General features: G+C 44.4%; 3 protein-coding genes, 1 long non-coding RNA gene and 3 pseudogenes across 7 annotated transcripts; 4 read left to right on the top strand and 3 right to left on the bottom strand.

Annotated features, from left to right (window-relative positions):
* Window positions 1-3,854: 3,854 nt before the first annotated feature.
* Window positions 3,855-3,973, bottom strand: LOC118604997 (annotated as a pseudogene).
* Window positions 3,974-14,987: 11,014 nt separating this feature from the next.
* On the top strand, window positions 14,988-26,013 carry LIN28A (lin-28 homolog A). Its single transcript, XM_016131942.2, has 4 exons — window positions 14,988-15,083; window positions 15,547-15,731; window positions 24,779-24,963; window positions 25,672-26,013. Exons 1-4 carry the CDS (start codon window positions 15,053-15,055, stop codon window positions 25,883-25,885), a joined length of 615 nt encoding a protein of 204 aa, XP_015987428.1. The 5' UTR covers window positions 14,988-15,052; the 3' UTR covers window positions 25,886-26,013.
* A 4,154-nt stretch (window positions 26,014-30,167) lies between these two features.
* Window positions 30,168-51,997, top strand: DHDDS (dehydrodolichyl diphosphate synthase subunit). 4 transcript variants are annotated; one of them, XM_016132082.2, is made up of 9 exons: window positions 30,168-30,280; window positions 30,788-30,905; window positions 32,516-32,632; window positions 34,734-34,876; window positions 37,522-37,638; window positions 38,398-38,499; window positions 44,643-44,757; window positions 46,687-46,794; window positions 49,836-51,997. In XM_016132082.2, exons 2-9 carry the CDS (start codon window positions 30,843-30,845, stop codon window positions 50,073-50,075), a joined length of 1,005 nt encoding a protein of 334 aa, XP_015987568.1. In that variant the 5' UTR covers window positions 30,168-30,280; window positions 30,788-30,842; the 3' UTR covers window positions 50,076-51,997. The 4 variants fall into 4 exon arrangements, with proteins under 4 accessions (XP_015987568.1, XP_036086259.1, XP_015987567.1 ...); XM_036230366.1 differs by having other exon boundaries at window positions 30,188-30,335; XM_016132081.2 differs by having other exon boundaries at window positions 30,207-30,362.
* Window positions 35,515-35,633, top strand: LOC118605794 (annotated as a pseudogene).
* Window positions 40,128-40,246, bottom strand: LOC118606854 (annotated as a pseudogene).
* LOC118610701 lies at window positions 50,961-53,096 on the bottom strand. The gene is made up of 2 exons (XR_004953897.1): window positions 52,733-53,096; window positions 50,961-52,497 (listed from the first exon to the last, which is right to left on the bottom strand). It is a non-coding gene; the product is annotated as an uncharacterized LOC118610701 (long non-coding RNA).
* A 126-nt stretch (window positions 53,097-53,222) lies between these two features.
* On the top strand, window positions 53,223-57,333 carry HMGN2 (high mobility group nucleosomal binding domain 2). Its single transcript, XM_016132139.2, has 6 exons — window positions 53,223-53,423; window positions 54,399-54,443; window positions 54,662-54,691; window positions 55,056-55,106; window positions 55,684-55,779; window positions 56,488-57,333. The coding sequence occupies exons 1-6, from the start codon at window positions 53,409-53,411 to the stop codon at window positions 56,521-56,523; spliced, it is 273 nt and encodes a 90-aa protein (XP_015987625.1). The 5' UTR covers window positions 53,223-53,408; the 3' UTR covers window positions 56,524-57,333.
* The last annotated feature ends 12,840 nt before the right edge of the window (window positions 57,334-70,173 follow it).

Raw genomic sequence — 70,173 nt, forward strand, 5'->3', positions numbered from 1 at the left:
GGCTCCTGTCCCTGGGAACTTGCTGTTCAGTTCCCCCTTAGAGACAGACCCCTGGGTAGAAGATTCTATAGCAAAGTGTCTCTTTCGTGGCATCAAAGCCTGCTGGTCCTGTACCTACCTTGTGTCCACTTGGGCACACCAAGCAGGAGCCTCGTCCCACCATCATTCACTGCTGGCTTCTCCTGAGCAGACTGGCTCAACTTCGGGTCTCGAGGTTTTTCTCCACCAGATGTCATAGCAGCTGTGGGTGCTGGGAGCGGGGGAGGCTGTGGGAGGGGGCTGTGGTACTTAGGGGGAAGGTGTCACCTTCCAAAATAACCCCTGAGGGAATAAGTCTGGTGGCCGCTTTGAACTACACTCTCCCCACCACTCTGTTTCCAGGGAAGTCCCAGAGGTTGAGTAAAGGAGGGGGCTTTTATAAATGTAGCCTGATGCAAGGTCATGAGGCCTCCTGGACAGATAGGGGAGAAGCCAAGGGTCTGAAGATCCAAATGGATTTAGAGGGGGGTCAGGGAGTAGAATGAGGAGGGGAGGGAAGTGTTGGTGGTGGAAAGGTCAGGGTATGAGATCTTCAAGAGCAGGGTCTGTGTCTCATCCATCTGACTGGGGCTCCTTGAGGGATGTGTCCTGGTCTCCCCTTGAGGTGGGGAGGCCTCACAGGGTAGGCTCTGTATCTTACATTAGATCGGGAGTTTCGTACAGGGTCTCATTCACTTGTCTCCCCAAGTCTAGCACAAAGCTTCTTCTTATCGTCTCCCAGAAGTCTGCCTCTAACTGTGTCCCCCAGCTATTATCTGGTGCCCACATGGTCCTCCACCTCAGGATCCTGCCCAGCCTGCTCCTTCCAGAGCCGATGACTGATTTCTAGCTGCATCTTCTTTCAGACTATACTGCCTGTCTTTGATCTCCTTCCCAGCGCACTTAGGCCAGTTTTTTTTTTTTTTTTAATATTTGTTCAATTGGAACCCATCCTTACTCTGAAAAGAGAGAGAGCCCTAGATAACCTATCACCAGTGCACTCCTGACATTTAGCTCTAACTCCGAGCATACAAAAACAGTCCACAAAACAGATCGTCCAATAACTAAGTCACCACCTCTGGCTGCAGGCTGGCTCTGTGCCAGGCACAATGCTAACACTTGATACCTGTCACCTCGGGTCATTTCTTCCTTTAAGACTGTTACGAAGCCTTGAGCACTTGTCCCCAATTCCCCCCTCCCCCAAGGGAGGACTGGTTGCAATTAGTGGCCTGTTGGAAATGGAGCTGCACAGCAGGAGGTGAGCAGAAGGCAAATAAGCAAAGCTTCATCTGTATTTGCAGCAGCTCCCCAGAGCTAGCATCACCGCCTCAGCTCTGCCTCAGATCATCAGCCATTGAAATCTCATAGGAGCACCGGTCCCTGGTGCCAAAAAGATTGGAGACCTCTGCTCTACAGTGCACTGGCATTCACTAGGTGCTGCAGTCAGAAGAGAAATATGGTTCTTACTTTTCTGGCATTTACATCCTCACAACAACTTAGGGGTGGGGGGAGGGTAGGTACTATTGCCCTCATTTTATATAACCTAAGGTCACAAAGCCAGTGAGCAGGCTTTCTGTTCAAGCTCAACTCTTTCTAAGACCAAAGGCTTTTCAACAAATGTGAGATATTGGAGTCTGCAAACTTGAAGCTTGAGACTATTAGAAACACGACTCCTGCAGGTCATTTTCAGTTTTTCAGTTTTTAAAACACTTAGTTCTTTGACGAGATGGCTGATCTCAGTGCTAGGCCAGGAAGGTGTAGATGAGCCTAGAACAACTTGAAGTGGAACAGCCAGAAAGCAAAGAAAGTTGAAGACACGAGGACCCAGGAACCATTTTGAAGGGGTTCCCACTGGTAAAACTGGAGACAATTTAAGCTTCAACATAATTAATAGTAATGGATTAAAGCCCACAGAAAAATGAGGCATCCATGAGTCCAGTCTGATATAAATGAACAAACAAACAAACAAACAATGGGGAAGGAAAAGCTCTCCTAATAAATGTAGCCAGATAATGCAATTGGCAAATCGTCGTTTATTAACCATCAAAACGATAATTGATCTAGGCAAGGATTGATCAATAGATACTAAAACTACTGGGAGAAACAGGATATTTATGTCATCTCAATGTATGTTCGTACAAGACACTTATTAATTACAAAGGGAAAAAATAACTCCCACCCTTGTCTGTAGCCCTACCTCGGAATGGGACTGTGGAGATGACTCTGACTCAGGACTAAAACACACTTGTGAAGTAGACATCAAAGTCTCCAAGGCCCCTTAGAGCTGCTGGATGGGTCAACATGACAAAGGAATAAACTAATGAATGAATGGACTTCAGCACACACACTCATTTCAGCCTTAACATCTTGGATAGTTCAAGGTGGTTCCTCTTCTGAGGAGCAGGTCAGAAGGAGCTGGGGAGGGACAGTTCCAACTCTCTGTAGCCCTTAACGTGCTTCTCCACAGGAACCACAAGACCCCTCTCTCCCCTTGGCATCTCCATTACGCAACGGCTACCCACCCAAGGAGTGTGGACCACAGGGGTAGAAGAGACTGATCAAAAAGAAAGGAAGGGGCCAGGGGCCCAGTAAGGTCTGGAGCCAGCAGACAGGGCTCTGGAATTCCACTCGGGCAGATCCAGCTCTTACCGGCCTGGAGCTTTTACAATTTAGGAGGCCCTCTTTAAGGAAAGGAATATGAAATTATAAATATAAAATGTATACCCTCAAGCGAACATTTATTTTAAATAAGAAAAGAAGTCATGATAAATGACAAATTTTAAAAGCTGAAAAATATCACAAACATTATAAAACATTTGTATTTATGGCCTGGCACACTTTCATACTACTTTTTAACGGACTAGCTACTGGTATTTCACATTTCAAATTTCAAACGTGATCAAATTATCTCATTTGTGCACAATTTTATAAAAATATGTGAGCCCAGGACTTGGGTCCCCTCGAAGCCTTGGGGATTGGATGGGGGTGGGTGGCCTGGAGCTCATCCTAAATCTACTTCTGTTCTACTCCTTCTGGACAAAAAGTTCTGAGTTTAGGAAGAGGATGAACAGAATTTCTCCCTCCCAAGCTTGGTTACTCTAGAAAGGCCCCAGAGCCCTGCTGGCTCTCCTCTTTTCTCCAAAAAAAAAAAAAATGCAATTATGAAGAAAATTGAGCATTGAAAAAAATTTTGAGGGCTCCAGCTGTGTGTGTTCTGCAATAGAAAGGGTTAAACCTCAGACCGAAGCTCAATCTGATACAGGCAGGCTTCTTTCCTGCCCTCTGAAGGGGCCCTGCTCTCTCCTGCCTCAGGGTCTTTGTACTTTGTTCCCTCTGCCTGAAAAACAACCCCGACACACCCATCCTCATCTCTTTACCTAATTGTTACCTGGTCAAGATTTAGGCATCTGTTAAGTCTCAGTTTAAAAGTCAGTTTCTCAGGAAGGCTTTGTCTGATCCCCTTTCCCTTAAGTCATTATGATTATTCAGTATAATCCTACCCTGCTAGCTCCATAAAGTCTGAGACCTTATCAGTCTGTCTGCCCCTTCTGTGTCTGAATTTTTGCATAGTGTCTGGTGCACTGTGCCTGGCACACAGTGGTGCTCAAACAATATTTTCCAGCGAATGAATAAACAAAGAAGCGTGGGTCTGGTGGGCGAGGAGAGGAGAAATGCGAGCATAGAGCGCCCCCTGATGGACACTGGGAGTACCAGGCATCCCGGACTCCTCTCAGATCTGGGAAGAATAATGGGATCGTAAATTTCTTAACTGTGAGGTAGTCTTGGGGATCCCAACCTCATGCCAAGGTCCTACTGATTTTCTTTTTTATTTTTTAAGCCTACAGCACCTGGTCTTCCTAGGTAATCTCCCATCCAAGTACTAATCAGGCCCGACCCTGCTTAGCTTCCAAGATCAGAAGAGATCTAGCATGTTCAAGGTGACACGGCCATAGACGGTGGACTGTGGTTCCACTGGGGTGCGAACCCAGGACCTTCTGCGTGTAAAGCAGACATGCTAACCGCTACACTATGGAACCACGTCCAAACTCTTAACGATTTATTTTCTTTCACTTCTATCGGCTCCACCACAGCTCTCCTCCCAACCTTCAAAGCATAGTCTGACCCTTGCATCCATTCTCCCCAACACTACGGACCACCTCATCCCCTGCTCCGTGGCGACTATAACCCGATCCTCCCCACAATTAATATCCCTCCCTCCTGGACCTCTAGCTTTGAATAAGAATAGGCCTGGATTCTTTCATTGATCCTCTTTCCTCTTCCTCCCTAATCGATCGATCAGAAGTGGGCTGGGGCATTGGTGTGGATGTGAGGAAGGATGGGTGGACAAGGAGCACTGGAAGTTGGTGGGTTGGGAGTGGGGTGGGCGGTGAGCGTGTTTCTGAAACAGGATCTTGTTAATATTATGTCCAGAACAGTGAGTGGATTTGTTCTTGGGGGGTGGGGGATGGGAATGGGAGATGAGAAGTTAATGGGATGAGATATACAGAAAATGGTGAATGAGCAACTCCCATCTATTGCCTTGACTGAAAAAGTGTGAACTATCTATCTCCAGATTACACAGCACAATGGTATGTGGGGAGTCACCGGAAGAGATTGGGCTAAGAGGAATACAGGGTTTCAGTGAGGGAAGGGGTGCAGCAAACAGGATGGAGGCTCAGAAAGGAGGCTGGGGTTCAGCGAGAGGAGTTAGGGCTGAGGGGACAGAGATGACAAGAGGAAATCTTGGGTGAGAAGAGGAGGAAAGGAAGGAGAAGGGGGTCAAGGAGACACAGAGGTCACTCCTCCTTTGGTGAGTAGAGGATCAACCATACCTGTATGTTTCCATAACAATTCCTATCCTTGGCCCCTCCCCCAGCAGTGCCCCAAGTGGGGTTGGGGAAGAGTGACAGTTACTTAATGACCCTGAGTCCTGCTAGCTCTTCTGAGCAGCCTGTGGTCACTGGAGGGCTAAAAAGGACTGAAGCTAAAGTCCAGTTTATTGATCTCTGGCCCCAAAAGGTCAGCTTCAGGGGCATAAGGAATGGTGTTTCCACTGTGGGAGCCTCAAGGGACCCCACCACAGCGGGTCTGTGCCGCACAGCCTGGTTTTCATGTCTGTATCCTTAACTCCCCATGGTCCTCCCTCAGTGCGTGTGCATGTGTACGTGCACACACACACACACACACACACACACACACACACAGCTTCATCCTGTTCTGCCTGAAACTTCTACCTGGGATACATCTCAGAACAGATTCTCGGTGTCTGGACTTTTGAGTACTAGAGAGCTTGAAAACAAGGACTTGGATGAAATTGTTCACTACTACTTGCACCCCCAAGACAAGCCCCAGTAGTTTATAAACTGAGTTCATGGGGGAACTCAGTGGGAAAGTAGCCATCTAGTAATCCGGAAGGATGGCCACAATTTGTTGAATGGCCTTGGGCAAATCACTTAACCTCTATGGATCTTAGGGTGTTGTTGTTGTTGTTGTTGTTGTTGTTGTTGTTGTTTGTAATCTATAAAAGGAAAGGATCCAATCAGATGAGCTCTAACATTCCTTCCAGATAAATGATCTAAGATTCTAAGGAATTGAGTGAGGACAGGAGCGGACAGCAGGGATAGGGGCAGGAATTAGCTTAGGTTCAGAAAATTGGAAAAAGAATTCTTGGACTTAGAAAGATTCTAATTTTGGCCATCATAAACCATGGAATCCTAAGCAAGTCATTCACTTATTCATTCAACAAAAATTTAATAAGCAGTTACTCTGTTCCAAGTTTTGTGCTATATACCAGGCACACAATGAATAGGAAAGACATAGTCCCTGGCCTCATGGAGTTTACATTCTAGTAGCCAGGGGGAGAGAAGAACAAATATACAGATATGATTAACTGGGGCAAACACTCTGTTATAGGAGTGCAGAGTTCTGTAAGAACACATGAGAGGGTGTTGGGTGAGTGGAAGCAAAGACATCCTTGGATGAAGTGACAGCCTAAAGAATGAATAGTAATCAGCAAAGTAAGAGAAACAGTGCTTTGGGCAGAAGGGTAAGCGGGGGTGGGAAAACACCAGGAAGAAAGAGAGCAAGGTATCTGGAGGCTTTGGAATGCTAATGGTAACGGGAGTGAGGAGTGTAGTTTGGAGGTGATTCTGGTATTGGGGCCAGAGAGCTGCCTCACCTGCAAAACAGGCCATCTTGGCTCCTTTCTTTTTCAGCAGCTCCATTTTCCAGGCTCTAGCGAGATAACATATGGGAAAACACTGTGTGGTTGGAAAGCATTGTACAAAGTAATGCACAGACAATGGAAAGAGGCTCTGGATCACTGAGCATCAAGCTGGGGAAATCTGACCTTAGGCTAACTTCCACAGGAACAGTGAGAAATTAGCCAAGATCGAGGCGTTGAGCCTCTAACAAATTTGTCCAAGGTTACACAACTAAGGAAGATGGGACTGGGGTTTGAACAGAAAGCTTGACCCTAGAGTCTTTGCAGAAGAGGAAGGGACTTGTTCTAAAGACTCTAGTGGGTAAAGGCTATAGAGATTAGCTTCAATTCAATGGGCGGGGCGGGGGGGGCATAAAAACTTTTCTAACAATCTCCACTATCAGGAGATGGGCAAGGTTTCAAAAGCAGTAAGCTCTCTCTGTCACTGGAGGTTTGATGATTGATATCAAGCTTGGGATCTGAAAGAATCAGCTGATTGGCAAGGTCCATTTTGGCTCTAAGAGTCTTGGAATCAAGGCTCCTGGATCTCCCTTCTCTTCTTCACTCTATACTCCCTCCTTTAATGGAATAGTAGTGGAGGCATCTCTTAGAATCTCAAAGTGCTGCTTGCATTTAGAAGAGGCTAGAGCAGAGAAGGGTCAGCTTCCATGCACCTGTCCTTCTGCTGCCCTTCCTCTTCCATGGCCAAACCACGGGGGCCCACTGGTAAGGAGAGGAAAGGGACAGTCTCCTGTCATCTGGAGGCTTCGACTCTGAAGTGGCTTATATGAAGTTTGATGCCGTCTTGAATGGCAGCACTGAGATGAAGTGTAGCCTAGTAATTAAGAGCACAGACGATGGCATCAGACACTTCCTCTGTCCTCATCGCAAAATTGGAGATGAGAATTCTCACATCGTGAAGTTTCTGGGGGATTACATGAGCTAATGCAGGATCTTGACACAGTGTCTGGTGCATGGTGAACACATATACATGTAAGCTCTTATTTTGTTGTTACTTGCTGGGAGAATTTGAGAAAGTTAATCAAATAGTCTGAGGTTCAATTTTCTCTTGTTAAATGGGGAGACAACACCGTCCTCATGGAATAGTTAAATGAGGCTATGCCCAGCACATAGCAGAACTTAATAGATGTTTTTTCCCTCCTTATTCTAACAGAGTCAAGTCAAGGATACTTCAATGCCTTTTGTCCCATTCTTGCTCTGTAATTATCACAATTGCAGAAAGCAAGAGGAGACTTAGAGGTCATAAATGTACACTCACATTTGATAAATGGTAAACTGAGGCCCAGATAAGAAGAGATTTGCTCAAGGTCACACAATGAGTTAATGACAGAGCTAGGACTAGAACCCAGAACTTTATTATCATCCTATTCTATCTCGATTATTGCTAAAATGTTGAATGAGTGTGTGGTTAGAGATTGAATGAAAGGAGTACAGTCTTTCCGTATGTCTCCACAGGGACATGGAGTACTTGCCGATGTGAGAACCAAACTTAGAGGCTGTTCTTCAAACAAGCTGTTCACTTTCAAGCCTCCTTGCTTTCATTTCTGTTGTTTCTTTCCTCTGGAACATCCTGCCCTTCCTGGCTTTCAAAATCCTATACAACGCTCAATGCAATGCCACCTCCCCTGTGAATGATATATATAATATTAGTTAGCTTCCGTTGTTTCACACTGCATTATATATGCTTCTGTTATATGTCCCAGCCATAATCTGATGGGGCATATATCTTTTATATCTATCCTTTCCAATAAACAAACAAAGAAACCAAATTTCGGAAGCCAATTCTGAATTGGAATCCCCATTCTCTGATTGAGAGGAAGACACTGGGAAACCTGGGTTTCTAGTTCTTATTATTACTAGCTATGGGACCTTGAACAAATCATTTGGATTTTAGGTCTTGTTTCCACATTTACAAAATGGGGTAGGAAGAAAACAGAATCTGAAGATACTAACTTCTAAGTCTTTTCTCAGTGTGGAAGTATAGATTATTGAATCCAAAAGCTGATTCCAGAGGCAACCTACCTGGGTTTGAATCCTGACTCTATCACTTACTCTGTGACCTTCGTCAAGTTACTTAACCCATCTGTGAGCTTCATCTGTAAGATAGGAACAATAAACATGCCTATCTCATAAGTTTGGTGTGAGGATTGAGATAATTTCTGTAAAGCACTCAGCTTAGTGCCTGGCACATGTCAAACCTTCGAAAAGCATTAACTATTGTAATTTTTATTCTTCAGAGAACTCTGGGTTCACAACTTTAGAACTGGGAAAAGGCATCTCCACTTTGATATCCTCAAAGGAAGTTAAGTGTCTTTCTTCATTTTGTTAGGGGTCAGCATAGCAGAATGTTAAAGAGTATGGCTTTGAAACCATCAAAGAAGTAAGGTTTAAAACACACACACACACACACACACACACACGCTCAAACTTCTAAGGTCTAGAAAATTTTACTCCCATGCACCCTTTCTTAGGATATGCTCCTCAAGGGTGAACAAAGAGGTTCACATGGGATCCAGGAAACAGTGGCTCCAGCCACTGTAGTGAGAGAAAGCCCCAGGGTAACAGCTGGAAAGCAAGCACAGAGAGCAGCCAGGAGGAAGGGCCTCAGGAAAGAGGCTCTGGGAAAAATGAAGCCTTAGTGGAAAAGGTAATATGATGAAGCCCTTGAAAATAATTGAGGATATTTCAATGACAAATGTTGAAGGAAAGAGAGAATGGCAGGAAAATAAAACATAGCATAAGAAATTTTCTTATAAAATACTACTTGGCAATGCAGTGAACATTTCTATAATCATGACAGTGTAAACACTAGTTACCAATTTAGTTGAATATGGTGATTTAATTGTACTAGGAGGAAGGGGAAAGGGGAGCTGTGCCCTGTAAGACAGGTAAGCCCTCATCTACCTTAACGGGAAATCAATAAATAATATCGAAAATCGATAAATCAAGGAACATAGGTACACGCATATTTTTAGAGATATGGAAATATCCTTCAAAAGAAATGACCCCCAGAGAGGTTGCCTCATGGGAGCGGAGGGGATGGGGTGGTTGGGAAACTGTTGTTTTTCATTATAATTCTTTCAATACTGATTGATTATTTAAACCACATACATTAATTACTTTAACTGTAAAAAAAAAAAAAAAAGGAACAGGAATATTGAAGTGAGCTAGCTGTGACTCACAAATCACCCTTGTGATTCGTGAGTCAAGACAAATCATTTAACTTCACTAAGTCTTAGTTTCCTCTCCAGTAAAGTGAGGGCCATATTAGGATGGTTGAGGACAGAAAGAGACAAAACACACAAAGCACTTAGCGCATGTCTGTTATATAATCAGCTCACAATAAACATGGGTGCCCAGTCAGGGAAGAGTAGGTTAAAGACCTAGCCTAAAGTAGCATTTGGGAAATGACAGCATTTGGTTAGATACCCTGCCTGTGGTCTCCATGGTACATGACAAACACTGGACACACACAAATGGATACTAGGTAAATGACAGCCGGATGAGTTGGAACCCACAGGCCAGAGCAGAGACACAGTGAGAAGCCGCTGTGAGGGAAATTACAGTTGGGCATGACGAGTTCCACTACAAGAGGGCACCTGGTGAGGTACAGTCGCTGGACAGTGGGCTATAGCAGGCTCATCATTTCTTCCTCTTGTCTGTACCTTGTGGGGGATGTGTCAGAAGGAAAAGATTTAGAGGCTGTCAGGGTGAGGGTCAGAGGTCAGCTGGGGTCAAGAAGTCTATTTCACTGAGGTCACTCTCGTCTCCTTTCAATGTAATGAAGCCATTATTGGTGAAAGCAAGTGCCTGGTGTCTTGCTCTGTGAAGCAAGGCCCGCATGGGGAGCAGGACTGAAAGCAGGAAGGGGACTCCCTTGGCTCATCCTCCTTCTGCCAATTCAACAGGCCTACGAGGTGAGAGGTGCACAGTCCTGCTTGATGTAGGAAGCCTTAGTCCTTGAAGAGGGATGAAGATGATAGCGTGGGGCAAAAACAGATTGCTTCACAGTGTAATTAGGAATTCTCTCTCTCTCTCTCTTCCCTACTCTCTCTCTCTCTACACACACACACTCATACACATCATATTGCTTTAGAATGTCAGAACTGGAAGAACATTTATCTAACGTCTAATCCAATTCTCCAATTCTCTGGAACTATAAATACCATACATTTTACTTATTTGTTTATTGTCTGTCCTGTCGTCTAGCATGTAAGTTCTCTGAGGACAGGAAGTTTATCTGCTTTGTTTACCGATTTATCCCCAATGCTTCAAACAGTGCCACCTGACATATAATAGATGATCAATAAAAATTTTTTAGCTGACTCGGATGAGTGAATGGAAAAGTTGTACATATTGCATTCCCTTCTTGATGAATCACAGAGCACAGAACCATACTAAAGGCTTTCAAAAGTTCTGCGGAGGAAACTTAGTACAATATTTTCCAAAAGATTACACTAGAATTTTTTTTTAATGGTAAGATGTATTAATCATCCAATGAAACTAGTATTCTGAGGGACACATTGTGGGAAATACTTTTTTCAAATGCACACCATCATTTATGTTAGCAGATAGTCAGGGCTTTAACTCCAAAGAACCTCCCTGGACCCCACCACAGAGTTCTCAAAAACACTTGATAAATGGGAGCTGAACATGGGTGATTGCCTAAAAGAGCACCAGCTTTAGCTCTGGCTAGCTCTTTGATTTAGAAAGCCAAGGACTTTTAGAGAGGATGATCCATAGAAATGACAGACGAGAGCTCTGGCCCAGGGAAGAAGAATCTTATTTAGTAACCATGTTGAGTATACAATCTCTGTCCATCGTCTTTTTGCTTGCACAAACCTTGTTCCTCATTGGCAAAATGGGGATAGCACCAGTTATGACAGCAACGCACTAGGACTGTAGAAGCAATGTGAGCCTTGGAGTCCAATGTATGGGTTCAAATCTGCCTCTGCCATGTATTAGCTGAGCTACACTAATCAAGCTATATTGATTCATTAAGCTTCAGAATCCTCCCCCTATGCTGGGAATATTAATACCTATTACTCAGAATTATTGACAGCCTTGAATGAAATAAGAAAAGTGCCTGTATTCTTAATAAATAATAACTTATTATTACCACCTATCAGAATACAAACTTCACAAAGGTGAGACTTATGTTTGTATTGTTTATTGATGTGTTCTCTCCATTTAGAACAATTCCTGATACAGAGGAGGTACTCAATAAATACTTTTAAAATGTCGAATAAGTAATAATTATTACTAAGACCTCTTTCAGCTTTTTCTTTTATGCAAATATAAACCTACATAAGAGGAAATTGGCCAAGTACTTGAAAGGAAAGATCTTATTTGTATTGATACTAGACAACTTTTTTTCCCTTTTGCCTAGGTAGTATTATGCCCAGAAACCAATACACAAGAAAGTTGCAATACTTATTTATGTCAGGTCTTCTCTCTCTATCTAGACTGTAACTTCTTAGAAGGCAGCGAATGTTTCTTGTTTAATTTTTGGGGGGTACATTTTTGGTCATTATACTACTTGATGCATTTTACTTATCTGATTCCTCCACCAAACTTGTGAGATAAAAAAATGACTGGATTATAGTAGGTACCTAAAAAGTTTTCACTGAGACAGGGAACAAAGAAAGGAAGATTTGGTCAGGAGTCGCCATTGCCCACATGGAAACAACCCATTAGGGATGAAGGATCAATTTATTTTGGGAGTCATGTCTTCTTTCCTACACTTGATCTTATCCAAAAGACTGAGAAGTGATATCTTACTTCCTAAAGAATCTTCTGCCTCCACACATGCAACTTTATGATGTCTTACACCCCTCCTGGGTTTGTATTGTTTAGACCCAAGAGATACAGCCTAGGAGGATAAGTTTTATGACTATTGTAATGATTTTTATTATTGCAATTAAAGTCTATTCAGGACATACTTCTTGGTGGCCACATAGCTGTCAACGGTAGAGCCAATAGCCATACATGGGCCAGGCACTGTACTAGGTATTGGTAAAGGTGTGGGAGAAGATGCAGAAAGAAATAACACATGTATGATCCCAGTCCTCAGGAGGCAAATGATCCAGTAAGTTCTAGATCATAGAGACAAGCATGTGCACTATAGCTATAATAATAATAATAATAATAATAATAATAATAATAATTTACATTATTAAGATGTAACTGTGTCAGCCACTATTTTAAAAGTTTTACCTACATGATCAAGCTCCATAATAATCCTAAGAGTAACATATTTTCATTATCTTCATTGGACAGAGGAGGAAACTGAGACATATAGAGGTTAAAGAAGTTGCCCCAGGCCACGTAGCTGTCAACAGTAGAGCCAATAGCCATACATGGGCAAGCTGATTTCAATGCCTGTACTCTTATGCATAGTGTTAATAAACGGGGAAAATGATTTCAAAACAAAAATCAATCTCTCTTCGACTCTGTTTTTTTCTAAAAAAAAAAAAAAAAAGTCTTTCCTTTCGTCACCCGCTGTGGCCACATGCATAGTTATACCCCTTTTTCTGAAAGGGAGCTTGAGATACTTGCACTGCTCTCACATGAATAGCTGGAAATGCTGTCTGTTTAGCATTGAAGCGAATCACTTCATTCATCTTAAGTGTGTCAGGGTCACTGGAGGGCTGAGAAAAATCGGGTTTTCTGGGAAGGACTTGGAGGCGAAAACTCAAGAAGGCATTCTCAAAGCTAGGAGCTGGGAGCCAGGAGAGCATGGCTTTTATTCAGCACCATGGACAGAGCTCCCCCCGCTCTCAGGACCCTGGACAGAGAAGCTGGTCGAGCCTGTCCGGGGGGAACAAAAATTTCGCGGAATAAGCGAAACCAGAGCGCTAAACTCCCCTTTCCCTCCCTTTTCTTCAGCGAGATCTTAGTCCTTCCTGAATCTTAGTAACAGAAGTACAGGGAGCGAATGTATTTTTAAGGGGGCTAATAACGGGGGGAGAAAAGAGTCTCCGGTGGGAAGGACTATATAAATTAAAATGGCTTTGGCTGATGTTCTCGGAGAACTCTGGCAAGATCTAAGGTAGTATCCTCAGTTAAAAGTGGGGAATTGCTAATTGTATTTGTTAATGATTTATGTTTTTTAGGCTGAGTAGCAAAGGACTACCGTTGCCCCCTCCCCCAATCTACCCCCCATCTCTTACATTCAAGTTTAGTTTCTTGGAGAGCACTCTATGTAGGACAGAGAAATAATCTCTTCACACTATCTTCCCCTCTCCTCCCCCTACTCATCCCCTTTTTCTTTCTCAAATACACACGAAGGGGTGAAGGGTGAAAAGCAAAAAAGTTCTGAACACTTAGTGGATAGGATTAAGTCGAGAGCAAGCAGATGCCCTCGAAAGCAGGCTCTGTCTCTTTAAATGGGTTGTAGCAGTGGGGGAGGGGAACTGGCCGGAGCTGGCATTGTCCAGTTTGAACTGAGCACCGGAAGTGAAGGGGCAGGGCCAGGGCCATGCACTGAGCCCCGGGCCATTGTCCATCTCCAACCAGGGCACTAGCCACCCCCCTGGCCAACCCTCTTTATCTCCTAGAAGGGGAGGCTGCCTCTCAAAATGAGGAGACTCCTCACTTCAGTTCTCCCACCAACCCCACTGTGGAGAAAGGAGCACACTTTAGGATGGAACTCTGAGAGGAGGGTTTGGGAACCTGAGAGTGTCCAGAGTACTGGAGAAAAATGCCTGGACCCACCTACTCACCTAGTCCCTCTCCCAGCAACGGACAGGGACAGGATGGGATATGGGCAGGATGAGGGCAGCTGGCGGAGAGAGGAACACAACTCAAGCCTCTGTGGGTTCCTCCTGCTCTCCCAAAAAGCTCCTTGTGGGGTCAATTTTAGACATATGTTCGGAAGGAAAGATTCTTTACACAGAATCAGGAGGGCTTTGAGAGAGCCAGAAAAACTCAGTAACTCAGAGAGGCAGACATCCAGTTAGTCAGAGACAGACTTTGAGAGGCAGCACTTTGGTCTAGACTAGAGATCAGCCCTGCCGGGACTCCAGCCTTCCCCCTGCTTCCCCATCGCAGGCTTCCTAGTGTCCTGAACTCCAGGTCTATCTAAGCACACGAGGGTGGGGGGTGAGAGCGGGTCAGCGCCGAGCAGCCGGGTCAGCTCGGAGGCCTGAAGGGGAAGGGAGGGGGAGGGGCGCTCAAGGACTGGGGGAGGGGGAGGGCTCATCCATTTCTCCCTTGACAGGTGGTTTGTGTCTCTGATTGGCCAGCGCCGCCGGGCTCACACCTCCCTCCCCCAACTCTCTGGAATGTATAATTATCTGTGTGGGGGGTGGGGGTGGTATGTGAGTGTGTGTGGGAGCAGTCACATGGTTTTAAAACTGCCCCCCACATGTCCCCTACCTGTATGCTGCTTTGGGGAACCCCCAATGAGTCCTTAAAGTGCAGGATCCAAAATTCAGGGGTACTCAAGACTTCTAGGGCTGACAGCCCCCATCTCCAGTTGAGTGTGTGGGGAGGGGGTGTCAAACCTCAAGGTTCTGAGAAGGGACACCCCAGAGGTGTCAGAGACCACAGCAGTGGGGGAGGGCAGGAGCTAAAGCCGAGGGAAAGGGAGGGGAAAGAAGGAGGAGAGGGGAGGGGGCTGCCCGCGGGGGGTTGGGTCATTGTCTTTTAGAATTTGGGAGCCTTTGAAAAGCCGTGGGCCCTCCCACCGCTATTGTGCTGGGGAAGATGTAGCTGCCTCTTCTCCAAGCCACCCCTTTGCCTCCGGACTTCTCTGGGGCCAGCAGCCGCCTGACCTGGGGCCCGGGGCCGCGGGCTTAGCTGACTACCATGGGCTCTGTGTCAAACCAGCAATTTGCAGGTTCGAGCTCGGGACTTGTTGGGGACAGCCTAGGCTGCAGGGGCGCCCAGAAGCCACATAAGAGGGAGGTGGGAAAGTGTCCCCCAGGCTGGCCGAAGGACCCCAAGTTTGTGTGGCCTCCTGCTTCAGGGGGCCACCTCTGGAGCAAAGAACCCTGGTGTTCCGGCGGCGTGCACACCGAGGCTACAGGGGCTGGGGGAGAGAAGAGGAGGGGCCTGTCCGGAGGTCTGTCCCCGGGCAACGTGTTGTGGAAAGAGGAGCAAAACTTTCGGGGCACCACTGGCCTCAGTGTAAGCTTGGGGAGCGCGGGAGGCAGCCGGGATGGGTCTTTAAAAGCCAGGTGCTTGGTAGCTGTAGCCTCCTGATGTCCGCCCGCGGGCTGGACATTCGGGTCTCCCTGCGGGGACTCTGAGAGGGCCCTCCAATTCCGTGGCCCCCAGCTGAGCGCCCTCCCAATCTCCAGGTGGCTGCGCTAAGGCGCCGGAGGAGGCGCCGGAGGACGCGGCCCGGGCGGCAGAGGAGCCACAGCTGCTGCACGGTGCCGGCATCTGCAAGTGGTTCAACGTGCGCATGGGGTTCGGCTTCCTGTCCATGACCGCCCGCGCCGGGGTCGCGCTCGACCCCCCGGTGGATGTCTTTGTGCACCAGGTGAGACCGAGTCTGGTAACTTTGGCGGGGAAAGGGATATTGGCGCGCATATCCAAGGGTGGGCGGATGGACTCGGCTGTTGGATTGAGGGAGATCTAGGGCCCTCATTGTGCGTCCCATCTTTGCAGTAGCACCCCAGTTCCGAGTCCCCCTTAACTCCAATGAGACTAGAGTCGGGGGAAGAGCCGACTATCAGCACCTCCCACTCCCTTCCTGGAACCCCTCCGGCTTACCACGTGTCACTTCTTTCCCCTGGGAAGGGGGCAGGGGCAGAGAGGTGACCCCATGTGGCAGAAACTAAGGTTGTATTGTGCTTGCCAGTGGGGGGAGGGCGAGCATGCCGGCCAAGGAAACACATGCCCGGGCCATAGCAGAGCCCTAAGCGCCCGTGGCTTTTCACTAATACGTGAAGGGAGCTCCACGCGGGATAGAGGGAGGGAAACTGCTCTGGGATCCAACCAGGGTAAAACTGAGGTCAGCGAGTCTCACGCAGGTGGTCACGCAAATCCCATGCTCTGGGGCCTGGGTGGGTTTGGCAGATCCTGGAAGGATCTATTTGGGATCTTGAAAGCTCCTCTAGGGAACCCTTCTCAGGCACACGATTGACCCACCGGGCTTTTGCTGTCCGGTTCCCAGCAGAAAGGAAAACCTGAGGAGCCCAGGCCTTAGATTCCTGGGCCAGACTGGGAGGGAGGTCGCAACCCCAAGTTCTCAGTTAAAGCAAGGCAGCACAGTGGGGGTGAAATTCAGTGTCGCAGGGCAGGGGGTGGAGGCAGGCTAGCCTCTGGACCTATTCTCATCTTGGCATTTATGGCCCCAGCCATTCATTGCTGTCCTAACATTCCTGGCCTCAAACAAGGAGCCAGAGACTTAGATTCCCCTCTTCCCTGGCCTCCCCTTCTTGGATATCTTAGGAGCATTCTGGGGGTCCTGGGACACCAGCCATGCATAATAGTCAAGTAAAGGAAGTTGCTGCTTGTGTTCTTCCCACCTTTGGAGAAGGTTTGGGGCTGGGCCCTGGAAGGAGAAATTGCTAATCCCAGGCCAAGAAGGTTGGCACCCAGGCCGGGCAGGGAGGGGTTACTTGGGGAGGTTGGCTTTAGGAACTATGGGGGAGGGGAAAGAAGGATGTGAGGATTAAGGGTTGGAGCCTGAGGGATGGTATTCTGGAGGGGGAGGGGAGGAGAAGAGATGCTGGGTGGACTCCTTGGAGGCCCTCAGTGAGGACGCGGACTGGGGAAAACTAGGGAGATACAGGATGCTAGGATGCCAGTTAGTGTTCTGGACTTTTGAACGAATGTTCTGAACATTTATCTGCCAGAAGGATCTGCAGCAGGATGCTTACCTACCCCCTTGACCACCACTCTTACCCCCATCAGACAAGTAGTTATGGCTGGTGACTTTGCCCCCTCTCGTCTAATTTACATATGTGAATGATAACCCACAGGAAGTAATTGTGGGAGAAAGAAGGGAATTGGCTTCTTTAGATCTATTAAATCACTTTATTACAGGAACCAGCTTTGAATGGCCCTCCTCAGCAGGGTGACCAGCTCCCCCAGTCACCCATTTATCTGATCACAAAGAGATTAAAATCTGGTCTGGAGAGGACTGGGCATCTTCCCCAATTTTGGGAGGCTTGGGATAAGAGACTCAACATTTTCTTGGCCTGCATTCCTAAGACTGCCAAATAGGGAGGCGCTGAGGGGAATTTAGCTCCTCATCATCTAGGCTTCCTTAGTAATGTAGAGAAGAAACTTTCCTCCACCCTAAAAGTTCTTTAGACTGGTCTAATCAAATAGATTAGCAAGAGAGAATAACCAAATTTAATACATACATGTGTATGGGAATTCTGCATACATGAGAGAGTCAGACCCCACATGCATGAAAGGGGACATGCTTGAGCTAGAGATGAGGTGTAAGGTGCCTTGGTGGCAAAGGGTCATTGCAGGACAATAAGAGCAGATGTTTAGTAAATAAAAGTTTGCCCTACCCTATAGGTAGGTCAAAAGAGGTTATCTGTGATAATTTCTTATGGGCAAGGCCCCTGATTCAAGTTCTTTTAGGTGGTTAAGGAAGAGGAAGAAATTTCTTTTGAGCTCACAGTTAAAGTTTCCTTTATCTCAAAAACAATCTGTGTACCACAGAGGCATATCTAGGGGTGACTAGCTCTGAACCCCAACAGTGATAACCAAATCCCAAGGAAGGTTTTCCTGAGGGAATGGACCTGTGCCTCGGGTGCGCTTAACTTTCAGATCAAAAGCAATTGGAAATATCAGGTGACATGGAGGAAAGCAGGGATCTTTAGGTTTGAGAAATGGAGCCAACACCATGCTGTTTCAGGTGAGTTAGGACATGATCTGTACTTCAGAATCTTGGAATATCCAGGGAAATTCCACGATTGAATAACTTATTAGAGAATTGAGCTGGGATAAGGAATCAAGAATTTGTTACTACCAGCAGTTACAGGACAATGACTGAGCTTTATCTGGTAGCTCTTGATAGCACACTGCAGGGGCTTGGGTTAGTCCTCAAACCCGACCATAGCAGTAAGTTAGACGAGTGATCTCAGTCCTGCACTTGAGAAATTGGAAATATCTCTCTAGTAATATAATAAAGAGGAATTAAGTAGATTTAAGTGATCCTTAAAAATTGTTTTAGGGCAGGAAAGTGTTCTCAAAGTGAAGAGGGTAAAACCATTTCTCTGTAAGAAAACCTCCCTTTTGGCTGTTGGAGGTAGGTACCCCGGAGTTGGGGTGCAGAAGGTGAAGGATAATTGCAAGGGAGCACCTTTCTAAGCAGAGGAGAAGGGAAACGCAATTTAACATTTCCTTTTTCCTTCTCAGGTAGGCCTGCTTTGTTCCCAATACTGTTTACTACTGTTCTTATGCTCCCTCTCACTTTATGCCCCCAGGTGTGGGTGAGTGGGAAAGAAAACCCACTCCGAGCCTTTTAAATAAAGTAAAGGGATTTCTTGAACTCTCCTTTTACTCAGCCACAGGTCATATCTAGAATTCTCAGCCTGTCCCTGGGCTTAGTGGAATTTAGAATCATAATGGCAGATGGTCAGCCCTTAAATCAAGGTTTCTCAACCTCAGCACTATTGACATTTTGAGCAGGTAATTTCTCTTTTTTTGGGCATCCTTCAATTGTGACAACCAAAAATGTCTCCAAAGTCTCCAGACATTACCAAATGCCTCTGGTAGGCAAAATCACCAATTGAGAAACACGGTTATACAGGGAACGCTGGAGCAAGAAAGAGCTAAACTGTCTTAATTTCCTGAGATTCTGAAATCTCTATGACCATTTTAAGGGTTTTGACTTAACTTGTGTTTCCTGTGGCTCAACTCCCAAACCCCCAAGATTTGAAAATGAGAACAAGCCTCCTTACTTTCTCCCACCACTCTTCAGAATCCACATATTTTTAAAATAGCTCTCTGGATAAAATGCTGTATTAGAAGACTTGGAGGCAAAAGACGAGTCCAAATTTAACTAAGGGACCGAGTTTGGCTTAGAAAAAAACTTCAATACTGAGAAACTGCTGAAGCCACATGGCCTGCTTTTTCTGAGGACAAGTGGGGGTGGCTCGAGCAACCTCAGGCGGGGTCTAGGTTGGGGCGGGAAGAGGAGAATTTAAAGGGATCTTTTCCACCTGGTTTATAACATTACTTGGTGCCTCTGCTTATTCAACTCATGTCCAGTTAGTGATGTCCTCAATCTTATCCTGTCCCCTAACTAACTTGTACACTCTGAAGAAAGGGACTAGCTGTCTAGTTTTTGGTAGGTTGAAGAAATGAATGTGAAGGAGGAGGAGCTCCTCAGGAATCAGGAGTACATGTACAATTTGGGGTCCTTGTCAGCAGAGGTTTTCCTCCTGAGTAAAAGATTGGAAATGGGGAGAGAATGTTGTTAACTGGTAGCTCTTCCCTTTCTGGATGGACTGGAAGCCATGAGTGGTCGTTCATTAAGCTACTTCATTTCCATCTTAATAGGAAAAACCAGATTTAAAAAAAAAAATGAATCATTCTGGTTTTCAGGAAGTTGGTAGAGAAGTACTTGGGTTATTTTGAGCATTATGGGGTCGTCTTGGGCCTTTTTCTCTCTGAGGAGACTTGCTTTCTAGATAATGTCTCAAAGTTGTGCCACCATCCTGAGCAAAGCTTCCATTATAAGAAACTTCTATTTTGGTGATACTACTACTTGCCCTACAAGTGGTTTTCAGTGACTTCCCCCAAGGCATTCCTAATCAAACTATAACATTCTCTTCCTGGAATTCCAGGAGTTTTTAGGTTGGGGGTGGGGGAAGAAACACCTTAGGCAAAACCTCTACTCCTCCCTTCTTCCTGTGGGCATGAATAGTTTTTGCTCTGTGTTAAGTTTGGGAGGTCAAAGGAGGTAGGCAAGGAGGAAGAGAGAACTTTCAAGAATAGTACATAATTAGTACAGACTAATTTTAAATGATCTCAGTGTGGAGTTAATTTAATTCAGACAGGAAACCACAGTCCAAGGAAATGGGTTTTGTGAATAGCACAAGAATAACAGGGTTACCAGCTTAAAACTCCAGGATTCTCTCTTCTGCACTTTGAGTGGGTGAGGGGCAGGGTGAGGAGTAAACACCCCACCCTTATAGGGACCCACCCTGGGGGGGACTCTCATCAGAGTTCAGCCTCCTTGAAAACTCCACTTTGCTGAGGACGGGGGAGATAAATCTAGGTTGAACACTTGTGTTCATAGTTGTGGATCAGGCAACTCCTTTCTGCTCCAGTCTCCCTCTGGCTGCCTTTGTGCAGACCAGCTGATGAGCAGCACCATCTGGTGGAGAACTCCAGGCAGGAACTCTGGTGGTCCTAGCTGTGTCTGAGCAGAAGTGATAGGTCTCTTCCCATTCTCCCTAACGCATACACTATCAAAATAAACTGCTTCTGAGAGAACCGGTTGGTTTTCTAGCCCCATCAAACCCTCTACTTTCAGGACACCTCGGGATTGAGTCATTAAAATGAATTTCACTTGTTTTTTCTTTTTAAATATGGCAATTAGAAAGTTTAAAATGTCTATGTGACTTGCATTACGTTGCGTAGCACTGGTTAATGGAGTCAGGCTAGTTTTATTCAGCCCAGTTCTGCCTTTCACTATGAATTTGGGGCAAAGTGCTTAACCTCTCTGCCTCCATGACCTCGGCTATGACACAGGAGTCAGTACGGCCTACCTTGCAGGCTCGGTGTGGTAGTTACGTGTGTTGCAACATGTTAAGTGCTTAAAACACTGCTTAGCCTATAATCACTAGTAATTTGGGGGTAGTGGAGAGCTTAGTTTGTTCCACAAACGTGCACTGCTGGGCATCTAGAACTGAGGATATGGAGCTGTACTAGATAGATACTCTTGAGCTAAAATGGCCGAGGGTTGCAAAAAAACTAGGGACCCCAGCTTTGATGCCAATGACCAAAGCGAGTATCCTGAAATCCTGACTCTGCCACTTACGTAGAAAAGAGCAGTGTGACCAAAAAATGGGCTGTTTTAGAGGGGGCAGGGACTTCATTAAGTCTGCTTTTACAGATTAAAGAATCGGAGTACCCAACTTTCACAGAGCAAATTAAGGGAAATTCAAATTACTATGAGCTTTTTACTCCACATTCCCTGAGTGACCCCTAAGGTCTCTTCTGTCTCTAAACTTAATAAAGGCGTAAGTGGGTGCTGGGTTGGGGGAACGGGATGTGGGGTCCGGCTGGAGTAGACAGTGTTGAGGTATGAAGGGAGCAGAAGTCCTTCTCTACCATTCAAAAAATTTTTAAAGCCTTCTGAAGCCGTTTTCTGTCTAATTAAATGCCATCTTCCCCTGCGCCATCTACCTCCCGCCCAGCCGCCCATCCTCCTTCCTTGAACAAATTGGGAAAGGAAGATGGGAGTTATGCTTCCCCCATCACCTTTAAAATAATTTATCTGAATGAGTGACTAATTCAGGTTCCTGTGTAAAAGATTTGACCGAAGGCACCCGAGGGGAGGGGGTGAGATCCTGTTTAGTTCCACCCCTGGAAGCTTGGGATGTCGGGTCAGAGCGAAGGAGAGATGGCTGCTGGCGGTGACCTTAATAGACCCAGCAAGCCTGACTGGGGAAGAAAAGTGTCTATATGTTTCTAAAATGGTGACCATAACCCCAACGTGAAGAGGAAGGAAGGAACCGATGAATGGTGAATGGGGTCGGGGGTGGGGGTTGGGGGGGATCTCCAGCCTCTGGAACTCCAGGAATCTAACCACCAGAACCAACCAGTGTCAATTCTTTGTTTCCCGGGGCTGGGCTCTATTGGGGGAGCTCAAGCCTTGCCCCTCCCCCCAAAGCCTTTTCTTTTTTGGATGGGATGGGGAGAGGGGCGGGGCCCTGCTTTGTGTGTGGTTAGGGCTGGGGTGGGGGTGGTAGCAAGAATTTCTGGCTTTCTGATGCAGGCCCTGCGAGGCTGGCTCAGTGGGGCTGCATGCTGATTACCTATCTGATAAGAGAGGAATTCAAACTATTTGTTTTAGGAAAGGACAGAGTGGGGGCAGGGAGCCACCCTTAAGAGACCACCAGTCTAAATCTGGACGAGTTACACGAGGTGCCTGCAGCGTTTTTTGTTTTTAACTCTTTGAAAGTCTTAAGCAGAACTTAAATGCTCCAGTGATGGAGAGGGTGACTGGTGAGGACTAGTCAATTTCATATCGATCTCTGTTTATATTATCCTCTTGTCACAGTAAGCCTATGAGATACAGATAAGTGAACTGGAGATCAGAGAGGGGATATTTTTCTGAGTTTCCAGAGATAGTGATAAAAACCAGATTTAAAATTCTGAGTCTTGACACTTGGTTCCCACCCTTACAGTCTTAGGAGGTTGGTAATTGCCACTCATTGAAGATTTAGCGTGTGGCTGTGTGTTCATTTTCGTGCATTACTCACAACACCACTAAAAAATTAATATTTACTCCCAAATTTTGTAGATTAGCACAGAAAGGCAGGAACAAGGCTCTCAGATTCCAAACCCTTGTTCTTAAATCGCTTATCTGCTGAATCACAGCTAGGCCTGTAGGTGTCAAATGGGAGATGATGGCATTGCCTGGGTCAAGAATGTTCTTGGATCAGCTCCTCCGGCACCTCCTGACTCACTGGTTCGTCCCAGCTCAGTAAGAGACAAGTCAAATTCAACTTCAAATTCAGGGTGCTTGCACCTTTCTTCAGTGCTTTCATTTCCTGCTTTAATGCTCCACCCCTTCCCTCACATCAACACTGGGGAGGGGGTCCTCCTGGAGGATTAAAAAGAAGTGAAAGCACTCCCAACATTTGTAATATTTCCATGATGGGTAGAGAAAAAAAGCAACAGGTAACAATACATGAAACATTTACCGAGCACATATTCTTGATGTTGCTACGTCCACATGATCTTCATTAGAGCTCTACCCAGAAACCTTGCTGTTAGCTCACTCTGAAGGATCTGAGACCTAGAGGTGAATGACTGTCCAAGGCTATGCAGCCAGCGATTGCTGAACCAGTCTGTGTCTGGCACCTGAGCCTATGCTCTTAACCAATGACCTCGATGGAAGTTTTGTTTCAAGCAATACCGTCTAAATTAAGACAAAAATGGAAGTGATCGAGGGATCGGAGGTCCCAAAAACTGGCTTCAAGAGCATGTTTTACCAAAGACACGGTTTGAAATAGTAACCAGCAGCAGCAGCAGCAGCAGCAGCAAATACTCGTTCTACTTATTCATGTTCCCTCAAGCCCCAGCACTAGGTACACAGTGATCCCTTTTGTTTCTCTGATCAAGATAACTTTACCTTGTTGATGTTTGGGACTCTTCCAATGCTTTACTATAATGGATGTTGTTATATGGTTGGCGGCTCTTCTGGGTAGGTCCTGGGAGGGGCCATCACATCCAGTAATGTGTTGTTGAATCAGTAAGTGGCAAGGGGTAATGGGCTGTAAGCTTCAAATCAGGAACCCTGATTTCTTGACACTAGATTTGGCACTCAACTAGCTGTTTTTAAGACTGCTATGCTCTTTACAAGTGTATTTTTAAATTTTGATACAAACGTAGTGTCTCGATGGGATTGTTCTACACATTGTAAATATTTTTCCCTTTAACAAGATAGTTTGATCATTTTTCCAAGGCAAATAATTAAAATCTACCTCTTCATTCATTAATTCACCTCAAAAATGTGTGAGGCGTTACTTAGGCATCAAAATGCATCAGTGAACAAAACAGGAATTTTACATTCTTTTTAATGGCTGCATGATGGTTATTTTTTACTAATAAGATTGAACGTGTCATGCTGTCTTACAAATTACCTTCTTCTGTGACTCATTTTCTTACTAAATTATAGTAGCTTTTGGTAGTTTTAGCATTCTAATTACTGTCTTTTACAAGTTTTTTGGTGTGTGGGTAGGGTTTTTTGTTTTTTAGCATTTCAATATTTAAGTCCTCTGGAATGTATGTTGTATACATATAAGACAAAGTGTAGATGGCTTCATTTCCAAATGGATAGCTAATTTTCTCAATGGTATTTACTGAATTGTTTTTCTCAACTGTCGATTTCTCCCCATATACGTGGTTCTCCTAGTGGACTTTTCCCTTACAAATTACAGGCCCATCTGCTTGGGTTGTACTGTCTTTCCTCAACTTTCAGCAACATTATTTTTGATATGATTTCAAACTTGGAAAGAGGTTGCAAGTACTAACAATTCCCATATAACTTTCACCTAGAATCATCAAATTTTCATAAATGCTATTGAAAATTTTTTCTTTCGTTGTACTTTACTCAGAACTTTAAACGAGAATATCTGTAAAAAAAAAATGTAATGGCATCTGTTTATATGATTGTTTTTGTCAACATAATGTAGATTTCTTGTTCTTAACTGTGATGACTCTTGGAGGGAGTTTCTTTACTGATAAAATGGAAGTATTACCACACTTGTTCTTCCTACATTACAGGAATACATGTATGCAGGTGTTTTGGGGGTATGAGGTTTGGGAGTTGGTATAATGATGGAGACTAACGTTAAAATCTACCATGTTTCCCTTCCCCAGAGTAAGCTGCACATGGAAGGCTTCAGGAGCCTGAAGGAGGGTGAGGCAGTGGAGTTCACCTTTAAGAAGTCTGCCAAGGGCCTGGAATCTATCCGAGTCACTGGCCCTGGAGGGGTGTTCTGTATTGGGAGTGAGAGGCGGCCAAAAGGGAAGAACATGCAGAAGCGTAGATCAAAGGGAGACAGGTATGATTGGAAGGTGGTTTGTGTGGGTTGGTAGGGACATGGCTGAGGATGGGGCGAACTCTCCCAATCATGCCCCATTTCTTGAACCAGGTTGCCAAAGATAAAATCAAGCCTGTGGTCCCTGACAACATCTGGATGGTTGGGGTATCTGCCATAGATGTGGGAGGTGAGGAGAGAGGATAGTGTATGAGAAGGGCACCTAGCTCTTCTATTGGGCATGTAATTTTGCTTGGTGAACTCTGGCCTCAATTGCTAAGTAGGAATAGTGAAACTAACCTCACATTATTTTAGAACTGAAGGAGACTGAATACGAAAGTGTTAAGCGGTGGGGACAAGATGGTGTATCTGTACCACCTGTTGCTTCTTCACTAGGTCTCTAAATGGTTGGTTTCTTTCATCTTATCTCTGTGCTTGAGTAACAGGTACAGTTTTAAGAGTGTGGTAGAGTCTTTCCTGTCCTCAAAATTGCAAGTCCCAGTTGGGGTCTGTGATTTTCTATTCTTGATATTTTGGTATTTTCAAGTTGTCATGAATCTGAAGATATCATCTAGACAATTACAGATTTGGAAAGATATCTAGTCATATTCCTGCTCCAAAAAGGGAAGTGAGCATAACAACTGGACCATGGCCCAAGTGACCTTACTCAGAGAAAGGGATCTGAGCTCTTCTTTACTCCTTTCTCAGCTTTACTATCCTGCTTTGTACTAGGTGCTACAACTGTGGAGGTCTAGATCATCATGCCAAGGAATGCAAGCTGCCACCCCAGCCCAAGAAGTGCCACTTCTGCCAGAGCATCAGTCATATGGTGGCCTCATGTCCACTGAAGGCCCAGCAAGCGCCCAGCTCACAGGGAAAGCCAACCTACTTTCGGGAGGAAGAAGAGATCCATAGCCCTGCCCTGCTCCCTGAGGCCCAGAATTGAGCCACAGTGGGTGGGGGAAGGGGGCTAGCCTTTTGTGATCGGGAAGTTTCAAGGAGCAGGCATCAATCGGCAGAATGGAGAAAGGGGGGACAGGGTGGGGAAGGGGCAGCTGGCACTGCCATGCATCTCAGGCCAGGGTCCACAGCATCACTCCTTCTTCCCTCTTGGCAGGGGCGAAGGAGTGAAGAAAAGGAACTCCAACCATGCTCTATTCAAATGCATGGGAGGGATTTGGGAAAGATCCCTCCCCTGCAGTGCTTTGTCTGAGTCTCCAGACTCAGAATCTCCAGCTTTTGAAAGTAAGCTGGATATAGGGATGTTGTTTTCCTTTTGAAGAAGGATAAGTAATATTTCCCATGCCAGAGTGATAAGATAAAACATGAGACCAAACTGATGGACCCAACCCACAAACGACTACATTCCATGGGGAGGAATCTCTCAGGGGTAAGGCAGGGTTTTCTACATCTTGTCGTCACATAACCCACTCTTGGGATAGGGTGCCGAGACTGTGATGACGGGCAAAAACAGTGGTTGGGGAAACAGCTGCAGACCTGCTGCTCCTCAGCTCACTTCCAACCCATTCTGGGCCAATACAATTTTATTTATTTGGTCCCTTGGATAACTGCACCTTGGGTCCCACTTTCTCCAGGATGCCAACTGCACTAGCTGTGTGCGAATGACGTATCTTGTGCATTTTAACTTTTTTTCGTAATATAAATATTCTGGTTTTGTATTTTTGTGTATTTTAATCTAAGACCCTCGTTCCTGCACTGTGTTCTCAGGTACAAGAGCAATCTCAGGGATAAGTGGACAGCAGCTCCGGGTCTGCACAGTAGGAATATTTTTTGTTGCTTTATCACCAGGGAAAACAGCTATTTGGAGTGTATAGCCTATTGAACTACCTCATTTTTGCCAATTAGAGCTGGCTTTTCTGCCATAGTGTCCTCTTGAAACCCCTCTACCTTCAGTGTTTCACGGAGGACTAGGTTGGCCCCATGACTTGATCTACTGGAAGATTGGAAATTGGTCTGAACAGGAATGGGTGGTGCAGAGGGGAAGCCAAGATTAGGTAAGGGTTGTCTCCATATGTGTAATAAAGGATTCCTGATTCCTGTTCCAGACCTCTAATTCCAGGGTTTGGGACTCACTTTACATACCAGATCTATCCTTCACTGGATTGAGCTAGGCCTACCATGCACAACAAAGTGTGTAGGTGTCTGTTTATAAAAATATATCTATATATATATAAGTTGGTAAAGACAAGTTTTAAGAACAGTAACTCTGTACCCATCTTCAGCTGCCCAGGGATGGATATATGAAGCAAGGACTAAATTCCTTAGCATTTAAAAATTCTGGGCTTTTCCTCTTTGGCTTCCAGAGGGACCATAAGTGATGGCTTCTTTGTGGTGCCCAGGGCCAGTGTCTTGCCCTACCGCAGCAGTGGTTAATGTTGTGGTAGCTAAAGGAGAAAAGAGGGTTTCGTTTACATGCTGTGAGATCACCAAAAACCTACCTCTCTGTGTTGAAACGGGGCAAATGCAATAGAACGCATTGGGTGATGTGTGTCTGATCCTGGGTTCTTGTCTCCCCCAGTTGCTGCCCCCTCTAGTTATTGTATTTGTTGGGCTTTGTGGGACTTCACGAGTAGCTGATTTGGTGATTGCTAGGTGGCCTAGTTTGTGTAAATATAATGTGTTGGTATTTCTCAATGTTCTTTTGGGGTTTTATTGTTTACAAACTTCTTTTTGTATTGAGAAAAATAGCTAAAGCATCTTTGACAAAAGGTTCTGCACCAGGCAAAAAGGGTCTGAAACATAAGCTTGGGGGATCCCTCTTGAAGTAGGGGTCTTGAACCATCCTTTCTTTTGTTTCCCCTACCCCTAGTTCCTATTTTGAACCAGATTTTCTGTTCTAACAACTTGACTCCTACCCTAGCCCACCCCCCAAAGTCCACGCGCTCGCATACACATATTTAGTTTTGTGGGGTGGATCCCCAACTCTTAAATTTCGTGCAAAAAAAACCCTGAAGCTAAGAATACTCCATCCCTTGTTCCAATCTCTTGCATCAGAGACCATTCCCTGACATGTGATGCATGGCAAATACTTAGATTGCATATTGAGTTAGATCAAGCCTACTTTATTCTCTAATCCTAGGGTAGAGAGAAGCCTTCCATTTTGAAAGTGGGGTTGGAAGACCAAGAAAGGGAAGATGAATGTATATCCAAGTCACTCAGGAACTTTTATGCAGGTGCAAGAATCTTATGTCAAAGTAGCCACAAGATTGTTTAATAGGAGACGGACGAATGTAACTCCACATGTTTACTGCTAGAAACCAAAGCTTTGTGTGAAATCTTGAATTTATGGTGGGGAGGGAGGGTAGGAAAGCATGTACCTACCTGTCTGTTCTTTCCCTGATCCCTTCCCTTCATTTCTCAACTGCAGGAGACTCTAAGCCCCCTTGGGCTTTGGTGATCCCCATAACTGGGGACTGTTTATTTGATGGTTGATTTTGCTGTGCCGGGTACTTCCATCTGCTATCATTTTGTAACACACATGCTGACCCTTTCCCTTTCCCTCTTTCCCCTCAGAAAATAAAGACTTATACTGAAACTGTCATCTTATTAGATATTTAGGGTGCTTTTCTCTTCCCCAAATTCCCACCTGCTTGGATTGGGACACAGAAGTCACAGAAGAACCATTTAAATTTTCTGTTCAGCCATTTTATTAGGAATGAATCTTTAAAGTTCAGTCCTCTTAGCACCTCATTACAGTGGATTTTTGTTTCTAGTTAAGGCCTCTTGTCCTTTCCTTGGAAGCTGCCACATTCAGGAGGGGATTAGGAGCTTGGCATGCATAAGAATGGGTTTGCTTGTGCCACTGGCTGGGATGAAAGGATGGGGCCATGCCTTGGGGCATGAGACCCTAATACTTAGTCCCTTGCTCCTCAAAGCCCTTTACAAATCTTAATTAACTCCCTGCAGCACCCCAGGGAGGGAAATAATGTGGAACTGGGGAAATTGAGGCCAGAGGAGATACACTGACTATCTATAAAGACGATAACATTTTGAGACCAAGTTTGCTAGCCTACTAATTAACATTGTATTTTTAAACATCTACTTCTCCCAAAGGGAAGGAGAATTTTAAAAGGGAAAAAACTTGTTTGGAGGCATACCACCTATTACGCAAAGTGCACAGAAACATTAGCAGAACAAGGGTAAGAAGTTTCATACATCCACTCCAGTGACTTTGTACCAGTCTTAAATAAGCTCATGATGGAAGCCAGCTAGGCTGCAGCTTCCCTTGGTTGCATGCAAAGCAGGAAGGAAGGAAAAGTTTAAGACTATTCTTGGGGGCGGGGGAGTCATTCATTTCTAGGGCTTTCTTTGAACATGCCTGGTAAAAGTAGCCCTTTTATCAGAAAGAGTGGAAGACAAACTGCAATCTAATTTAGTTTCTTTTAGAGAAACTAAAAGAAAGTTCTTTAAAAATTGTAAAGATTATTTTGTTTCACTTGCTTTTTTGAGAAAATTGAACTCCCAATTTTTCAGTGCTTTTTTCAAATTCCTACAACAGTTTTCCACAAAGGTTTGGTATAGAGCTAATGCCCTTGGTTTTTCTATCAGTTAACTGATAGAAAAAGATGGCCTTTCTTTTATTTATAATTAGAAGCCATTCTTACAGTAGAGCTCTTTCTGGCCTCAATCCTGTTTTGAGTTTATTTGGGTATGTCCTGAGAATCTGCAAATCCTAAAATCTGAGTTCCTTAAATCAGCACGAAATGACTTGATATTAAGTGCGTCTGCGCGATTGACCAGGGCTAGGAACAGCCCAAAGGATTAGATCCACTAAGACAATAAAACAGTCAAAATAGAATTAAAGACTGGTACCAAAGCTCTAAAACCCAGTTCTAAGGCCTTCCGCAAACAGGACGTTTCCTTAAGCTATTCTCACTCCTTAAACTGCCACCAACCGCTGAGAAGCCCTACCATTTATAAGGTGGAGATCCTCGAATTTCTGTGCTGCAGCGTTAGCGCGTTTGAGGAGTCCCAACCTGTGGAACTACCGACCCCTCGGGACCGCCAGGTGGTCTCGACCCCGCCTTCTCCCGCCGGGTCTTCAGCACGTGGCTTGGAGGCGGACCACACGCCCACCACACCGTCACGTGAGCGCACTTTCCTCCCGCAGGAGTGCGAATTGCAACCCGGCACGCTCGCGCCGCTCCTCCCGGGTTCTGCAGGCTCCGGGCAGGGCCACGCCCATCGGGGGGCCGGGAAGGGACGTATCCCGGCGCCCAACGATGACGTATTCTTCCAGCGCCAGACGGTGAGGAAGTGTTGACCCACAGAAGCAGTTGGAGGGCGCCCGGCGGAGCCTAGCAGGTGTTACGTTCAAGCGGTGAGCGAGAGGAGACCGGTGACTGGACAGGGAGGCAACCTTGGAAGAGACAAAGGGAACAGTGGAAAATACAAGCGAGAGGGTAAACAATTGGGAGACCAGTTAGGTAGGAGGTAACGGGTGACAACTGAGGGATTAGTTTAACTGGGAGACAGACACGGTCTGGGAAAGATGGAGAAGGAAGAAGCGGGGAAGGATTGTGGTGTAGGCACTATGATGTGGCAGGAAGCAGACTTAGATGTTCAGAAAAAGCCAGTACAGATACCGAGGAAAAGGGGAAGGGAGCAAGGTCCACTGAGACAGGAGAACTAAGGAAAGGCCTGGGCCTCAAAAGTCCCATTGGCTTGCTTACTTATACACTCTGGGTGGTGAAAAATTGGAGGCTTAGACTAGTGTCTTTGGATTCTAATGCTGGCTTCTCTCCACAGTCCAGGTGAATCTCTGCAAGTCAGCAGTAGCTGTTTGCAAGCTTTGGGGACTTATGATTCACTTTCTTGTTTATCCAAGGTTACCTGGCTGGTATTTTCTTATTCTGGGTTTGTCTTCCACTTGAGCAAGAACTATGTCATGGATCAAGGAAGGACAGTTGTCACTGTGGGAGCGGTTCTGTGCCAATATTATAAAGGTGAGCAGTGGCCTACAGCACCAGTTGACCTCCTGGTCAGTTGGGTAATCTTATATCAAAAACTGTTATTCAAATTGAGTAATCCATGATATGAGTAGAATTTATCAATACAAGGTAACTTCCAGGTCTGCATTTCTGGTGTATTATGGTCCTAATCCTCATGTTTTCAGGAAGCCCAGGACCTCCTAATAGCATCGTTGATCAGCATAGAGTGTTAGATCTTTCTTATAGAGAATTGAAATTGGTTCCCTGGAACTTTGATATATTATTCCCAGTGCTGCTGTCCTCTGGATTTAGATAAAATAACACATCTTTCTTTAATATAGTAGAGCATAATGGCTGAGCTTGGGCTTTGGGGGTAAATATGAACAAAGATCCTATTCTATCATTTATTAATGATATAACTTTAAATGGTTGCTTTGAAGATTAAATGAAACATACATAGAAAGCGTTTTGCTCAGTGTCTAGCAGTTCCTAATTACTACTATTACAGGAGCTGTCTTTTGACCATGCTAAAGCTACAATTACCGTATTTCCTATACTCCCCCTTGGTTCCCCAAATCTTCCATCAGCTTTTTCTCTAAGATTTACAACAATATTATATCCTCAGCATATGACAGGTTTGAGATTGAAGCCAGTCAGCTTGATTTTGCTTTTCAGCCACAGACTGTCAAGTAGTGGGTAGCAGTGAACTTATGAGTTAATAAGTCTTATACCCACCCTCACACTCACACACAAATGCTAAGGATACTCAGACAGGCCAGAATGTGGAAATACCTACTCAGGGAACCACTGCAGTCATGTGTTGGGAAGAACAAGCTGCATGACTTGACTGGAATTTTTTTTTAACACCCACGTGTCAGGGACAAAAGTAGAAAATGTTGGAGAGGTGCAAGGGAAGCAGTCTGTGAAGAGCTCTCCAGCGAGGGAAAATAGGCTAAGAAGTGGATTTTTGCTGTGGTAGACAACTAAAAGCTGCCTAAGCTAGATAAGAAGTTTTATTAGGCCCTCAAAATATGTTCTGTTTGCTTTGAAATGGTTCCTGACATTTAAATTTTTTATAAAAATCCAGTCATTTGGCATCTCTTGTAAAATTGGAAGATCCAAGAACATTAGGCCCTATTCATGTGTGACTGCCTCTTTATGTGGAGGATGCCCTCTCCATTTGACCACACCCATTGATATCCTTTTGGAGCCTTTCAATTAGAGACTGATGAAACCAAGGTGGTAGTTAAGATCATATGGGTAAAAGATGAACTTCAGTTTGAATTCCCACTTTGCCTCTTACCAGCATGACTTACGCAAGTCTCTTGACTTTTCTAAGCCTCAGGTTTTTGGCCTATAAAATGAAGATGATACTATACACTTTATAGATTTAAGGTGAGGTATAAAAGCCTAGTATATTGCTTGGCATGTAGTAAGTGCCTAATAAATATATAAATAAATAAAAATGCTTAATACCCATTTATTGAGCTAAGAGCACAAAATACCCAATTCCCTTCCTTGGGGCTTTTATCATCTAGTTCAAGCCTATCAACTTGGAGTATAATGTTTCCCCTAGTCTTTGAAGAGTATGTGATGTTTTTATCATTTCTCTTCTTATTTTACAGGCAGGCCCAATACCCAAACACATTGCGTTTATAATGGATGGGAACCGTCGCTATGCCAAGAAGTGCCAAGTGGAGCGGCAAGAGGGCCACTCACAGGGTTTCAACAAGCTGGCTGAGGTGGGTGTGGGTGGCAGAACCCCAGGTAAACAGTCTGTAGAGAATTGGATTATAGCTAAAAAAGCAGGCCATGAGTTTATTGTGGTTTGAGAATGTTTTTATAGCTGTTTATTTTATTGTGTGTTTGCTAGCTATAGGTCTCTTACCAACATTAACAAAAATTGAATCATTCCAGCTACTCATCACAAAATATTAGAAATAAAAGCAAAATTGCCTCCTCTTTCCACTTCTAACCAATCAACAGTTTATATTTTTCTGTGCCTCATCTCACTCCTTATAACATGATCTAATATGACTTAACATTTATGAAATTGCATCTATAGCTTCAATAACTTTATTTTTACTTGACGTTTGTCAAGTATTTTTCTAGGATGATAAGCTTTTCAAACTATATGTTTTAATGATTACAAAACATTTTATGAAGATCCGACATAATTTGTTTAGCTGCTCACTATTGTTGGATGTTATAAATAGTACTATTTTAGAATAAATTCTACAAAGCGACATTTCTGGAGTAAAGATGGAGTGACTAGCTTTCCTAGTTTGCTTGAGCCTGAGGGCTTCTCAGGACACAGATCTTTTAGTGCTTAAACTGGTAAAAGAGCCAGACAAACTGGGATATTACTCTAAGCACAGGTCATGAACATTTTATGGTTTGTAATATATATGTTGCAAACTGGAAAACATTAAATCTAACAGTAAGGATGGACTATGTCAGTCTTTGTGAAACTAACTTTAAGAAGAGTAGAAATATGGACTGTAGCTTCTTGGCACAAGAACATGGCCTGATGCAAGAGCAGTGATATTTTATTTTACTTTGAGCAAGTGGCTGTGGGATTCTCTCCAATACTGTGTGGAGGTGTTTAAATTTGTTGACCCCCAGCGTCTCTTCTGTGACTAATGAAGAGGCAGTTTGCCTGGTGCTTAGGAGCTTAAGCTCTGGAGTCACCGTTACTCTGCCATTTTTTGGCTCTGCGTCCTGCATTGAGTTACGTAGCTTCTCTTTGTCTTAGTTTCTCCATATATAAAATAGGAATAGCGATAATCTCTACTTCAGGAAATTATGTGAGGATTAAACAAGATGATACGATAAAAACATGTGACACAGAACCTGGCATAAAGGAAGTGCTCAAAAAATTGAAGCTCTCTGTATTGACCAAGGTCATTGGTGGGGTCCAACCCATATGTGCCAGCCAAGAACCTCTGTAGCCCTCAGCCTACTCAGGTGTAAGGTTCTCACTGGTAATTTTTGTAAAGTGGCAGTGAATTGGTTTGTGTATATGTTTGTGAAGGGATTAGTGTTAAGACAGGGAGCCTAGAGGTTAAAGGTAAGGGATAGAAGACATTCAAACAGGCTAAAGAAAAACTGAAGAGCTGTCGGTATAGATTAGCTTCTGTCATTCTAGAACTTCACATAATGGATTCATACAGTAGAGTTGTGGACTTCTGACACATTTCTTCAGTTCTCTGAGCCTCAGTTTTATCATTTATAAAGCCGGTATGAAAACAGTAATGCCAATCTCAGGGGGTTGTTTGAAGAATTTTTTGCAAACTCAAATGCTGAAAATTTTTTGCAAACTCAAATGCTGCACAGCTGTGCAGTTGTTGCTTTTATTCTTATAACCCGTCAGCCTCTCAGTCTACCAGAATAACAAAACTATGCCGTGAGTAATAATATCTTGTGTTTTTTATGTTGTTCTTTGTCAGGGATGGATCGTGATGTCGTCCTACAGTTAAGGAGACTTAGGCATGGAGAGATTAAACGATTTGCCCACAGCCACATAACAAGTGCATGATGGAGCCAAGACTAGAACCTAGATCTTTACTCTCTCAGGGAAGAGTTCTTTCCAGTAGACCACAGTGGAGTCAACATAGTAAAATTCATTAAATTCAAGTTCACATTTTCGGTTTCTCAGGTGGCGGCTTTCTGCATATTTGGTTCATCCTTCTTACAGCAGTACTGTGTTATCCTAGCTTTATCCAGGTTTGGGGAGGAGAAAAGTTCATCTCTCACCTCCAGCAATGAGCTAGGACCAAGGCATCCCTTATTTTTCTTCCCACTCTTCCTTGTGCCCTAGCTCCGTGTCTTCTCCCTTCTCAGACTCTGCACTGGTGTCGGAACCTGGGCATCCGGGAGGTGACGGTCTACGCATTCAGCATTGAGAACTTCAAACGGTCCGAGAGTGAAGTAGAAGGGCTGTTGGATATGGCCCGGCAGAAGTTCAGCCGCTTGCTGGAAGAACAGTAAGATGCTGTCGTAGGGGAGAGTGTGTTCCACCACCACCTCCAGCTTTGCCCTAACTCTCAACTTTCTTAGCTGAGGCTTATTTAAGGAACTCTTTTAATGTTCGTCATCTCTCTTTGGTGACACACATGGCAAGCTAGTTTTTTTCCTCCCCCAAAGGGGACATTTATTTGAGGATAGGGAGGTATTTCACAGAATTCAAGGACAGGTACAGCCAGCCTCAACCAAAACTGAAACCAGGATCGAAATCCATTAGGTAGAGCTTCTTTGTAGATTTCCTTCTTTCTGAGGACCTGCTTTCTCTGCTTCACGAGAGCAGCCCAGAACTAAACCCTTTCGTTAGCCCATCTTATATCAGATTTCTACCCCAGGACTGGTTAACTGTGGCCAGGGGAGTAGAATGAGAGAAAAATTGAAAAAGTCATTTTCTGCCATGTAGCCATCCCTAAAAAGTTAATATACTCTCCTGCATGTTTTCTTGAAAGGAATGGGATGATGCATAAGGCCTTTATGGGGAACAGTCTGTACCATTCTTAGCTGTCATTGGGTCTAAGCTTAACTTAGGGATTGGAGTCAGAAAGAGGCAGAGAAGATTGATAGACCTTATTTTGGGCAGCCAGGACTGCCCATTATCTGGGTCTATGGCCATACCACCTTGAACGTGCCCAATCTCATCTAATTTTGGAAGCTAAGTAGGGTCGGGCCTGGTTAATACTTGGATGGGAGACCACCTAGGAATACCAGGTGCTGTAGGCATTAAATAATAATAATAATAACAGTAATAATATTCACATTATCCTGTGAGAAAGATATTATTATCCCAATGAGGAAAGTAAAAATCGGAGAAGTTTAGGTGTGTATCCTGGGTCACACAGCTATCAGATAGGCAGAGCCAAGACAGACAGGATCTTTCTGACTCCAGAGATAGGCTGTTGTCTACTACATTGTACTCCAAGAGACAGAAGGCAATCCGAGTTCCTGAAAGATCAAAATGCAGTAGAGGTGCTACTGAGATTGCTCTAGTCAGTCAGTAGTAGAGAAATGGTCTTAGGTTATGAAGTCCTGGACAGAGCAAGAAACCCTAGCCATGGTTTTCCAATAATGTGCCACAGAACCCCAGAGTTCTAGGAGTGGGCGTGCAAAGAACCCAGAGAGAATGGGGTATAGGGTGCCGGTTCGCATTTAGCACTTTTCTGTCTTAGGCTTCTGTTTACAATGTGATTTGAAGAAAGAGTTCTTTGTCTAAAAGAAGGTTGGAAAACCAGTGGCCTAGTTTAGTTTCATCAGTTGGGAAGCTAAACCCTAGTGAAGAGAAGAGAAAGGCTTGCCCATGGTCACACAGCAAGCTAGTGGCAGAGCCAGGGCTCCAGACACCTCCTCGCCAGGGCTTTTGCAACAACTTCTACATTACAGACCTCACTCGAGTCATATGCCTAGTGCCTGAGAATAAGCACTTTTGCCTTCTCTGTCTCAGTCAGCACAAACCAAAGCAGATTGTATGGCAAGAATGGTTATCAGCCCAGTTTACAGGGTGAGGAAAACTGAACTCAGGCTAAATGGTTATGCAAGGTCAGCTACTCAGCGGTAGTACTAGGACTTGAATCTAGGTATTCTTATTCACATTTACTTTGATTTGAGTATACATTTGTCTACTGTAGTTCCAGTGGGTTCTCAAAAATAGGTGATTAGATCTTTTGTCACCCTTGAAGAAATGTGGTTGGGTGTTATAGGGTGGTTAGGCTGTGAATGTGGCTTTTGGTTCTGGATCAGGGTTCTCCAAGACTTGCCGGATACCCCCACCTTACAGTATACTTCTTGTTATTAAGTTCCTGTTTTCCAAACTTAGTTGTTCAGTTTCTCCATAGCATTTCCAGGTGAGAGAAGTTGGTTGGGTGACAGTGAATTCATGTGTCCTGTTCAGTTTGGGAGTTACTGTATGGAGGCAGTGTAATGTCATGATTAGGAGGACAGGCTCTGCAACCAGATTCTCTAGGTTCAAATTCTAGCTTTCTGCTCCCAGCACTCTGATCTTGGGCAAATCACCCCACCTCCCTCTGCCTCATTTTCATCACCTGTAAAAAAGGAATGGTAATGTCTGCCTCTAAAGTTGGTGTAAGTATGGAATGTGTTGATGTGCGAAGAGTAGTTAAACCATAGTCTGGCACTTAGTCAAACATATGGTTAATGTTAGATGTCATTCATTATATTTTGCCAGAAGACACAAAAGTAACCAATAATACAGCTTCTGCCCTTGAGCAGTTTATTCATTTGTCAAAATGGGACAGGCATAGCACAGAATATGTAAAATGCAACTTGCCAACAAGGACACATGAGGCAGTCTCATGTTTGGGTCTTCAAATCAGGCAGACTTGAGTTTCAGTCCTGACACAGCACTTGATGTCCATATGACCTTGGGCATTCTCTGTCTAACTATCCCATCTGAGCTCAGTTTCCCACTAAAGAATGGGGAATGTGGTGAACTCCTCTCGGAGTTGTTGAGGGGATGCAGTGAAATAATATGTGTAGAACAGTGCCTGACACACAAGAAACCACTCAAAAACTGGTAGTTGTGTATCATCTAAGCACGCTGTTCTCCAGCTCAGCAGGTGCTCTGTCCCAACCCTGCCTCCTTTCCCCCAATCAGGGAGAAACTGCAGAAGCATGGGGTATGTATCCGGGTCCTAGGTGATCTGCATTTGTTGCCCTTGGATCTCCAGGAGCTAGTGGCACAAGCTGTGCAGGCCACCAAGAACTACAACAAGTAAGTTTTCAGATTTCCTCTTGGGGACTTGTATCAGTCTTTGACTCCCCGCTAGCTTGAGGAAGACATACATCTTGCCTTCCTTGGTCTGCATTTGATATGGAGGCAATGAGGGGGTGGTTTGGGATGCTTAGAGACTTCCTCCTTTGTCTGCAGGGCAGACCATAGATGGTTCTGCAGCACCATGTTGTATGTGTGTATATTCAATGTACAGTTTCTCATCTTCTCCTTCATTTCACATGCCTCACCTCCCACCTCCACAGGGGAGGGCGTGGGAATGTAGCAGGCCTTATCTTTGTCTCTGAAGACAGATCCTTCAAGAAATTCTTTTTCTGTCCTGCTCTAATAACCTACAGATAGGGTGACCTTGGGAGATTGTGCAGATGCAGAGGGGAACAGAGATCATTTCATTTGGCTTTAAATATATATGTTTGGCAGTGGATTTGTTTTGCATTAGATTTCCTTCCTACTGTCCTTTGCTTGTGCTAATATCACAGTGGATTCACTTTCTCTGAAAGCTGTTGGCAGTAGAAAGGGAGAGGATAGGAGGATAATAAAGGTCATTTATTACAAAACTAATAAAATGCTTATTCCAAGAAAACACAGAAAATACAAAAAATTCATAATCTAGCCTTTTAGAGGTGTCCATGGTTAACATTTGGTGTATGTCTGTCCTTCCAGAGAAGGGGTGCTCTGGAGTCAGTGGTTCCAATCCTTTGACCCTGTACCCCTTTGGTAAATTATTATTTTCTTCCTCAGGTGTTTCCTGAACGTCTGCTTTGCATACACGTCCCGTCACGAGATCAGCAATGCTGTGAGAGAGATGGCCTGGGGAGTGGAGCAAGGCCTGCTGGATCCCAGGTATCGCTACAGTTGTTTAGCATGGTAACTGATAGGGAAAACAGGCGTGCACCAAACCATGATGTCCCTCCTGAGTCACGTACTTGGTCCAGAAGTCAAATCAGGTATGCTCATGGAAAGATTTGGGTGTGGGGTATAACAAGCATAGTATAACAAGAATTTATAAGAGCAATAGACCAGGTAGGGAAGGCTCCCCCAAGGAAATGATAAGTGATTTAAGAAGGAAGAATAAGCAGTAACAGGGGAAAGTGTGAGGAGCTTGTCGGCTGCAGAAGGACTGTTGGAAGGCTCTTGTGATAATTCAAGTGTGGAGTACCTGGAAGGGAGTTGGAAGTGGTTGTGGTGGTAGAATAGATCAAATAGACCACAAGAGCTACGAAGTAGATATAGATAAAATCAAGGGGACTTGGTGGTCTGACCCTGGGCAAAGGGTGTGTTAAAGGTGACTCCAGCGTTTTTGACATGAAAACAGTGGCTAGTGGTGCCCTTCACTGTGCTAAGGAATCCGAAGAGGGGATCCAATTTGAGGAAGAAGGTCAGGGGTTTGGTTTGGGATATACTGTAGATGTTAAACATAGATGTCAGGTCGACATTTGAGAGAAGACTGGAGATAGTAGTACAGAGATCATCGATGTGTGTAGGTGGTAACTGAAGCAAAGTGAGGGCTTGAGGAATCTAAGGAGAGCCTAGAATGAGAAGAGAGGGCCTAAAATGGAGTTTTGAGAAACTTAAATTTTACTGGCTGAATAGAGGAGAATGAGCCTCAAGGGAAAAAGAGAACAACCAGAAAGGTAGGAAGAAAACCAGGCAGTCAGTATTACAGAACCCAAGAAAAGAGGGAATTTGTTCATGTGGATTAGTGGGGACATGGGCACTGGTGGGAACAACAGTGTCAGATGCTGTAGAGGTTCCATTAAGATGTGGATTTAAATTAACTATTGGGGAAAAAATTAAGATACTGGTTAAGCTGGTAGATTGGGGACCAGGCAAGAAGATGAGATATGTAAGGTGAGGGTTATATAAGTAAATGCAAATTATTGGTAGTTTTCTATTCTTGGCTTGGGGGATGATTTCTCAATTGTTTATTATATTATTGTGCTTTATGATTAATGCTTTAATTAATGCTTTATCATTTATATAGATGAAATAATATAATTGAATCTTGAATAATGTGGAGGTTGAGGGTACTGACCGTCCATGTAGTTGAAAATCCAAGTTTGTCTATAGTTGGCTCTCTGCATCCATAGATTCCTAACCATGGATCAAAAATACACTTGACCGGGGGTGGCTCCATAGTGTAGCTGTTAGAACGTCTGCTTTGCATGCAGAAGGTCCTGGGTTCGTGCCCCTGGTGGAGCCACGAATCATACCCCGGGTGCACCAGGCCCTGGGTGCACAACACAAGTGCGTGGGAGGGCGAGATCCATCCTCCTAAGGGGAAACAGCAACATCCATGGGGCAGGGGTGGAAGTGGTGGGGAATCAAAGAGGGGGTGAAAAAACCACATGACCTTTGAACAACCCAGGTTTGAAATGGGCAGTTCTACTTATATGGGGAATTCATCAACTGTATATTGAAAATAACAAGGGATACATGTTTATGTTATAAAGAAAGCTATTTTTAGTTACAAAGATCAGCACCTGGTCTTCTTAGGTGGTCTCCCATCCAAATAGTACCCAGGCCCAACCCTGCTTAGCTTCCGAGATCAGATGAGATCAGGCACGTTCAAGGTGGCATGGCCGTAGACTATAAAGAAAGCTATTTAGCAAGCAGATTTTATATACATTTTTATGCCTAAGACTAGAACTCTGATCCTGAGTCCCAGTTCAGCATGCTTTCTACTCATACCACATTATAATAACCCTGACCTTTATCTTCTTTCTGCTTCTTGCCCAGCAAGTTGTCCCATATCCATTTTCTCTGCCCTTCATGGTTTAGTAACTTGCCTTTGTGGGGTTAGTCATGCAGACATTGTTGGGCTGGCCACAGTCACCAGGCTAAGGTGGCTGGTATCTCAGCCCACAAGCGCAGGAAGCTTGGAGTTCGGCTCAGACTGGGGTAAGCAGGGCCTGAGGTGGTGCTCATTACATTATTCAGATTTAGACAAATCTACATTTATAACGGAGTCAGTTAATTACAATTAAGCTCTACTCTTGAAGGAGCTGGAATTTTCTTACTCTCATGACCACCATCCAACTCCTCGTTTTCCTTTTTTCCGGGGTATGTTGTTTTCTAACATTCATATTAATGTTAGATTGATTTTTGAGTCTAGAATTACAGGAAAGTGATAAGGTTGAGCATAAAGGATGGTTAATAAACTCTTTCACTGAGTTACTGTGAGCAGGTCACTTGACCCCTTGTAGGCCTCTAAAAACAATAATATAAATAATAATAATTGCTAACATTTACTGAGCATTTACTCTTTCCTAGGCATTGGTTAAGTACTCCACGTACATTATTTCATTTAATCCTTAGACTCTATGTGGTAGATACTGTTGTTATTCCCATTTTAAAAATGAGAATATTGAAACACAGAGAAGTAACTTATTCAAGTTCTCATAGTTGGCACAGCTTGGGGCCTGGATTTTAACCTGGTTCCAGAGCCTTGGTCTCATTCACTATAGTATACTGACTGCCAATAGAGGAAGGTGAAATGAGTACTAATACAGTATAAAAATAAAAGTTACTACTTAATACTTATTGCATCTTATCATTAGGCAGGCACTAGGCTAAGAGCTTGTCATACATATTCTTGTTTAATTTTCTTAGAAAGTGGTAGCTGTTATTTGCCTCATTTTATAAGACCAACTAAGATTTTAAAAGGTTAGTTGACCTACTAGGTGGAACAGCTCAAGTTCGTCTACCTCCAGAGCCTGTAGTTTTCACCATCTTCTTTATAAATTAAATGCTAGAGAAATGTACTATGTGGTTTTCACGGTGCATATTCCCAGTACCTTCTGGAAAGGGTCTACCATTCCAAAATGGTACTGAGAACACACTAAAACGTTCTTACTCTCCCTTTTTCCTCATGGCAGGCCATTTGCTGTCTTATTGATACTCATTATTGCCAGGTCTCCCTTCCAGAGGTTTCTTGCCATATCTCCATTATAGGTTTTAAATTGATTTTGTTTAAGGTTGGCATCCCCTGAAATACCTAGTTTATTAGGAGGAGCCATTATTGTATTGAATACTTGTGTCCATATCCTTCCAGAAGATGTTCTACCTTTTTTTTTTTTTAATTGTCATAAGATATACAAAACATAAATTTTACTGTTTTAACCATTTTTAAGCATACAATTCAGTGGCATAAAATATATTCAGTGTTGCATAATCATCACCACTATTTTCAACACATTTTCATGATCCCAGACATATTTCTTTTAAAAAGAATACAATCTCCCCTTATTACACACATACTTTTATAATTATAAAGGTTGTACATGTCCATTAGAGAACATTGGCAAACTACTGGACATATAAAGTTGAAAATTTAATCTTCCAGGATCCCACCCTCAGCAATTCCTCTGGTAACATTTTGTTTTTAAGTATGTCCTCTATCTCTTCCTGTATACCTGTGTGTGTATATTTAATTAATTGTATTGATCTATTCCATTAAGATGTGACAATGTCTGTTACCTGTGTTTGGGTTCTAGGTTGTTTGAAATTACATTGTCAAAGACTTTTTTAGCCTGTAAACTCCCCACATTCAGAAACCAGTATTTATTTATTTCTGAGATCTATTTTCAATGATTCATTCATTCATTCACTCATTCATTCAAACACGTATTGAGCGTTTCTCTGTCCTAGGAAAGTCCTATGCTAGAAGAACAAGGAATACAGAGATGAGTGTGTCAGGGGGCTTGTCCTTAAGCAGCTCACAGTCTGGTTAATGTACACAAGTAAGTAGTCCATGGTGCATGGTGCTGTGTGTACCATGATAATGGATGTGCAGGACAGAGCTGGTGCTGACAAAAGTAGTGATCAGCCATGGTTGGGATTTCAGCCAGAGTCATCTTTTTAAACACAAATTCAATTGTGACAAATATTTATAACAGAAGAAATCACACTGTGAACAGTTTACAATCTCAAACATGCTTTGTCTGCTTAATGTTGTATTATGAGTGCTTTTCCACATCCCGTGTTTTTAACAATTCTTCATATCATTAATTTTAATGGCTACCAAATATATCTTATTTTAATTTACTTAACTGCTCTTCTATTTGTTGGTTATGTAGGCTGTTTCCAATTTTTCATTATTCAAATAATACAGTGAAATCTATGAACTTAACTCTTGTCCGCATTTTGGATCATTTCCTCAGGATTTGGGTCTGGATGTATCCATTTCACTTTATTCTCTTTTAAGATTTTTTAAAATATAAACTATTCTAATTTCATAGGTGAAAATTAGTATTTTAATTTTATGTAATAGAAATTATTTCTTTAAAGTCTTTACATAGACAGCTAATGCCATTTAGTGATGGATTTTTGCTGGCTAAAGCACAGATGTTTTAATTTTTTTTTTTATCTTTCCCCCTTTAGAGTTACTTCTGTTTTGATAAGAATTCTGCCCACTACCTAAAGTAGGTAGAACAAACTTTTTGCAGACACTTTTGAACCTCAGAAAGGTTAATTTTGGATCTGAAGTCACACAGCAAAGTGGCGGGATTGGAAATGTTTCTTCTTTCTTATTTATATAGCACTTTATAGTTCCCAAGGTACATCCAAATCTGTTATTTGATTTGATTTGACCCTTACAATAATCTACAAGTAGATAGGACAAATGCACTCATCTCAAAGATAAGAGAGCAGAAAAATTATCTTGATTGTACAGGGTCTCATATTTCTTAATTCAAGAATTAAGACCATGCTGCCAAGACAGACTGCCAGATTATCAGGGAAATCTGAACCAGAGCCCTTCCTGTTGCCCAGTCAGAAGTGAATGTTATTTCCTACACGATGCTACAGAAAATAAAGCTCCCTCAAGAAGATGAGTGAGAGGTGGAGTAATTTATTCAAAGACACACAGTTAGTAAGTATAGAGTCTTATTTCGAACACAGTCCAGATCTCTGCTTTTTTAACTATACGCCCAGAAGAATGTTCCCACCAAGTAATTTTGTCTTCTAGAGATGTAAATTTTGCCTTTGCAAAATGCAGCTCTTGGAGATTTCAAATGCAACTCTTGGAGATTTCAGATTCTGCCACTGTGTACTTGGTAAGACAGGTAAACAGTGTTCTTGGAACCAACAGACACCAGCCTTGCTGATATTCTTTTACATAGACAGGAAAGTTTTATTTCAGGTGAATGCTGCCCATCCCTGTTCTTCCTTTATTTCATCTCCTTTCTAAGTGTCTGGGAAAGTAGCTCTTATCAAACACAGGAGGGCTGATCATTTTGCTGTTTTTCTGAAAATCCTAAGTAATGTGGATTTTTTTGCAGTGTTTCAGAGTCCATGTGACTTAAATTTAAGGTTTTAAAACTTTGTTCTCTATGATAAATTTAAACAACAGAGGTACAAAAAGTAAAAAGAGGTAATTTTTCCTTCCTTCTTACCCAACCTCCCAGAGGTAATGACTGTTAATAGTATGATGTGTGCCTTTTTAGACTTTGTTTTTTGGTTATATTATATGTATATTCATATGTGTGTTTGAGTGTATGTGTATTTTTCGCATTGTATTTTTTCTGAAACTTGCTTTTTTAAATATTATATCTTAGACATTTTTCCAATCAGTACATTTAGATTTATTTTTATTAAAAACAGTTGCATAGAGTTCGTCAAATGGCAGGGTCATAGGGTATATGCATTAAAAAAAAATGTGTTAAGTGAAGGACAAAACACGTTCTAGTGGGTGCATCTGGTTTTAAGCCTGCAGCTGAATGACTTTGGGCTAACTAATCATCTTCTCTGAGCCTCAATTTCCATATCTATAAAGCGAGGATAGAAATATCTTATGTAGTTTTGAAGATTAAAATCACTAATTAGTTTACCAAGCATTTCTTGAAGCCTTCTATGTACCAGGTAGTATTGACTTAAGATATTTGATGATATTCTGTAAACTGGGAAATCTTACATAAGGAATTTGCCATGAGAATAACCCCAAAAGAGATGTGTGCTTATCTTTGTCTCTTCCCCACTCACCTTAGCGATGTCTCTGAGTCTCTGCTTGACAAGTGCCTCTATACCTATCACTCTCCTAATCCCGACATCTTGATACGGACTTCTGGGGAAGTGAGGCTCAGCGACTTCCTGCTTTGGCAGGTAGGTAGTTTCCAACCACTGTTCTGTTCATGTCAGCTGAAAACTGCTACTACGCCCACAGAATGGATTAGAGGGGCTCATTCCCACTCCCAGCCATGTTGGCACCAAAGAACTTTGTGGGAGAGAAGGCCTAAAATCTGGAGCAGTGTCTCCAGGCTACGCCTGGTAACGTTTGCTATTTCTTTCTCATCTGTCCCTGGCTTTGTGAGCCTCAGTGATTCTTGCTCTAAAGTTCCTAGAGGAAAAATCAAGATTATCCAACTATGGTGAAAATATCACCTGTGCCCTTGTTCAAGGAACTAGACTTTTGCCTTATGTCCCTGGTAACCTGCCAGGCACCTTAGCACCTCTAGGCTAGAACCTTGCTTTGCAGTTACTAGTTTCCCTCCTTCGGAATAAAGGGCCACATCTATGAAGGCACAGTCCATAGGGGATGTAAACTATATGCAAATTCTTAAAGGCCATTGTCTCTCAGCTCAGTTACCCCAGTGTAGGTAGTCCCACAAAAGCTCATGTTCAGGTAAGTTTGTCTTTGCTTGAAAATCTCTATCACCTGTTAATTTGACCCCTGGACAGTACATGACAGGAGTAAGTCTTTGTTCAAGGAGAAGTGGAGGGAGAGACTCAGCTTGGAAGCAATTCACATTATAAAGTTACAGAAATTTTAATGGATCATAGTCTTAAAAGTGAACTAACAAGATTTAGCTAATAAAAATACTTTCAGTCTTTGGCTGTAATGAAAGAAGGATAATATTTATGGTTCTCTGGCCTACTCTGCTCATCAGCATGTCTAGAAAGTCTACTTCTGGGCATTGAGTTTTAAGACACTACTTAGTAAACTAGAGGACTTACCAGAAGAGGCCAACCTGGATAGCAATGTCCTATAAGGAATGCGTAAAGAATAATGGTCTAGAAAAGGGAAGCATGGTGACAGTTTATTCCGTTGCAAAAATATATTGAGTCCCTGCTTTGTGTTGGGAATATGGCAGTGACCAAGTTAGAAATAGTATACCTACTGTCTTAAAACTAATAGTTCGTTGGCAAAGACAAAGTGAACAAGTCATTACAACCTTGGGAGCAGATGATAGTCAGCTCTAATCTAGCCTTCAAATATTTTAAAGAATTACCCTTTGAATAAGAAACAACCTTGTTCCAGAGAAAAGACCTGGAACCTTGGTAGAAATTCCAGGGAAGGTGACTTTGGTTTAGCATAATAAGCTATGGGACAACTAAAGTTATCCCCCTGGAGGCATTGAATTCCATCCTCACCACTAAAAGTATATGGCAGTGGCTGTCAAGAATGTTCTCAAAAGTGTTCTCACATCAGTGAAGTTCACCCAGCTATGTGCTATGACTGCTTTATATCATAGTACTTTAAAAACTAGGTATTTTTATTACCCCAGTTTTACAGCTAAGGAAACTGAGGCGCAGAGAGGTTAAGGAACTTGCCTTGGGTCAAATAGGTGGTAAATGGTGGAGCCAGAAATCAAAGCCAAGTAGTCTGGCCCCAGAGCCCATGCTTTTAACCACTGTGCCACACTCTGCTACTTAAAAATACCAATAGCAGCTACCATTTGTTCATTGCTGACTTTTATCAGACATTGTGTCTCCCAGATGACTTCAAAGGGTCGGAGCCAATAATCCAGATGTTATTGTATAGTCCTAAAAGTGGCTCTCAGAAAAATCCTGGTGGAAATGTTGATCTAGTCTTGTTTTAGTTCTGCCTTGGTACAGGCAGGTGATCTAACTGCTTCAGGTGACCCCTCCCCCATTAGTGAATGAATCAGGGCTGGCAATAGCTGCAGCCCAGGATACCTGTGCCATCTCATCTCTGGGCTTCTGGGTCCTGCTCAGCCTGCTCCTTTGGAAGCCTGCCCAGGGATATGTACAGCAACATGTTACTAAACTCTTCCTCCTCACCTTCCCCAGACCTCTCACTCCTGCCTGGTGTTCCAGCCCATTCTGTGGCCAGAATACATGTTTTGGAACCTCTGTGAGGCCATCCTGCAGTTCCAGATGAACCATAGCATGCTTCAGGTTAGTTCCAGGTGAACTGTAACATTCATCAGGTTTGGTTCCAAATGAACCATAGCATGCGTCAGGGCAGACCTGAATGGAAGAGGTAGAAGAAAAGGTGAGCATCGATTGACAACCTGTTAAATATATCAGATACTTGCTAATAAGCGTGTTAATAATGATGATGGTAGCTGTCACTTACTATGTATGTACTATGTGTCGGGCCCTGAACATTTTATACGCACCATCTCATTTAATGCTCCAAGAACCTAACGAGGTAGGTATTATTAGCCCAACTTGTGCAAATGAATAGATAAAAATTATTTAATTAAGGACACAACCAATAAGAGAGAGAACTGGGATTCAAGTTATAAGTCTTTAATCTCTTTACTACAGAAACCAAGGAAAGACTTCAGAGAGATTGGCCATTATTCCCTGAAAGTATTAGCCTTGATCACCAGGTCTTGAAATAGTTTTCATTAAGAGGCAGAGTCAACTGCATCTGATTAGGATTTTTAAAATGGCAGCATGTGTGTTGGTGGCAGCTAACATATTGAGGGTCTGCTAAGAAGGCACTTAGGTGTTTTCATGTAAGTTTTCTTATTTAACTCTTCTCAAGAAGGCACCTTAGTGGAGAAACCAAGGGAACTTCAACCCATTGTGTGACCTAGGCCAAGTCCCTTCCCACCTCAGCCTCTAGTGTCTTTGTTTAAAGTAAAGAGGTGGAGCAAATGGATTTTCACTGACTTTATTATCTAATGATGATTCGCTGATTCCTGACAAATAGGGGCCAGGCCCTCTGTCTTGGCTGCAGCCTCCCTGCCTGGCACTGAGTCTGGGGCTACTGTTTGGAAGAAGCCTGAACTTTACAGAGTGACTTTAACTCGTTCTGTATTTCTTGTCTCTGTGGCTGGGTGCCCCATCCTTCCTGTCTTGCTAGAACTTAGCCTGTTTAGCCGTAGCCACAAGCAGTGCTGATAGAAGAGTAGCTCACTGTTATGTTAATAGCCAGGCACCAGGCTGGGCATTTATTATCTCATTTTTCCTCAAACCACTCAGTGAGGTGGGTACTGCCATCCTCATTTTGCAGATTATGAATTAAGCTTAGGGAGGTAGAGTCCTTTGGACAGGAATTTCTGAGCCTTGGTGCTCCAGGAGGACTCTGGCCTGATCAAGCTCTTCAATTTCATATGTCTTTGACCATTATTCCCACTGCTTGATATTCTCCCCACCACTATTGAAATCCTCCACATTGCTTAAAGCCCAACTCAAGTATTGCCTGTGCACTGCTCCTCCTTCATCAGCCACAATTTCTTTCTTCTGAGCTGCATGACCTGTTCTTTTGCCTCCCTTACCACATTCTACTTTGTATTATGGGACTTTCTGTGTAGAGATCTGTGTCCTAATCAGCCTGTAAGCACATGGGTTACTGAGACTGTATCCTGAACATCTCTTTACCTCCTAATAAGGCCCTAGACATAGGACCCAGGATTCTCTTGACCAAAGCTAGCAAGAAGCCCTTCCAGCAAGATGGAGAGCCCTAACCTATTTTAGCCTTCATAGCTCCAGGTGTGAGTTCATTATCATAGCAAAAGAATGCCCTTGAACACCTAGAAGGAAGATATTCTAGAGTTTTCATTTGTCAACTTTATTCTTGCAGTGAACTTTTGTTGCTGAGAATACTTAGCAAATCATTTCCTTATTCTGAACTGCCATGTCTATCTCCAACAGAAAGTATCTCCCTATCTCCTCTGCAAGGGTCAAGTGCTTGTGTTCATGTAAGATGTTTCTTAAAGGATAAAGACAGAACAATCCAGGTGTTTACAGGCTGAGTAGGACAGAGACACGTACACAAATACCATAAGGTGGAATTACGTGATAAAGGTCAACAGGGTATAGGATTCCAGGTCAGCAGCAAAGCAGTTTCTCACACATGGAATGGGTTTGGCAGAGCAGCTCTGGTGCAGAGCCTCTGCATCAGGTTAGAGTGGCAGGTGCAGAGCGTATCAGTGAGGCACAGCAAAGCCTTGGTTCTGCTCCAAAGGGATTTTCCCTTCCCCAGGAGCATCCTCCCTGCCCTCCTGGGATCACATGGTCAGTCAACTGAGTATTTCACACATACAGGACACCCCAAATGCCAGAGGATAAGCCACAGTCTCTACCCTCTATGAGCTTATGATTTGTATATAGACACACACAGGGTATGAGAAGGGCTGCTAGAGAGAACGATTACCTACCTAATATCAGAGCTGGTTCAGGGAGCTCTGAAGGTTCTGTGGAGCCCTCAAGGGCTTATTTTCTAACAGAAAAAGTGGACTATGGATACTCATACCTATTCTACCAGGCAGCATGCAGTAAGTGGCTTAAAAATGCTGAACCTGCTTCTCAGAATGTTCAAAAAAGGGCCATTTGCTAGAATAGTCAAGCTGGTGTCCATACAGGAGGCAAGTCAAGCCTTATTCTGAAAAATAGCTTAGGGAGTTGGGAGAATAGCACCCTTAGAATGACCTGGAAAGCCAAAGGAAAGGACCCCATGGATGTGCCCCAGGCAGGAATAAGACCTTCCTTGAGGCAGAGAATAGACAGTAATAACGTGTGAAATTGCTGTTTCCTTTTGAGAGCCTGCTAATATGCTAGAGAGGGTTTTGCATATATTATCTCTAATCCTTAAACCACACTCTTCAAGGTAGGCACAACCCCCACTTTACAGATGAAGAAAAGAGGTTAGGAGAGGATTTACCCAAAGCCACAAAGCTAGTTGGTGAGGGAACCAGAAGTCAGACCCACATTGACTGGTTCTCTTCCAAGTGCAAACATGAGAAGAATTTTAAGAAATACGGATGCTCCCACCCAAAACAAGATGGACCCAGGACTGCCACTCCCCTGCCTGTACAACATGGGTACCACCCATTGCACACCTACTTTCAAAACTTTCCAAATATGATACAAACTCCCTACTGTTGCACTTAACTTGGTCCACCCTGTGCTCCACCCCCTACTTCCTCCATCCCTTTTCCACCCGTGCCTAAAAATGGTCTCCCCCAATCCCCACTTTTCTTTAGCAGAAGGCCCGAGATATGTATGCAGAGGAGCGGAAAAGGCAGCAGCTGGAGAGGGACCAGGCTGCAGTGACAGAGCAGCTGTTGCAAGAGGGGCTCCAGGCCAGTGGGGACACCCAGCTCCGACGGACACGCTTGCACAAACTCTCAGCCACACGAGAAGAACGAGTCCAAGGCTTCCTGAAGGCCTTGGAACTCAAGCGGGCTGACTGGCTGGCACGCCTGGGCACTGCATCAGCCTGAGAAGGCTGGCCTTCAGCCACTTTGGCCTGCCCTCTGCCTCCAGGGCCTCACTCCCTTTTCTTTTCTTCGTGAAGGGTACCTCCCTCCTGATGAATTGTGTTCCCTTTGCTTGGCAGGGAGCCCCAGAGGCCAATTTATGCAGGCCATAGATAACTTTGGGTTGCCTGGGACTGTAGCCCCTGGGGAGGGTTAAGGTTGAGTCTCTCACAAGTACACTAAACCCAACTTTGGTCACCAATACGTTTGGAGAGCAGGGGACCCCAGCTCTTCTGCTGCCTGCTCCTTCCACCTCTGCCACCTCTACCTGTGCTCCTAAAAGCACTTTCTTTTCCATGAGCACATTCTTCAACATGGAATAGCAGGGAAGAGGTCTTCCCCAAACCCTCACCCTTTACCATCCATCTTAGCCTTCCACCTGACTTTCACAAAAGATTTGGCTCCACCTCGAATCAGCTGGTAAATAACTAATAGGCAGCTAGCGTCATTTGGGCAAGGAATGGGAGGGAGAGACAGAAAATTTGCCCATCTGCTGCTCCTCCCCCTTGGCTCTCCACCTGGGATTTGCTATTGAATCTCTACCCCCTCCCACCACGCAGTGCTGATTGCTCACTGAAAGGCTCAGCGCCCCCAATGGCGCACAGAAGCCAGGCGGGTGATTACAATCCAATTACCTATTGTCGACTCAGCCCACACAAGCTTTCCTCCTCCTCTTGCAGGGCATTGGGCCAGGCTCCACTCCCCAGTGAGACCAGCCCCCTCTATGACTCCAGAGTAACAGAAGGACCTATAGGCCCTGGTAAATCCAGTCCAGCACAGGCCTCCTCTACTAGAACACGTCAGGACCAAGAGCACAGTAACAGGCACTTCCCAACTGACTGCTTCCTGTCCTCACCATCTCAGACTCTGCCTCCCTCCTCCTCAATCTTTGAGACTTCTCTCAGCTTTTTGACCTGGCCTCCTAAGTAGGCCCTGAGACGATTTATTCTCAGCGTGGCAGAGTCTCAGCTTGTGAGGGCCAAGGCTGCCCAGCAGGGAGAAGAGGGTCAAGGGCTCTGTCCTTTTCCTTACCTCTCCCTGCCAGGCCTCGCTGTAGAGCTGCTGAGAGGATTAGTGCCTTTGAAGAACTGTCTGCCTGAACAACTCTGCTTCAGGTGCCCCAGAGCAGCAAGAACAGCCAGTAATACCAACCAATCTCTATGCCGTTTAGTCTTCCTACTTACTTTTTGCAAACTTTCTAGCACCTCCATCTAGGGGAAGGTGGGGTCTTACAAGCAGTGCTAAGAGTATACTCTTTTAACTCCCTGACTTTCCTGTACTCTCCTCCCTTCCTTCCTATGCCTGGGTATCTGGCACAAGAGACCCCTTAGCCATGATCCCTGCTCTCATAATCAAGCTTAAAGGCCAGACACTACGACTGAGGAGCCAATCAATGTACCCTTTGGTAAGCCCCCCACACACACCTGGCACAGGGTTCCCAGAGAGCAGGTGCTGTACATTTTCCAGCTTTACAATGGGGCTGGTTGACAGCCTTAATTAGGGAGGCATGAATTATGGGGTTATAATGCAGAGCCCTACAATTAAGGCAGGAATGAGGGGCTGGAGGCAGCAAACGGAATCTGCCCTGTGTGAGCATGGTTGAGTCCTTCTCTGTTCTGGGTTTTCCCTAATATGATTGAGGGACAGCAGGGTGATTAATGGGGCTGGTGTCTCTGGCCTGAGGTCCTGTATTCTGGGAAAGGGGTGGAGTAAGGAGGGGCTGCCCCAGGAGCACTGTAGGGATGGAAAGAAGCTGCTGAGGGGCCACTGCTGCCCAGGAGCTGGGGCTGCAACTAGTTGATTTGGACAACTTGTGGTTGTTTTCTACTGGTATGATTTGTACAAACCAGTTTCAACCCTTGCCTCAATAAACTAGATGGGACCTATTTAAATGTCCTCCCACCTGTTAGCCAAGACCCCACGAGAATGGATATTTTATCATGTTTTTGTTTTCCTGGGTGTCAATTAGGAATTTATTTTCTTCGATGTAAAACTTCTTAACTGTATAATGAAAGAACACTTGTTTTGGCACTGCAGTTGTCTCCCCTCCCTGAGGGGCACCCACCTACCTCCAGGATCCTTAGCTTCAGGGCTTGTGGGATGGGGGAGCCACTGGAAGAGCCCTTTTGCCATCACAACACCTGTTCCTCTACTTGTTTCCTAATCGCCGGACTTCCCTCCACCCTCCTTTCCTTCACGCAAGTGAGAGGAAGCCAGCCTGCCAGTGTGGAAGGAGGGATTTCGCCAGCTGCGTCTGCAGCGCCCAGGCTTGGTGGCTGCGTCGTGGGGGCAGCTGAGCTTGATGTCTCTAAAGCGGGTGGAGCATAGGGGAAGGGGAGTGCTGGTAGGCCTTCTTGGCTGCCGCTCTTCATTCTGTGCCAGGATCCTGAAATCCGGGAATACAGAGACCTCAGGGAAGCCACCCGACAGGTTTGGGCGGGGGGCTTCACTCACATTTGGGGAGGCGGCTGAGCAACGGGTGCTGAAAGGACAGCTCCTACCTGCCCCACTGCACCCGAAAGTAACCTCTGCGTGTAAAGTCTCCCTCTCAAACCCCCACCCCACCCTCGAGTGGATCGCCTTCCAGGTGAGGTGCACGAAAAGCTTCCTCAGAGTGGCACCTTGGAACGATGCACGTCCGGCTGCGCCAAGCTAGCTTCCCCGCTCTTTCTCACTTCAGCGTCAGCCTTGGCCCTGGTAACTGCAGCCTGTGCCTCCAAGCCGCACGCTTTCTCCCGCCTCCGGCAGAGAAGGGCGGTGCGGCTAGGCCTTGCAAACCCTTCTTCTGGGGCCCCCAACGGGAACAGGAAGGAAAGCGGCCGAGATGGGCCCTAAGTGTCGCATGGCTTGGAGAAGTGGGTAGCTTGGTTGCATAAGGTAGAAGGAACTTGGTAGTTTGCAAAAGCTCGCTCTTGGCGGTAGCCGAAACCCAAAGCCAGCCGACTCGCACACCCCCCTCGTTTATCAGCTTCAACGCGCGCCTCCCTCGCTGCGCCCCTACCCACCCCCAAGGCGCGCCGCCGTCTCGCGCGCCCTCCCCCCACACCCCCCTCCTCACTCCCTCCAGAGGAGGTGAGTTTAAACCCCGCCCACGTGACCCCAGCTGGGCCAATAAGCGGCGGCGGGAGGTGAAATCCGGTTCTAACCGGTCCGGGGCTCCCAGCGCTATAAAAACTTTATAAACCCCCCGGAGCCCGAGCAGTGTGAAGAGGAGGCGAGAACGACCCCCGGACCGACCGAAGCCGCGCGCCGCTGCATCCCCGTGTCCAGCGCCTACGTCCCACTGCCGTCGCCATCATGCCCAAGAGAAAGGTACGTGGCGCGAGGGCCCCAGGCGCTGGGCCGCCACCACCACTGTTGCCGCCACCGCCGCCTCCCAAGCTCTGGGACACGAGAATCGGCTCCAGGCTGAAGCAGGCTCAGCCTTCCGGCGCGGATACTCGAGACGGTATCCGGCGGCCCTGGGCTAACCCTACGCGGTTCAGCTGCCCGCGGGCGCCAGAGGCCATATTGGAGGAGCGGCGGCCGCGGCGGGAGGAGCCATGTTGGTGGCTGTTTACCCCGCTCCCCTCTGGCTCGACGTGCCCGCCCCCCCTCCCCCATCGACAGTCCCCCCCCCTCATCCCTCTCCTCCCCGCGGGCGGGCAATTCAAACCCGAAAGGGCGGGAAGGAGGCGCTTGGGGTTGGCGGGCGGGGGAACGCACTGCCGCCAAAAAACCGCCGCCGCGAGGGGGCGGGGCCCGTCTCCCTTGGGGCGGGGTTTCGCCGTGTGCCCCGCCTCCGCCCGCGGCCCCCGCGCACAAGACTCGCGCCGGTGCGCGCCGCTGCCGCCCACGAGTTCCCCGGGCTGCGCGCTCTTCCCGTCTCCCGCCCTCGACGGCTGCCATGGTAACGGCGCTTGGGCCCCGCCTCCAGAGGGGTTTGTTTGTACCAGCTGCAGCTGTTGCCTCTGCCTGGCGCCGCGGATGCGGGTTGCCCTGCTCGCGTCTCCTCGCTCCAGCTTAAAGCGCGCTTCTGGGGCCGCTCTGTTGACACTCCCGGCGGGTTGAGGCTCTGACACCCGCCCTCCTTGCGTGACGCTTACACAAATGAGCACTCCCACACCTTTCTAAGCACTTGGAGTGTTTGCATAGGAGCTGGGTTTGCTAAATACTAACGATGTGTATGTTCTGGAGAAGTTGTGCTGCTGACTTCCCTTCGGTTGTTTTCCTTAGGACTCTTAAGCTTAGTGAATCATTAAATATTGCTTCGGAAGCTGCAAATTTCTTAGTTTTTGTTTTTTATAGGCTGAAGGGGATGCTAAAGGAGATAAAGCCAAGGTGAAGGACGAAGTAAGTCTTGTTTATTGGTTTTTTTTTTTTTTTTTTTGTAGTCTTATAGAGCCTTGGGCTCCTTTGGTGGTAATTAGCCAGCCATACCCCTAGTCCTGAATTTGCCTGTTAACTTTTAACTCTCTTCACTTCCCATAGTCTAGAACAGATTGGCACCAAAACTTTGTTTTAAGTGGGTCAACTATTCTAATTTTCTAACTTTCTCTCGTTTTAAATAGCCACAGAGAAGATCAGCAAGGTTATCTGCTGTAAGTGTCTGCTTTTAAATTTTCACGTTTATCCTCAAAATTAAAAAGCTTTGAAAAACAATCTCAAACAATCTCCTCTGCCTCCCCTGAACCATGGTCAGCTGCTAATTTTAATGAGCTTCCCCACTGTGGATTCACCCATTTGAGATTTGTTCTGAAATTCTGGTGGGTTATATATAGCTAAAGGAGAACACTTTAGAGTGTTATGAGAGTGAGTTTCTGGAGATAGGAAGTTCTAATAGGAAGTCAGCCACAAAATCTTTACAAAGTAGGAAAAACTTATATGCCAGTGGTACTGTGGTTGGTGGGTTGTTTTCGTTGGTCCATCATGCTAATGTTTTCTTCCCCTCTCTCTCCCAATTAGAAACCTGCTCCTCCAAAGCCAGAGCCCAAGCCTAAAAAGGCCCCTGCAAAGGTGAGTGGGAATGGGAGACAAAATGTTTCTAGGACTATATAAGGCTGAGCGTGAGCAGTGTTTCATGTTGCTGACAGAAGACCTAAGACCTGCTATATAACAACTTCATCTCTTAGCACAAAGTTGAGATATGGCAGTTGATAGGCAAGGATCTTATAATAATGTCCTAATTGATCATTTCCACAATGTGAGGACTCTCCTTCAGTACCTTTAATTCAACATAATGGTGACTCCATTAATGGATATTCTAAATTGTTTTGATAGCTTGCCTTATCCCTGAGATTTGTGTACTGGTTTCTTAACTCTCAGTTTATAGAAAACTGCAGTTGGGTATTAAACACCCAAGTTTTTAAGTTATCTTATTCTCATTATTTACACTCATGAAAACTGTATACTGACTAACACAGTGAATTACAGATAATTTGGTCTAGTTCGGATCAGTTCTATCAGTGCAGGAGGGTAAATAGTTGGTATTTTATCTTTGACATAATCCTGCCTTGTGCAGAACTTTGTAGACCAAACCCTGGTAATAGGAAATTAGGAAAAACAACTTTTTTTTTCCTTCCTTCCTTTTTAGAAGGGTGAGAAGGTACCCAAAGGGAAAAAGGGGAAAGCCGATGCTGGCAAGGATGGGAATAACCCTGCAGAAAATGGAGATGCCAAAACAGACCAGGTACGGCTGCTATCGCTTTCTGTGAAGTGTACTCTTTTGATCATGTACTGAATCCAAAAAGTCTTACTGCCTTTTTCCTGTACCTACACTTCCCAAGTGTGCCTTTCCGTGCAGTTTGCTTGTGGTTTTCCTATTATCTTAAATCAAGGGTTCTTAACGTGTCTGCCATTGATAAAAGGATACTATGGTGTTGATCTTTGTCCTGTCTTTAGCTGTTACACTCACACTACACTATAGAGTTTTCAAAGTGGAAATAACTTCAGATCTAATGCTGATATATCATCTTCCTCAATTTTACAATAAGGTTTGGGGTGGGGGGAGTGATTTAGCAAGTTAACTACCAAGTCATTTTCAAAAGAAATACTGCGTCTCAGTGTCAAAATACCTAAAACCTGAACTTTGGCTTGGGAGCAAAGTAATGTTATAGATAGGGGTCCCCAACCCCTGGGCTAGTACCAGTCCACAGCCTATTAGGAATGGGGTCTCACAGCAGGAGGTGAGCGGTGGGCCAGCAAACAAAGCTTCATCTGTAGTTGAAGCTGCTCCCCAGCACTCACATCACCACCTCAGATCATCAGGCATTAGATTCCCGTAGGAGCACTTGATCCCTGGTGCCAAAATGGTTGGGGACTGTTGTTGGATGGAACATGAATGAATGAAGATAGTTTTAAAAATCTACAAATGTTAATCTGTTTGTTTTTCTCTTAGGCACAGAAAGCTGAAGGTGCTGGAGATGCCAAGTGAAGTGTGTGCATTTTTGATAACTGTGTACTTCTGGTGACTGTACAGTTTGAAATACTATTTTTTATCAAGTTTTATAAAAATGCAGAATTTTGTTTTACTTTTTTTTTTAAGCTATGTTGTTAGCACACAACACTTCATTGTTTTGGGGGGAAGGACATATTACTAAGAATGTCTCCAAAGCTGGATTGATGTGGGGGAAAACACCTTTCCCTTCTAGTTTTGAGAGATTTCCTCTTGGTTCCTGGGAGGAGGGATCCCTTGATGTTGACACATACTAGCCACCTTGGTACAAACACCTTGTGGTGTGGAGAAACTCAAATTCATTTTTATGTCCTTTTCTGTCTCTCCACCTTAAGCATTGACTTGACTTCCTTGAACTCAAACCTGTTGGAACCTGACCCAAAAAAAATTGGTTACTTACATGTCAGGCATTCCAAACTTTCTAGTGTCGCCATTGAGATGGCATCCCTCAAAAGAGCAGCAGTTCCTTTTTAGATTGTGGATCTACAGATTGATGATTCTGCCATTTTCATTTCATTTCCTGAAAGTCAGGGTCGGCTTGTGAAAAGTTGTTAAACAACATGCTTAATGTGAAATGTCAACCCTCACTCTAAACTTTCCCTGTTCAGAGCATCAAATGAAGACTTCATGGGGTTTTATAGTGGCTTTCTGATTTTGGTAGTCCATTGAAGAAGGGAGTTTGAAAGTTGTTGTATACTGTTAATGATTGTCTGCCCATGTCCTGCCTGAAATACCATGATTGTTTATGAAAAGTATCTTTAATAAAGCTGGATACAGTTTGGCTTGGAATGCTGCCTCCAGTCTTTTCCCAGGAGTGGGGGTGCTTGGTTTCTCCAGGTTTCTAGGGACAGGATGTATTCTGGTGTGAAGTGTAGAGGTTTTGTGAACAGTCAATCTATTAGTTAATAGTCCCGTCTTATTAACAGAACACAGTCCTAGATGGAGTTAAGAAAGATTCGTAGGAGTAAGTAGACTAGTGGTGAGAGGCTGGGAGCAGAGAGGTGGTTTCAATACTTGGTTGAGCAGCACGATCTGCAGTGTACTTTTTTAATGCAGATTTTTGGCATATCTTAAGGTTTTGACCTGGTAGCTAACAGCAAAAGAGCCTCTCCAGTTCACATTAAAACTGTAAAATTAACAAATTAATAGATCCAAGTACAGTCCTTGTGGCAGGGGAAAGAGCTTGTATATTTTTATACAGTTGGCATAAGATGAAGGCAGGTGGCATTCTGCTCTTGAGCAGACCTCCGAGTCTTCTGTGAATTTATTAAATTCTTGTTAGTGAAGTGCTCTAACTCAAAAACAGCCGTTAATGGAGACTTCTAATTGCTTTAGGTTGGAGACCCTGCAGAGAACTCCCTTCCTCTATGGAAATAGCAGGAAAGTTATGTTAGCAAATAGAACTTGTATTAAATTGATGCAATTTGAATTTGATTTCACAAGTCACTTCTGTTAGAGGGGAATTAAGTCAATTGGAGACTAAAAAAATACATTGCTTTATCCCTTTAGTGAAAAAAGTAGAACTGTCATATCCGTTGAGTTCTTGGTAGGTGTTCTGTGTTATGTTCGATCTTTGTTCTTGGGACAATTGTGTCATGCAAGTGTTAACCATTTTTATGGATGGGGAAACAGGCTCAGATGAAGAAACTTATTCAAGGTTATAGCGGTTATGTGTACATGTAATGAGTAGCAAAGTCAAAATTCAAACCCCCAACTTCAGTCAAAAATAATTTCTGACTTTAGATTTCTTTTGGGGCGGGGTACCTTTAAGTTAAAGTGTAATTTGGCCACTTAAGCAATTTCCAGCTATTTGCTTTCATTAATGCTGAAATAAGTTGTAGGTTGTAGATAATTTGTGTCCAGGGGAGGTGTCATCTTTCTGAGTGGAAAACATTAGGAGTAGGGGTTATAACAGCTTGATATTGGAGAAGTTGCAGAATTTGAGAAAACCACAGTTGGGATTACTTTGTTAACTCTATGAATTCAGAGTAAAATGTTGAGCTGTGGACTATACTGGGAGCTCCTTTAATGTTTGGGTCAATCCTGTGTAGGTGACTGGGAGAGAAACTCAGTGGTAACCCTCTTTATGTTACCTAGAAGTTAGGATGGGTAGGATGAGCTTGAAATATTTTTTTCCCTCCTGGAAAATGTTTAGTGATATAACTGGCTCCAGACTATGAGAGTGCCTGGGCCTAAAAAACCAAGAATCCAGATGGGAAACATGGTAAGGACACTTAAGGTAATTAAAATAGCTTGCTGAGGGTCAGCCCTTACTTGAACTAAGACTAGTCATAGTAAAATATAAAAATGGATTCCTGTCCCCTCATCCCTGTCTCAAACCCATTCTTCTAACCTATCTTGATGGAAGAGTCCCCAGTAACCTACATTAGGATGCTTTGGGCTCTAAAAAAATAAATGGCTTAATCAGCAGAAGGATTTATCTCCCATAAAGAAGCTCTGAGATAGGTTAATTCTAAGGACCCAGGTGGTTCTTTACAGTTTTGTCTTCTGCCGCCTTCAGCATGTTGTCCAACCACTTTGCCAAGACAGCTGCACCAGTCTTCAGCTTGACACCTCCAGAGGCAGAAATTGTCTCATTTTTCTCCATAATATTTCCCAGAAGTCCTTCAGCAGGCTAGTTTCATTGGATAGAACTGGGTCACCTGCCCACTCCTAAACCAATCATGGCAAGAGGGATGGAACCATAGAATCTAGGATTCAGCCAGAATTACTGGAATTAAATAGAGGAGGAATGGATGAAGACAGAAGAGGGAAGGAGCTGTCAAGTGGCTGATCTTATTGATACACTTGGATCCCATGATCTCTCCAGGCCTCGACTCACCTGGCTTCACTGCTGTGTTTTCCACTGTTTAGTTCAAGCCTCTGCCTTTAATCTTTAAACTGAGCTATAATTCACACCATAAAATGCACCATTTAAAGTATACGGTTTAGTGGGTTTTAGTATATTCACAAGGTTGTGCCGTAATCACCGAGACTAGGATAGCTTCACTCCAAAAAGAAACCCCATACTCAGTCATTCTTTATTCCCTTGTTCCCCCACTCCTAGGCAACTACTAATCTTTCTATACAGATTGGCCTTTTCTGGACATTTCATCCTAAAGAATCAATATGTAGTCTTGAAGCTGGCTTATTTAGCATAATGTTTTCAGGGTTCATCCATGTTGTAGCATGTATTTATTGTCAAATATCCATTGTGGATTTATCATTCATTGATCAGGTGATGGGCATTTGGGTCATTTTTACTTTTTGGCTATTGTGAATAAGACTGAGTATTATGTATAATTTTTGTGTGGACATGTTTTTAATTCTATTTTGTCATACACCTTAGGATGGAATTGCTGGGTCATGTGGTGTCTTTAAATTTTGAAGAACTGCCAGGCGAATTTTTTTTAATTGGGTTATTCAGGAGTTATTCATGTATTCTGGATGCTACATGCTTCTACGTGATTTCCAAGTGTTCTGTGGGTTTTCTTATTTGATAGTGTCCTTTGAAGTACAACAGTTTTTAATTTTGATTATATCTTCGTCTTCTAAGAGTTTAAGTAATTTTAGCTTTTAAATTTAGATCTTTGAACTATTTTGAGTTAAATTTTATATATGGCGTGAGATAGGAGTCCAAGCATTCCCTCTTTTTAAAAACTGTTCAGTTTCTAAGACACCATTTGTCTAGGTTTTGGCTCTGTAACAATCACTCCTCAAACCCCTCTGAGATTCCCTTCATTACAGTTTCTCCCTGTAAAGTCCTCCAGTGACACTCTGTCACCTGCCCACATCCACCAACCTGTGCAGACTCATCCAGATGTACGTACCACAGGCACCCAGTACAGCATGACCAGAATGGTTCACAAACCCACCTCCCCTGCTTCTCCTAAATCTGGTAAAAAGCACCACCACCCATTCATCCTTCAAGCAAGAAACCTGAAAGTTAACCCCAGATACCTCCCTCTCCCCCATCAAAACATTCTAGTGAGTGCCTAAATCACGGTGACTACTTTGGAAAGGATTTTTTTTTTAAAAAAAAAATGTAATTTCACTCCTTTGTACCTATCAAATAGCCTCAGCAATTATCAACTGGTGGCCAACCTTATTTAACGTATACCACTATCTACACCCCCTTACCATAATGACGTCATATTTCATCCATAAATATTTAGTGTATATATAGGGACTTTTAGAAAAACAATTAGCATACCAAAATAACATTAGTTTCTTAACATGAAATATACAACTTCCAAAATTTAATTGCTTATGTCTTTTATTTTTTTAAGTAGTTATTTGAATGAAATTCCAAACAGGAACAGGCTCCAAATAATGGAAATGGTTGGTGTGTTTTATGGAATTCTTTGAGTCTGCAGTTTCATGTGTTTCCCAGTCCAGATTTTGCTGTCATATCTCTGGTGTCATTTATATTTTCTGTTAATTAAGAATAGATCTAGAGGTGTGATTAGATTCAGATTTAGTGGCAAAACTGTATGCTTTCATCGGGAGACATGTCTGTTCTCTTTAGATGTTGCAGCCTTTGAAGCTCAATACCTAGATCCGTTAATTTATCAAAGGTTGCAAAATGGTGATATTCTAATTCTTCTATTCCTCTATCTAATACCTAATGATGAGTTGATTTATTAGCGTCCTCCAAAAGTGATCAGTGGGTGATTTTAGTTATCACTGAATTTAAATATATTTATGTTTCAGTTCATTGCTGTTATTAAACTTAATGATGCAGTTTTGAGTCCTGTCCCTGACCCACAGAGCCAGAGTCTCAGGAGAAGCTGCAGGGCTTGTGATTTTAGCTATTTAGGTGATTCTTGTTTGAGGCAGATTTTCCTGAGGAAAAGAGTTTCTAGAGGAGAAAGACTTGTTCTCTCCCCCATTTTTATCAGATAATCTGCTACAGGGCAGCTGAAAACTGACCTAATGGATTCATTGTTTCATTTTATCCTCACACTAACTTAAGTAGGAATTTTTCCATTTTATAAGTGAAGAAACTGGGTCTTGGAGGTTAAGTCCCTCCAGGGTCACATGCTGTGTAGTGGCATAACCAGGAGTCCAGTCTCAGCCCAGGAGTCCAGAGCCCACACCATGAACCATGACTTCTGCAAAATGGCTCAGGTAGCATTTGCTGTGTGAATGAGTTAGGTTTGAAAATGTGATTGAAAACTATCAGCCTAGCCTGAGCTCTGGACTGGAAGGTTGAAGCATTATTAACTGACCATAGCAGAAACATAACCTTCAATTTCCCACAAAAATGCAGGCGGTAAGGAATGTTTTTCTCAGGTCAAAAGCTTTGTCATTCTTCAGGGCCACAAGTAGATCTAAATCAGAGAGACTGGTCTTAAATTGCCATCTAAGAAGTCTGTGTCAACCTTCTTGAAAGATGACTTAAAGAACCTCAAAGATCACCTGCTACTCTCATGATGCAGACAAAATTCCAACAGGATGCATCCTTCCTGCACCCTCACTATAAGTCTGGTATTCTTCCAAATGCTTTATTTGAATTATTTAATTCTCAACAAACTGGTAACATCATAGTTCTCATTTTACAGGTGGGAGAATTGAAGCACCAGCAGAGTTAAGTAACTTGTCCAAAACCACATAGTTGGCAAGTGACCGAACCTGACTTGAACTTAAGTGGTCTGAGTCTGAAGGCTGCACTAGAAACCGCCACACTATTCTAGAGTCCCCAGTGGTGTGACCTGAGCCAAGCTGATGGCAAAGTGGAGACTAGGATACACAGCCACCTCCACGGTGGTCTGGTCCCAGTGAGGTGCCCCAGCCCTAAAGCTGCCAGCTGCCACCCCACCATCCACCCTTTCTACCACTGGTATTGGGAGTGTCCAACTTCCCTGCTAGTGCCACTATCCCAGGACAAGGCCTCTAGTAACTTTCGGCTCCTAACCAGACAGTACTAGGCCTTGGAACCCAATTTCCCACTCCCTACATTAAAAACAAAAACCATCTTTTCTCACCTTCACCAGGGCTGGAGGCTTTTGCTGAGCAAAGGCTAGTTCTTGGAACGTTTTTCTTGCTAAAATCACTTTGTGCTCAATATAAGACAGTATCTCATGTAACTCTCACAAAACATTACAAAAAAGAACACTGAAGGTTAAGTAACTTGCCCACGGTAAGTTGACCGAACATGACTTATATGCTGTGAGAAGACAGTGTCCTAAATGCCACAAGTGGGGCATCTTGTACATTTCATCTCTTTCTGCTGCTCTCAGGGATTGGATGGGAGCTCTCATAAGGCAAGGAGGCTTCTGCTTACATCTGGTTACATATTCAACACGCAAACAGTTTGGAGGCGTGGTTTTTCTTTGTTTGCACAAGTGAAATCATGTTGTACATAGTGCTCAGCTACTTGCTTGTTTCACTCAACCTAAAGCAGACATCTTCCAGATCACCAGTAATAACAGCTGAGCTTAACTTGTGCCAGGCACATAATAGCTGTGCTGTCCCAGTCTGATAGCCACTAACCAGATGTGGCTGTTGAGCCCTTGAAATGTGGCTTGTACTACTGAGGAACTAAATTTTAAATTTGACTTAATTTTAATTGAAAAGTATTTTTTAAATACTTTATTTTTGGATATGACTACATTTAACTTTAACAGAGCTTGAGATATTGTTATTCATAGATACGGAGAACAGATATGTGGCTCCTGGTGGAATGGGGTGAAGGGGGTCGATTGTATGGTGACGTGCAGTAACTAGACTTGGGGGTGATCGTGTCATAGTGTGTACAGGTGTCAAATTATAATGTATACCTGAAACATTTTTTTATACCCGCGGTAGAATTAATATTTCTAGGGTTCTTTGCCGTCTCTTCTAAAATTGCCTACAACAGATAACATGATTTTGGACTTGAGATATGAAAAACTCTATTTTACATGTCAACAGTGATAGGATGGGGATCTGAGTCCAATTAGCTTTACGGTGATTTCTGAAAGGGGTTAAAAAGCAATAAACTTCAAAGGGAAAAAAAAACTATTTTAAAAACTTAGGAGAAAAAGAATGCAACATACCCCAATAACTTTTATATTTCATGTTGCAGTGATATTTTGGATATATTATACCAAGATATATGTTATTAAAGTTTCATCGGCTTTTTACTTTAATTTACCTACTAGAATCTTAAAATTATATATGTGTCTTGCATCATATTTCTATTAGAGCTGCTTTACACACATTACCTCGTTATTCCACACATTTGTTCAACAAATATTTATTGAATGGCTTCTAGGTGCCAGGCTCTTGGCTAGGCACTGGGGATACAGCAATGAACCAGAGACCAAAATGCCCTTATGAGAGCTTCCATTCTAGGTTGCTACTTTTAAACAACTTTACCAGGTAGATAATATTGTTATCACACTTTACAGATGAGGAAACTGAGCCACAGACAAGTTAAATAATTTCCCCAAAGTCACAGAGCTAATGAGTGGTCAAGCTGGGATTTGACTTCAAGCACTCTGAGGCCATCAAAGTTAAGTTCGTAACTGCTGTGCAACCATAGATACCCAGTATTGTAAAGTATTAATGTATTATAATTTATCCAGCCAGGTCTCTACTGTTGGATGCTATACAGGAACCAAACAAATGTTATGAGGACAAGTAAAATGTGGTGTAGGATGAATATAAGATGTCAAAAAGAGACAAGCTTCATGTCTGAGGTCATAAGCAGGACAGAGGACAATCGGGGACATGTTCAGAAGCTGGGGCATGGGGCTTGGCTGGAAAGCATCAAAGAGAGCAGGGAAGGGGGAGGGCAGCAGCATCTGGTCGGGGTGGCCTGGCAGGACAGGACAGAAGGACTAGAGAGGAGGCTGCATTTAAGAGGCAGCGCAGGAGGGCCAGGTAGCAAGGAGCTGTTCCTTAAAAGCCTCCATTCCTGAAGCAGGCCCTGGTGCTGACAAACCTTTTACATGCACCTGGTCGGTCAGTCAGTCAGTCAACAAATACGTACTCGGCGCCTAGCAAGCACCAGCCTCAAGGCAACAAGCTTGCAAGAGCCCTAAGGAGATGTTTTATTCTACCCATTTTACAGCTGAGTAACGTGAGCTCAGGAAGGTAAAGTGACTCGGTAAAGTAGCAGAGCTGAATCCAAACCCAAGGACTCCTGGTTCCAGAGCCCATGATCCACTTTCCTTACCAGCCTGGGCCCAGACTCCCCACCACTGGCCATCCCTAGGATCCACTGGGATCAGGGTGAGGGCAGGTCAGTCACTAGCTCCTGAGCTGTATTCTTGGGCTGGACTCTAGCCCAGCACAGGAGATGGTGGTGAGGGGTTGAGCCTCATTCCTGAACACGAGGGCATTTGTGCACCCTTAGACCTAGGAGAAGAGCATTCTGGGTCTCCCTGTGAAGGAAACCTCATCCTGCCCACAGAGGGTCACACAACATGCTGGGGAGGCAGAATGGTGGGAAGATGCCAGGTTCGGGGTCTGGGTAGGCCCAGGTTCTGATCCTGGCGCTGTCCCTTGCTGTGCATCCTCGGGCAAGTGACCACTCCTCTCTGAGGCCCAGCTTCCTCCTCTATAAAATGGAGCTAGTAGGGATATATACTTCCTCCCGCTTTCAAGTCCCCCATCTAGAGCAGAGAGGAACCCCCCACTCCCTAGTGCCCACCACTGACCAGGGGCAGAGAAACAGTGGACCCTGGCTGAGCAGAGGGGCTTTGGGAAGGGAAGTAATAACAATAACACTTAGGCCGTGTTTCCTATGTGCCTCATTTAATCCCCACGATAAACCTATAGGGTACCATTATTATCCCATTCAGCAGAAGGGAAAATTAAGGTATGGGAAGCAGCAGAACTGACCTGAACCTAAACACTCTGGTTCTTAGGTCTTTGCTTCTAACCACCATGCTATATACTGTCTCTCGAGCTCTTACCTCTCCTATTAGTACAATATGAAACCCCCCAGGGCACCCAGAAGAGCGCTTTGGCTAGGGGAGGCAGCCATGATCCCCAAGCTCCCTGCCTGCCTGCTTAGCCTTTGGGATGCAGTGGGAAGAGTGGGCAGCAGACCCAGATATAACTCCCCGATCAGCTCTATGATTATGGGCAGTCACTTCGCCTCTGTGAACCAGTTTTCCCAGCTTCAAATTGTGGAGTACACAATGAAACAAGGGGGTAAGAAAGAGGTCTGTAAAAGTGCCCGGCACTAAAAAACCTAGAGGACTTCCTGGGAGAGCTGAAGTGAGGGAAAGAGATTCCCGGGTGGAAGACGAGGGCAAGCTCAGTCGGGAAGAGGTTGCATGAAAGATTTGAGGTGAAGAATGGGGCCAGGACAGCCTGGTCTCAGTGGCCTGGAATCCAGGCTGGGGCGCGCAGTGATGGGCAGGGCTGGGGGTGGTCGAATCTAGCCAGCAAGCGGAGTCCTTCAGAGGGAGCAGTGAGCCCGAGGCACATGCCATGCACCGCCGATCAGCCTTCACAGGTCCTTGTCCATCCTCCAAGATCCTGGACACCGATCAGTATATCTACAACTCAAGTTCCCTCCCTCTGCCTGTGGCTCCACTATTCAACCACTCACCCAGGCTCAGAACCTCAGAGGCCTTGAATCATTCCTCTCCTCCTGACCATATCCTCCTCACCTTTCAAAGTCCCTCTTAAGGGCATCCTCCTCCAGGAAGCCTTCCCTGATGCCCTCACCAGTTATGATCTGCCTATAGCACAGTTCCGAGCTTATCTCACTAAGCCTGGAGTTACAGACATGCATATGTACCTGAGTCAGCAGATCTCAGGGGTGGGCCCAGGGTTCAGCACCAAGCAAAGGCTCAGGGCTAGTGTCATTCAATTGAAGCCTACCAAACGTAAGACCTATCATCTCTTCTCTCAAGAATCTGCCCCCCGCCTGTGCTCAGGCTATGCCTTCTCCCTCTCAGGTTGCTGCCATGCCCCTCTGTGGCCTCCCCTTCAACATCTCCATCCCACCATCTCTGCAAGTTGACATCTACTTTCATTTGTTTCCTAGTATAGCAAGTGACTATAGTTAACAATATTGTGTCATGTATTTGAAAGTCGCTTAGAGAGGAGATCGTAAAAGTTCTTATCACAAGAAAAAAAATTACTGTGTGGTGATGGATTTTAACTAAACTTATTGTGGTAAACATTCACAATATATACAAATATCTAGTCATGTTATACACTTAAAAGCAATTCAAGGCTATATGTCAATTATACCACATTAAAAATTATTTAAATTGGTTGAGCCTCTTGTGTACGCCAGGCCAGTCCTAGCGCCTAGGGATACAAAAGCAAGCAAAATAGGCAGAGGTTCTCACTCGTGAAGCTCATGCTCCATGAGGATCTGTGACGTTAAACACAGAATCCCATAATGGCCATACAACTGCAAATCGAGGCAAGAGATCTGCAGAAAAAATATGGTGTAAGAATCAAACGGTGGCCTCCAGAGACCAGACGGGAGTGTGGGTAGTCAGGTGAAGGGGTGAGGCCGGGGAGAGGACGTGCCAGGCAGAGGGACGTGCCGGAGTGGCCAGAGTAGAAAAAGCGTGGTGGGACAGGCCGGAAGGTGGAGGGGCCTGGTGATACAGGTTCCGTGTGCAGGTAGACCTGCTCTCACCTGGTCGCCGCTGCTCTCAGACCTTCTGTGGCTCCCTTTGGCTGCACACACCACAGCCCTTACTTGGCCTCCGAGATCTACACTAGAGGGAGAAACCTGCAGGTCATCCTCTTCTCCTCCCTTCCTCCCCTGCCATGTCCATTCACAAACATTTTATAAAGTTCCTCTGGTAGCCAGGGACAGTGTTAAGCTCTGGGTATCTACACGGCAGGGAATAAAACAGACATGTTGCCTGTCTTCTTGGAGGTTACAGCTTGTCTCATCCTTCCAGCTCTACAGCCATCACTTTCCAATCCACCCCCCACTCACCTGTTCTCCACAGTGGGTTCCTCACCATCTTTGGCTCCATGCATGTTCCTGTATGGTCCTTCTTTATACAGCAGCAAGGTGCATATTTCAAAAACACATCTGTGTTTCTTAAATCTGAGTCTTTCTGCCTTGTTATTGTCTTGGCCCCATGCTCGTTTCTTCTGTAGCTCTCACAGAGTGCAATTATTAATCTGTTTACTGCTTTAGTGAAAATGGAAGCTCTGAAAATTATGACAGATTTAACATACACATTTAATTTCACTCCCTCCCCAAACCCTACTGAAACTACAGTAAAGAGATTTTGTTTAAGGCACAAACCCACCAAGATGAGGAGAATGAGAGTCGGGACAAGAGCGTGGCATTTGGAAGCTGGAAAACAGATGGTTGGGTGGCAACTGCACAGCAAATAGAAGAAAACCATAGCTCAAGCTGGATGTGGGGAAGAAGCAGCAGCCCAGCTTAGACCACAGACTCCCCAAAAGGCCCAGGGAGGGAGAGGGAGGGAACGAAACAAGGTTGGGAGCTGTTTCAAGGTCAGAAATGCTAGGGCCCTGGGTCCCCTCCCAACCCCAGCAGAAGACTGAGGCTTATTCTCTAGAGAGGGTAAAACAAGGTCATTGGAAATGGCAAATGGCAGGTGAGTGGAGGACAGGGGCACCTTCCCCAAATCAGGCGATGAAGTGATCGTGTATACTGTGATCGCGACCTGTCTTCCCAAATCCCCTTTCCCAGCTTGCCTCCCGGAAAGCTGGCAGCCATGCTTTGCTCTCTAGGAAAAGGGATCAGAAGAAGTTTTCTCAAAGGTAACCTGACCAGGCCGAGAGGAAGAACCTACTGTTAATATCTTTAGAGAGATGAGAGAACATATTGCATCCGCGCTGCAAGAACAGGATGTTATTTTGAAAAGAAACGAACACCACCACCAACAAAAAGCCCTTGCAAATTACAAATTCAACGGAAGGGTTGGAAGATAAATTTGAGGAAATCTTCCAAAAAGTAAAACAAAAAGATATGGAAAAGAGAAGAGGAACATCTTTAGTATATATGTATGTATGTATGTATGTATGTATGTACATACGTATGTATTTATTTCTACTTCTTTATTTGCAGAGAAAATTTTTAAAAAGAAAATTAGGGGGCTGGTCCAGGTCAATATCCGAATAACAGAAAATTACAGAAAGAGAAAGCATAAAAAATGAGAAGTTATCAATTAAAAATTGAAGAAAATTCCCAGAATTGAAGGACATGTGTTTCCATATGGAGAGGTGTCTACAAGTGCTCGATGCCATAAATGAAAATAGACCCGTACCCAAGGCACCACTGTGAAATGTCAGGTCCCTGGGAACAAAGAGACCCTACCACTTCCAAAGCAGAACCGAGATTGCGCACAAAGCTCCAGAAATCAGGATGCCTTTGGACTTCTCAAGAACAACTCTAAAAGAAAATAATTTTCAACTACAATTTTTTATAGTGATAGTGAAACGCTTATTGCACTTACTCCGTGCCAGGCACTGTTCTAAGGGTTTTTCATATATTCTGTACCCAGCCAGATGAGTAAGGATAAAGGCAGAATGAAGATATTTGCAGGCACGTAAGGTCTCCTCCAAACTGTCATCTGCCACACTCCCTTTTCCAAGAAACTATTGGAGCAGGTGCTCCACCAAAAGGATGGAGTAAATCAAGAAAGAAGTAATTCCAGGGAAGTCCAACACAGGAGCGAGACGAGGGGAATCCCTAGGATGATTGTGAAGACCCCAGGATCCTAGGCAGGGTTATGGAGAAGCTCCTAAAGCCTAGACTTCAGGTTCCTTGCACTTCCACGGCCCCTGGGAGTGCTGGGGGTTGTAAACAGTTCTTGGTGGGCAGGAGAAGCCAATCAGAAAGCATTTCTGCTAAATGGCCTAATGAGATCTTTGAAGAAAAGGTCCTGAGTCTCCAAAGGATCCAAAGCTCCAAGAACTTATATTTCTTTTATTAATCGAATTTTTGTATGTTTTTACAGTGCCCCCAAATTGTACCAACTTTAAACCCTACAAAATCTGAATCTTTCCCTGCCCAGAATAACTGTTCACCAGGTATAAAGAGGAAACACTCCAGCCTGGAGTGGAAGAACGATTCCAAGAAAAATTTTTTTCAAGAAGATGAAACTGACTGACGGAATACATCATGTGGTAGTCATGGAGATGCACTTCCCCGAGCCCCCTTTAAGGAAGGGCTTGCTGCCCAGCTGTGAAGTTTGAACAGCAGACCCCCTTTAGCTGTCAGCTGCTTCAGGGTTGGCCTCAGAGGCAGAGCTGCGTCACCCAAGATCACATCCTCACCTGGGGCAGCAGCCCATACCAGGTGACTGAGCCGGGCGGGGTATAAAGGCGTAGCCATGTCAGCCCAGCTCAGGACACTCTGACAGGCAATATTTGCTCCAGAGCTTCCTGCCAAGGTGGCAGAGGCTTTACTTGGCCTCACTGCAGTTGGATTTCTCCCTCTGCCCAGTCCTGCTTCCACCCACTTTCTTGCGCAGGTCTTGATTCCTAATAAACATCTCTATCTCTACATCTGCTTCTGGAGACGCCAACCTGAGGCACCTGATTTACATTAACACCTTGAGATCTAGATTACTGGTGGAAGGTAGAATATATAAAAACTAAGCAAGTGACAAAACGGGACAATTATGAATCCTGGGAAAAGAAAAAGTACAGGAAATGAAAAGTAACCATAGCTTA

This window comes from Rousettus aegyptiacus, unplaced genomic scaffold, assembly GCF_014176215.1.
Source record: "Rousettus aegyptiacus isolate mRouAeg1 unplaced genomic scaffold, mRouAeg1.p scaffold_m13_p_1, whole genome shotgun sequence".
Lineage (NCBI taxonomy): Eukaryota > Metazoa > Chordata > Mammalia > Chiroptera > Pteropodidae > Rousettus > Rousettus aegyptiacus.

Coding starts and splice junctions, on each gene's coding strand:
- LIN28A (XM_016131942.2), top strand. CDS start 15,053: ATGGGCTCTGTGTCAAACCAGCAATTTGCAG. Junction 15,084..15,546: donor GTCAAACCAGCAATTTGCAG/GTTCGAGCTCGG, acceptor CCCAATCTCCAG/GTGGCTGCGCTAAGGCGCCG. Junction 15,732..24,778: donor TGGATGTCTTTGTGCACCAG/GTGAGACCGAGT, acceptor TCCCTTCCCCAG/AGTAAGCTGCACATGGAAGG.
- DHDDS (XM_016132082.2), top strand. CDS start 30,843: ATGTCATGGATCAAGGAAGGACAGTTGTCACTGTGGGAGCGGTTCTGT. Junction 32,633..34,733: donor GTTTCAACAAGCTGGCTGAG/GTGGGTGTGGGT, acceptor CTCCCTTCTCAG/ACTCTGCACTGGTGTCGGAA. Junction 37,639..38,397: donor GCCACCAAGAACTACAACAA/GTAAGTTTTCAG, acceptor TTTCTTCCTCAG/GTGTTTCCTGAACGTCTGCT.
- HMGN2 (XM_016132139.2), top strand. Junction 54,444..54,661: donor AAGCCAAGGTGAAGGACGAA/GTAAGTCTTGTT, acceptor CGTTTTAAATAG/CCACAGAGAAGATCAGCAAG. Junction 55,780..56,487: donor GAGATGCCAAAACAGACCAG/GTACGGCTGCTA, acceptor TTTTTCTCTTAG/GCACAGAAAGCTGAAGGTGC.